Source organism: Cupressus sempervirens, chromosome 11 (genome assembly GCF_028749045.1).
Source record: "Cupressus sempervirens isolate cs-2001-9-10 chromosome 11, ASM2874904v1, whole genome shotgun sequence".
NCBI lineage: Eukaryota > Viridiplantae > Streptophyta > Pinopsida > Cupressales > Cupressaceae > Cupressus > Cupressus sempervirens.
Window position 1 is genome coordinate 587,418,150 of NC_143128.1, and position 72,089 is coordinate 587,490,238.

Sequence of the window (72,089 nt, forward strand, 5' to 3'; positions counted from 1 at the left end):
ATTTAGATTTTTCTATGACAATTTGAGGGAAAGAGATGAAAGATACAATCAACACATTATATGGTCAGACAATTGCACCGCACGATTCAAGAATGCAAGGATGTTCTATTGGTTGACTAGGATGCATGTGTCAAGTGAAGTGCAATATTTTTGGAATTTCATTGAGGTGGAACATGGAAAGAGAGAGCATGATGGTGCTAAAGCATGTTTGAAAAGAGCCCTTAGTAGAAAGGAATTAAAGTATGAAGGTGGCATAGTATTAGAAAATGTTGAAACAATTGTCCAATGGTGAAATTCCATGATGGGACCAGGTAATATAGGTAAGTCTATGGTTTCTAGATATTTTTGGTTGATACATGAACCTAACATTGAAAATTTGCAAGATTATTGTACACTTACAAGATCAAGTTAGAGGCATTCATTTTGAAGATCAAATGCAGTATCACTAGCTATTCATACTAGAAAGATTACATGGTTTTGTTCTTCATGTATGCATCATTTATGGGATGAATGTGAATCAAAAGAGTGGGTTGACCAATGGTCTTCTAGACCTTTGCATCCAATTGATTCGTATCAACTTCCTATAGCACCACAACTCAACTAGGTTGAAGCATCAATAGATTTTGAGCATGTATCCGACCTAGTTGAACTAGGTACTAAGTTATCAATTTAATACTTGGTTAAAATAAATTACTTTTAATTTTTCCATTTACTTATCCTTCTATATAATATAGGTCATGTATATGCAGTTATTTCATATGAGAATAATGATGAAGGAATAGATTACTTTCTATGTCAGTGTATTGAGCCTAAAAAAAGAAACTGATAACTACATTCTTTGATGGTGAGAATATTGAGTACCCAATAGGATCCATCATTGTGATAGGCACATGGTTTAGAAGGTAGTATGTTTTTGTCCCCTACCATGAATATCTATTTAAGTCAATTTTTTAGGTATAATATATTGAAATTCTAACTTTAAATTTTCTTTACAATTAAATGAAGGTATCCTATCAAGAAATCTACCATGTGGATATTTGAGGATTTTGAGACACACAAACATATTCTTCATTACTCTAACCTTATTGTTGTAACAAATATTAAATTGATATCATATTGTGGTAGGCCTCTTAATAAGAAGTTGTGGAAAGTATGCATAAATTTGATTACGAGACAATACTTGAGACAGTAAGGGTTAGAGTTGGTCTAGAAGGTTCCCTTGATTGATTGTGTGTTATATAGTTAAATCATCCTACATATAGTAGAATAATTTTGAAAATTGTGTATACATGTTATGTGAAATGTTGCAACTTAGCAGTAATGTGCATATGTAGATGCCGAATTTTGTATAGAAAAAAGAGAAGACATGTAACATGTGCATATTTGTATGCCATATTTTGTATAAAAATCCGATAAGAGATGTCACATGTGCATATTGAGATGCCAAATTTTGTATATAAAAAAGAGAAGACGTGTAACATGTGCATATTTGTATGCCATATTTTATATAAAAATCCAATAAGAGATGTCACATGTGCATATTTAGATGCCAAATTTTGTAAATAAAAAAGAGAAGACATGTAACATGTGCATATTTGTATGCCATATTTTGTATAAAAATTTGATAAGACATGTCACATGTGTATATTTAGATGCCAAATTTAATATATAAAAAAGATAAAACATGTAATATGTGCATATTTGTATGTCATATATTCTTTTTTATGGGTTTGATGGTATCCTTAAAAATATATATTTAATTATCTTCAACTTAAATGGATTTAGATGGCTATCCTCTAGCATTTTTCTTCCAAATTTTCCAAAACACTAGGAAAAGAAATTACATATTTGGATATCATTTGGCTTCTCTACAACCTATGAAAAACTTGGATAGGGTTGTTTTGGACTGTGTCCTTGCTATCACACTATGTCACCCCTTTTTAGGCTTGAAATAGCCCTCTGATTGGCACAAGGCATGATGATGACATCAGCATGAGGTCAATAGGATCCACAAAGAGTTAGGGTTAGGTTTTTACCATAGGTAGGTTTGTGGTTAAGTTTCAAGTAGGGTCAATTTGCAACTTTTTGCAAAAATTGCAAAATTTGTTCAAGCAACTTTTTGAGCAACTTTGCAACTTTTGAGCAATTTTTGCTCTTGACATTTTTTGGTCAAATGGGTTCATCTAGGACTATTCTAGGACCCTAGTTTAGATTCTTGGGATTTATTAAGTAACCTAATACCTCAGTTGCCCATCCCTAGCAACTTTTAACCCATTCAACAACTTTTCGCTCTTTGAGCAACTTTTGACCAACTTAGGACCTAATCAACAATTTTGGCTTTTCATAGAAATTCATGACTACTCTATTAGCTCAAGTTTTTTAGGTTCAGGCTATGACCAACCTCATTTCAGCCACAATTCCCCTCTAATGGTATCAACCACACTAAATGGAAGCACCCTAAGGGTTTCTAAGCACCATCAAGCTATGATCTTTGATCGGGCATTTCTCTGAGCTCGTACAAGGTATTGACAAATTGCAAAGTTCTATAGGATTTTGTTATCTAGGGCCACAACAACCTATCTAAGTTTTTAGAGATTCAACATTTTTTGTATTTGGTACTCATATATCACCTATTGTCAAAAGTTGCAATGTTGCTCAGTTAAAATGAGCAAGGTTGTTTATATTTCAAATCATTGGTCCTAGGATCAAATCATCTACTCTATTAGCTCCATTTGGTCAAGTTTAGGCTAGGACCAATCTCATTTCAGCCACAACATCCCTCTGATGGTATCGACCACACTAAATGGAAGCGTCCTTAAGGATCTCTAAGCACCATCAGACTATAATTTTTTATCAAGCATTTCTCTGAGCTTGAAGAAGGCATTGATGAACTATTAGGAGCTACAAGATTGCATTATCTAGGTCCACAAAAACCTATCTCAATTTTTAGAAATTCAAGTTTTTTTGGATTTTGCACCTGTATCTTGCCTATTGCCAAAAGTTGCAATGTTGCTCAACTAAAATGAGCAAGGTTGTGTATATTTCAAATCACTGGTCCTAGGATCAAATCGTCACTCCATTAGCTCTGATTGGATAGGTTCAAAATGGGATAAACCTCATTTCAGCCACAATGTCCCTCCGATGGTATCGACCACATTGAACAAAAGCATCCCTAATGGTTGTCTAAGCACCATTGGGCTGCAATCTTTGATCAGTCATTTCTCTAAGCTTGTGCAAGATATTGATGTACTACCAAGTGCTATAGGATTGCATTATCTAGGCTCACAATAACATATCTCAATTTTTAGAGTTTTGACTTTGTTTGAATTTGGCACCTGTATCTCGCCTATTGCCAAAAGCTACAATGTTGCTTTGTTAAAATAAGCAAGGTTGCGTATATTTCAAACTATTGGTCCTAGGATTGAATCATCTACTCTATTAGCTTTGGTTGGTTATTTTTAGGCTAGGACCAACCTCATTTCAATCGCAACATCCCTTCAATGGTATTGACCACACTGAACAGAAGTGTCCCTAATGGGTCTCTAAGCACCATCGTGTCGTGATCTTTGATCGGGCATTTCTCTGAGCTCATGAAAGGTATTGACAAACTATTAGGTTCTACAGGATCATGGTATCTAGGCCCACAAAGAACTATCTCAATTTTTATAGATTTGACATTTTTTGGATTAGGCACCCATACTCACCTATTCCTAGAAGTTGCAATGTTGCTCAATCAAAATGAGCAAGGTTGTGTATATTTCAAACCATTGGTCCTAGGATCAAATCACCTACTCTATTAGCTTTGGTTGGTTAGTTTTAGGCTAGGACCAACCTCATTTTAGCTACAATGTCCCTCTAATAGTATCAACCACACTAAATGGAAGTGTCCCTAAGGATCTCTATGCACTATCAGGCTACGATCTTTGGCACAAATACAAAAATCATGACATATTTTTACTTTTCACGTCTTATTACATCAAAATAAGTGACATATGATTACATGTTATATTGAATTGGATAAAAATGTTACATTTTCTATATAAAATAATGAGCATTCATGTGTTTGATTAATTACAAGAAAGTAAGGTGAAATACAAGCTTGTATGCAAATATTGAACAAGTTGGGTGGAAATCCAAGTCTAATGTATCTCAAAATGAACAATATATTATGTCATATCGATCATATAGTTACAAAAAGATGTTATGTCTCATCGATATAATACAAAATCTCAATACCTGACAAATATCGAATGTGTACAATAGAAATGTTGAATGTGCAAAATAAAAATATTGAACATATACAATACAAAAGTTGAATACCTGACAAATGTTGAATTTGTACAATATAAATGTCGAATGTGCACAATACAAATCTCGAATATATACAATACAAAAGTTGAATATATGTCAATTTCATGTGATGACCACAACTACATATGTATATCACTATCAATATCTATGACTGTGTAGAATCATCAAAATTGAGCCTCTTTGATGCAGTTTGTGGCTTGCCAAGTGTGTGTAGAAGAAAAATTAAAATACACTATCAAATATCTTATCTATAAGTAATATGAAAATAACTATAAATTCAATTCTAAATTTTGGATACTTGAGTTGTTCATTACCTCATCCCTTTATCCCATAGTTGGACTAAATGATAGTGGTAATGAACTCCTTCATCGATGGGTGGGACTCCTCTCAAAATGATGTGGTAGAGTGATGATGGGAGAATCAACTACCAATGAATCAATGCTAACAAGAGGCACAACCTATATGATAAGCGATAAAATATTAGCATTATAGAGTAGCATTAGGGATTACAAATAGAGTTAAAAAAAACAAAATATATAATGCAACCTGAGCTAGATCTCTAGTGCTAGCAGTAGTTACAAGCACCGATGAATCAATGCTACTATGAGGCACAACCTGTATGATAAATGATATAATATTAGCATTATAGAGGGGCATTAGGGATTTAAAATAGACTTAAAAAACAAAGAAATTTATCGCAAGCTAAGCTAGATCTCTAGTGCTAGTAGGAGGTAAAAGCACTAATGAATCAATGCTACTATGAGGGACAACCTATATGGTAAGCATTAAAATGTTAGAATTGTAGAGTAGGCATTAGGGATTTCTATCACACACACAAGAAATCCAAATTGAGATCACAAAAGGGCTTCAACAAAGACTCTACATACATACCTCTAGCCTCTATTGTGTTTGGCCCTATCTTTGACGCTCAAGACTCCTAACAAAAAAAAATGGGAAAGGATTTACACGAAGTCTCAAAGACTATTGTAATAGGTAAAAGATATGTAACACATGTTAATAAGATAAATTGTTTCAATAATTATTATAAAACTTAAAAAAACATGTACTCATTTGTAAATGCAACTGTTTAATATGTATATAGAACAAATGCAAACTATAAACTAAAATTTATGAGAAGAAAAATATGAAATTTTACCTCTTCTATTGCCTCAACATTGACAGTCTCGGGAGCATTCATCAACTCTACAAAACTAAATTGTTTCTACATATATTCAACAAACAAGTCAACATGTATTCATCAATATTGAGTACATGTATATAAATTCATTTTTATTAAATTCCAAAATATAAACTTGACTTGTATTTAATGCCTTTTTTTGTTTTGGTGTTCTTGCTAATTTCTTTCCCTTTCCTCCAGACCTCGAGCTATGTGGAGTACCCTAAAGAAGAAACAAATATAACATAATAGAAATCAATAAGAGACATCATGAGTTCAACTCTAATTGTAAAATTGATAGGTGTGCAAGCTATGATACCGCATAGCTCTCAAGGCCAAAGTTTATGGCAAAATGTGTGGCATCATCAATTTGAGAAATTTCAACCCTCGACAAGCCCTATAAAATAGTAACTAGTATTGTTATAAATATGAGATAATGTTGTAAATGGAAAGAAGGCACAATAACAACAAGAATATCATAGGAGGGAAAGAAGAGAAAAGGACTTGAAGGATGATACTGGAAGGATATTACAAGGTCTAGAAATTGAGAACAAAGAGACTTAGAAGGAAAAGAGAGATGTGAATGAACTTTTGGCACATTGTCAAGAAATAAAAGTGGAGATTCATGATCTCCACACTCCTACAAGACACCCAATGTGATATGGAGGTTCTTTGATTTGGATGGGTATATGAAGGATAAACTCACATGAGGTGCATTAGATGGAGTTAAAGTATGCCAGGAGCAAGATATGTGGATGGGAATTGGATGGATTTTATGAATTTCAGAGGGTTTCAATGATGTTAGGAGATGGAAAGGTATTATTGTACATTTAAGAATACTAATTAAGAAACAATATCAGGTTTTCTTTCTCCTAACCTCGCACCTCTAGCAAAATGAGTACTATGCAGTGTTCTTGTACCGCTCAAGTTGTACCATGCATTGCATATTGTTTGAACATATCAATCTAAATTTCTCTATAAAATTAAAAAAATATTTACTTTTATGATATTTATAGGTGATTAAATAATATCATGTCAAAACTAATGAGGTTCATTAGATGGGGTTTGGGTAATGCTAGGAGCAAGAGATGTGGATGGGAATTGGATGGATTTGATGAATGAGAGGGTGTCAATGATTGTAGGAGATGGAAGAAGATCTATAAGTAGGTTTTTAGTGTCATACTAATTAAGAATAAATATTTTAAAGCCAATGTATTATTTTACTTTTAAGAATATTTTAAAAACTTTACCTTAGGTGTTCTTGTTCCTAGCCTCACACCTCTAGCAAAATGAGTACTATGCAATGTTCTTGTACTGCTTGTTGCACCCCGCATTGTATATTGTTTGAATACATCAATCTAAAGTTCTCTATAAAATTAAAAAATATATATACCTTTATGATATTTATAGGTGATTAAATAATATCATGTCAAAACTAATTAGGTTCATTAGATGGGGTTTGGGTAACACTAGGAGCAAGAGATGTGGATGGGAATTGCATGGATTTGATGAATGGGAGGGTTCCAATGATGGTAGGAGATGGAAGATGATCTATAGGTGGTTTTCTAGTGTCATACCAATTAAGAAACAATATTTTAAAGCCATTGTATTATTTTACTTTTAAGAATATTTAAAAAAATTTACCTTGGGTGTTCTTGCTCCTAGCCTCACACCTCTAGAAAAATGAGTACTCTGTGGTGTTCTCTTATTTCTTACTACACCTTGCATTTCATACTATTTACATATCAATCTAGAGTGATCTATTTATTAAAAAAAAAAAAAAATTAACTTTTATGATATTTGGGTGATTAAATAATATCATATCAAAACTCAAACAAAGAAACAAACATGCGTCCCCTATCCACCGAAGACCATCGCCATCAAATCATTTATGAGTGTGAAATCCCCACCTCCATATGAATAACAAGAATGCACAAAATGTACACATGGATGAGATGACACTCCATCCTGAGACACATTTATATCTATCTCATCACACATGTGCTAAAAACTAAAACAAAAATGTTGATTGGGCCTTGAAGATTGTAATGATGCACATGATGACAATGCAGATGGTACAAGTGAGGATGACACTAGTGGTGTAGGTGACACAAGAAGAGATGGCACTGGTGGTGTAGGTGGCACAACTAGACATGACACTAGTGGTACAGGTGACACAAGTAGAGATGACACTAGTGGTGTAGATGATGCTAATGGAGCTATCATAGGCTGTGATCACTAAGGTGCCATAGATGATGATGATGGAGTTTTCTCATGTTGTGACGATGATGGAGCTATTGCATGCTGTGATGACCCTAAAGGTTCATCTGATGATGGTCAAGGTGCTATAGGTGAAGGAAAACCACCTAACTATGAGCCATGTTGAATGATAACATCTGTCAATGATGTAGCCGCATGGAGAGTCTATAAATCAATAAACTCCTATATAATTTATGGGAGCACAACATGAGGCATGAATTTTTGTATTATACATATCTTCTCATGTTGTGGTACCACCCTATGAGCCCCAGGTCTTTCCTGCACTGAGCCTCTCCCTCTACCTTGGAACTAATGGATGTCAAAGTAATTTAGCTTCTTGACAAGGATGAACTCACAATATAGCTTTCTCAAAAAATATAGAGGTTCCTCATAATTATTAAATGGTGGTAGGTCGAATACCATTTACCACCTATCCCAAAAATATGATCTCATCCTAGCATGGATGCACCAATGAATAGGAAAAGTTTGTGTTTTGTGTAATAGGGAGTTGTCAGATATAGGATCGATAAAAGAAGAACATATGGTACCTTTCTTTATGTCTTTATCTTTCACTTGATAATATGATAACCCATTGGCATAAAATGCATGACTCCTAGACACATCATTTGCATTTTGGGCCATTTGTTCAAGTGTATTTGCAAGGGTTGAGTGGTGATCAAGTGTAGATGATCGCAACCTATTAACCATTTGGCTAATGTTAGCACTATTTTGAGAGAGGTAGTTTATGAGTTCCTCTTGTGTAGTAGTTAAATTATGTAATTATATGCATGGAGTGTTTATAGGAGGTAGTGGTTGTTGAATAGGAACATTGAGTGGAGGATTTTGTGGTTGTGTCACTATGGGTGGAGGGTTTTGTGGTTGTGTCACAATAAGGGGAGGGTTTTGTGGTTGCGTCACAATGAGGGGAGTGTTTTGTGGTTGTGTTGTGATAGGTGGAGGGTTTTATTGTGTAGAAGGCGGTCTTTCTTCTCTCCCTCATTTTCTTGGATTTCTTGATGCATCTATATTTAAAAAATTTAAAAACAATTACAAAATTTATAAATTACACAACCAAATTATAAAATTTGATTAAAAAAATACTTAAACAATGAATAGAATAAAGAGTTACCTTGTTTTCAAGGTGACATGGATGGAGATGCAATCAAAAAAAAAAATTATGGTAAACCTGACCAGGTTTTGCTGGTCTCCTTTGCAATTCACGATGTTGTTGTTCTTTGAGGGTAAAAAAAAACCTCAAACATGGATAGCAATAAAAATATATAGGTTACAGATCAGGTTTTGTAAAACCCAATCGAGTTATTAAATAATATAATTCAAAAAACCTGATCTGATTTTTTCAATTATATTATTTAATAACCCATCAATTTTTACAAAACCCGATCGAGTTTTGTAAACAATAATGGCCAAGCTTGGATACCAACCTTGGCCAACATTTCACTTTTTAAATAACCCAATCAGGTTTTAAAAAACCCAATCGGGTTATTGAAAATTTCATTTTTTTGGTGGGAGTCTACTTTTTTGTACACCATCTTGGTGTACTTACCACAACTAGTCTTAATAGCCTAAGGATAAAATTAAAACTATATCAATCACTCCTTGTAGGGTACATTTCTCATAAGGAAGCATTGTTGTAAGCCTATTCAGAAATTTTTTTTACTGCAATTAAAAAGTTGTGGGTTTGTAGTGTCCACACTAGCAAGGACGATAATACCTACAAACCCAATGTTAGAATTTATACAATAACGAAATATATTTCACTATTCTACCCTTTATCCTAACCCAACCTTAAAGACATCTACATATCAAGAACAATAACCCTCTTGAGGATCCTTAGATCCTCGATTACTTCATCTTCTATGAAGTGCTCCCTAAAGGTCCTTCGTAGAAGAGATATTCTCTATCTAGGGCCCTTGACACATATGCATGTGTTAATATCTACAAATTATTTTGGCCTTATAACCATATTAAGATCACTCTCTTCCCAAAGGTACTCTCTTTATCTTAATCTATTTACCATATTAAGATCACTTTCTTCCCTAAAAAAGGACTCTCTTAATCTTAAACTATTAACTATTAAGTCATGTGTGTTATCCATTTCGAATTCCATCGTTTCATATACATACATATATGCATAAATTATCTACAAGTATGGTTTATTAATATAAATAAATTCATGAACATAAATAAACAAATATAATCCATAAACATACCTTTCTTTTCTTTCTTTTTTCCTGGTCCATGTGGCTCTATCATTAGTTAACCCTGCAGTGAATTATTCCTTCTAGATTATCTTAACCCTTTAAATTTACTTTCTCAAATTCTTCCCTTCTAATTATAAGGAAAGGATAAAATATACTTTTTTGTTTCTTCTTTTCCAAGATTCATAGCCTTTCATAATGCAAATCCTTTGAAATGTCAGAACACTTCATAGTTATAATCCTTTCAAAAAGTCACAACACTTCATAACTAAAATTCTTTGAAAAAGTCCCAATACTTAATAATAACAATTTTTTTGAAGAGTCACAACTATTCATAGTTATGGCCCTTTCGAAGGTTCACATCCTTCCAATATCAGTGATACCCTTTTAGAATGTCACTTCCTTATTTTCTTCTTCCATTTTTACTTCTTAAACTCCAATCTTCTCCTCTTCCTTTTTCCCCTTCTCTAGAATAAATTCTCCTCCCTTTTATATCTTAATTTTAAGGATTCATTTCTATTTGTTAAATATCTCTTGACTTTTCATTAGATTTAGTTAATTTATATTATTTATTTACTTACTTATTGCGTTTATTATTATTTATTATTATATTATATTTACAAAGTTAACATACTCTCTACAAAATTGTCTCTTGTATTCAATTTAATTTTTTTATTCATTGTAACTTTAATAATTTGTAATTATTTAAAATATCATATTAAATATTATTTCTTTGATAGTATAGATTAAATAATAATAATTTCCTATTTTTTATATTTTAGTATTAGTTTTAATATAACTTTATCATCATTACTTATTTAATAACACTGTATTATCTAATTATTATTAAAATTATATCTTAGAACAGGGATATGAAAGTCCACCCTTACTCAAACTGCCTATCCTTGAATAATTTGATAATTTCTTATGTTGGGTTGAAATAGATATTTATATTAGTCCAAATTCTTACATTATCGTCATGGATATGTTTGAGTCCTTTCTAATAGAAATTAACTTTCTATATTAGTCTTTCATATAAATTATTTTTCTAGATCCTCTTTAACCCCATTAGTATATGTGCACTTATTTTTCTACAAAATTTTTTGACCAAAGGTATCATTTATTTTATTTTTTGGTTTTCATCCCCATTTTGATCGAAAATGTCTTTAGTTTTCCTTGACCAACTTGGGTCATAAGAAATAAAAAAATATGTTAATCTTATATGTATATAGGCTTATAGTCATATGATATTATTGTTTAATCTTATGTCATTCTCGCCTGCGTAGAGTATCATTGTAGGTAATATTGGGGCTTTGTGGCTAAATTTTGCAGGATATCCATCACTAGAGGAAGGTGAACGATCCTTGGATTCATTCTATGGTAGCTCTGAGACATTGGCAGAGAAAGAAAGCAAGAAACTTTTACACGATTTTGTCAAGTCCAAAAGGGAAAACTTGTGATCAAAGCAACATTCCAGGCATCCCAAAGTGAATGCCTAGGATAGATTTGTGCAGCAAGAAAAGTCTTCCATGATTCTAAAGCTGAGCTTCACAAGCACAAGGATTCTCCACCTGCAATGCCTTGAATCTACATCTTCTTGCAAAGATATTACTGGAGGAAGGTGAATTTGATACTCAGACAAGTTGAATTGACGCATGATTTTCCATTTCAAGGTTACAACGTCCTAGTGAGATTTTAATTCCATGTGTCATAATCAATGTAGAAAGAATCTAAGTATATCAATTATATGCCCTTCTAGATTTCTGCAATATGTTCTCCTTTTCAACAATGAAAAGTATATGATGTTTGTGCAAATCAATTATATTGACATCCTAGAAAATGATCTCTTAATTTCATGATCATTAGATGCATTCAATCAGTGATCCTCAATATTTGCCAAGTGCTTGTATCTTACTCCATAGGCTCTTTCAATTTGATAGTATGGATTGAAATGAGATGTTCTTTCCTATAACCCAAAGAACAATGCCTAAATTCTCTCTCCTTTACTTACTACTAGAAGCAATGGACCAGCTTTGGTGTTAAAACTATGTAGAAATGCAATTCCTAGCCTATTCATATGCTTCTAACTCCTGTCATTTATAACTAACTACCTTGCAACTTCCTTGAGCAACAATTGTTTAGCAGAAACCTTGCGACTTTGATTGGGCATATTGTGCTTTCTAATACATAGATGTAGATGAATTTTGGAAATTTAGCATGCCATGATCCATACTTCTTCACAAATTTCTCCACTCAACTTGATAATCTCATTAGGAGTGTCTTGTAATACTCTCACTATGTGCATAGAAAAGGCTTTTTTTTCAATCTTAAATTCATCTTTGTCTTGAGATTACATTTGTGGATAATAATCATATATCATGTATTGTCTTGTTCCAAGTCCAATTATACCTAAACATTCCAATCCTTTGTACTTGTGTACTCACATAATCATGTAGATCATACATGAGCTCATGTAAAATGTCATTGATTTCATCATAGTTCTTAATTGTATATTTAAGTTGTCATTGATCATTATTTCCCAATCAAATCTTTCACTTGCATTAATGATACTCTTGATTAAATAGCACATCCATGGTCTGAATAGTGCCACTTGTGAGCTTCCAATTGCTTTATTCAATGTCATTATGAGGTCCTAATATCTTCTTTAAAATCTACCTTGTTCAACTTTGACAACTTGGTATTGTGCTTCTTTGATTATAACCATTCATTGTTGACAAGAGTGATGTAGTCATCCTCTCTTTTCTTCAAACTCTTCCATGACAAACTCTCGTGTTTTGATTAAGACATCTTTGTGTTATGAGATATTGAATGGATCCCTTATGTTATCAACTATGATTGCAACCACAAGACTTTATTTAGGGGTAACTACTTGTTCCAATATCATATCTTCTAGTACATTCAACCATTAGCCTAGGCCATTGCCTAGCTAGTGGAAATGTAGCTACATGAACTATACCACTCTTCAAGATTTTCTTTGCCCATGGTGATGGATTATGTTGAAATTTTCTATCTCTTATCAAATTCATGTTATAGGGAACAAGTTTGGTGTCATTGATTTTCTTCCATTTAGATGTAAAGTTTTTCTTGAGGAGTGTGTCTCATAAATCATGTCTGAGCTGCATAGTACTTCATTGTCTTGAGTTTATCCCATCTTTAGGTGTCGTTCCCTTTTTCTTTGAGCCTTCTCCTCAATTAGCTCTTGCCATTATTTAACCTACCATACAACACCCTACATCATGTTTTTTCTTTTTATATTTCTTTAAATCAATAGGAGTTATAATTTAAGAAATCAAAATTCAAGATCATGAACAATTTTGATTTGTCCATTTGCTTATCTACTTCATGACTCTTTAAGCAATTCGACCATATATACTTTGTGACTACTTTACAAATCTGATACATTGCCTAATTTCAATGAGAGCTCTTAGCTTGAAAATCAAATCAGGAGATGTTTTGAGTTTTCACAAGGCATGATTACTTTTAGATTTTACAAATTCAACACACTATAGCTTGCAGCCTTTAGAGCTGATTTCTCCACACCAAAATTTGGACTATTATAATTGAGAAATCTTAGTTTCAATGTTTACAGACCTGATCATGAACATTTATCAACATTGTGCACAACTTTGGCTTGTTAAAAAATGGTTAGTTGCTAATGTAAATAGATTTACTTTGCTCCTTATTTTATTTTATTGAGTTGACTAAATTTATGATTTGAAATGCAGATTCCTTTTTTATATGGCTATAGAGTCCAAAGTGTATGACTCACAAAATAGATAAATTGAAAAAATTCATATTAATTAAATCATCTCACTTCATTCACCAAATCAAAACCGATTCCTTAAATTTAGATCGTGCTTCTTCATTATTTATTTAAATTGCTCCTCATCATTTAATAGAATAGAATCACAGTTCATCAACATTTATTTAAAATTTAAATCACTTCTACTCACAAATGGTTCCAATATTCTCATGGACAAGTAATGTTCGAAATTTTGTAAGATTGAGGATTATGAAGGGTCATACAGGATTAAATGTATAGGTATGTATTATAATTAAGTGATTATTTCTTAATATAGTGTAAGACATGGTGTTGCATAATTAATCATTATTAATTAGCACTCTCATGTTAAGGAACATTACAAGTTGCTATCCCCAAGTGCATTTACTTTATGAGCTACTAATATATACTTAGTCTAATCCTTGTTCACTCACTAATACAGTTAAGAGGATAGGTTGGCTTGTTAGGGTTGGAGTAATACCATGTTGGAGGAAGTTTTTAAGCTAGTGGTATGGATGTATATCATGAATCTTTAAGGACATAGCCCTAAAATAGGTAATTCTTATATGTGCCACAAATCCTTTGAGGGAGCCTAATTGTAGAGGGTTTCCAAAGCCCTATGAAAATTAATTTTCCATCTTTCTTAAGGTTAGTGGTGAAGAGTGCAATGTGGAATTGAATGCTTGAATATGTATTGTAAATCAATAATTATTTGTTAATGCAATTAAAATTCATAATGATGAATGTTGATCATTAGGAATTGGCATAGTAGTGTAAATGAGTGGAGGTCTCAATAAGGGACCTTACAACGACAGCAAAGCACTATCTTGCCATCCTATAGGGTATTGGATGAAAACAAGGAATCATTCTAAGTCAATAAGAAGAAATCTAACAATGTAATGTATTATGTATATACTTGGTGTATGCTCTGTGACTTCATGCATCAATGTGTATATTTTTCATATCCTTTGTCTTCATATTGTTATCCATCCTCAAGTATGTGCTCCATGTGTGTTTCTACCCTTAGTTGGTCTAGAGAAAGATAATAAATAGGAGCAAACAAAAGGATATGAATTTAAGGCATGTTGTCATGCAAACATTGGTTTTTACAAATTCAATTGACATCATTTTGGAATGGCCTACATTCTTGTCTCTGGATAAGAGAAAAATGTATAATGATAATATCAAAACTGAACCCTGATAGCAATATTGTAGTTTGACTTGCTACAGTAAATGTCTCATATTTATCAATATTAGAGTAGCATGGTGCAATATATAAACAATAGAAATGATTTTATGATTTCTTAATTATTGCTTAACTCCTCCATTCATCATAGTGGAAACAACTCAATACCACACTTCATAAATACTCATGATAATCTTTTCAAAAGATCAAACAACCCCTACAAAACTTAGTAAACAAAACCATGAAAAAAGATTTCCCAAAATTTAGAAAAAATTCAATTAAACTTCAATAGTGCTCTTCTAGTGCCAAACCAACCCACTCATCCTCCAATGATGTAACCATAAAACACTGGTAAGAAACTACATATTCTTGCATATCACAATATTTACCAATTCATCTATTCCCAATATTGATCAACGAATGTTTCAATATTTAAGTGTAGAAGGTGATCGGATATTTGAAAATGTTAATTTATTTCCTTTTAAACATATTTTTATTATTTGAAAGTTATAATAAGGAAGTTATAAGATAGCACTTATCTCAAGGGTATTATAAGCTCAAGTCATATGAATTCTTTCACCTCCACATTGCAGATGACACTTTTGCAAGGTAAAGAAGATATTAGGAAACCTCAGATTTTTTATAGGAACCTAGTTGATTATGGAAATTTCTCATGCCATTTGATTAACCCAAACAAATCAATAATTTTCTATTAACTCTCATCTGAGACAATTCAAAATAGAACAAAAAGCATTTCAGCTTCCCAGTGGACCAATTACCAAAGTATGTATTTGGGGATCTCTCTTTTCTTATAGATTTCCAAAGCTTTCTTATTAGTAGATTGTTTAGTAAGCTGTATAGTAACTTGTTAGTTTTGGGAGAAAAAATGCTTAGATTAGATAGAGGTATCACCTTGATGAAGTCAATTGTTCAAGAAATTATGGTATATATTTTTTTTTTCTTGTGGATCCCAAGATATATTCTTGGTAAAATAGATGTACTTTGTTGAGATTTTCTATGGAAATGACATTTGGAGGAAAGAGCATTACTTCTTCTCAAGTGAGACAAAATTTGCAACTTGTTTCACCAAGGTGGCACTGGTTTTAAGGATCTATCACTGCACAGTAGGGCTTTGGGTACTTAGCCAAGCTAGAGGATGCATTTGGATCAAAACCAGCTTTGGTTGGCTTTCATCACAAGAGGTACATTGCTTCTAGAGATTTTATTTCTCTATCTCCAACTCTTCTTCATAGAAGCAAACCTATTTGGAATATCACTGCCTCTATGTAGTCTTGTTTTGGCTATTCACTCTCTTCAAGTATCCTTAATGAAAACTTGACTTTGTTTTAGGATGAGTACAATTGCAAGCTATCTTTAGGATACACAATTGGTTTAGCTAAGGCACATCATTGTGCAAAATATGGCTGAATAAGATATAGTATACAAAAGGTATATTGTTTCTAGAAATGTTATTTCTCTATCTCAAACTCTTCTTCTAAGAAGCATAACTATTTGGAATATTGCTTCCTCTGTGTAGTTTTGTTTTGGATATTTACTCAGTATGACCTTATCCCTCTCAAACTTATTCTACACCACATTAAATTATCTCCTAGATGAGGTTGTGACATGTATCTTCCATATGTTGGTGTAACTCACTAATAGCGATAGACATGTCTTCAATATTTCTATTTGCAAATACTACAGATAAATTTTTCAAATAATGCCTCATTATGATATTCATCGTAAAATATCTAAATCTTGGATGTTGGCCAATTTGATGATCCCTATATCAAATAAGATGGTTCATAAATTCATGTAGATGCACATGTCTCATTTGTGGTTCTAACCAATCACATACACCATCAGGAAGAAATGTTGGAAATGCCATGTCAAGTAACCCTAGTGTCATATATTCATTTATCAAAGATGCACCAATGCTTGGGCAATCAATCAATGTTGTTGGATTTGCATCGAGGTTATCAACCCATGCATGTATTAGTTCCATTTCTTGTTGTGCATTTGGTGGTTTTGAAGCCATTGATGTAGTGTGCTCAATTATATTACCTTCATCAATCTCCATAAGTGGACCCACAAATGTGATTTCATTTGTATTTAAATCAAATTACATCTGTACTATCTTCAATTTATTGAAAATGTTTTCATCCTTGTTTTGTGGTAGCTCATTGAGACAATTTTCATCAATTCTAACATCTAAGAAAAATTTGTTATGTTGTATTTTGTCCTTGAGAGCTATATAGACAAATTCTATATTAACTGTAAAATTATAATTTGTACCACATTGATCCCTTCTTCTGACAATAATAATAGGCAAGTTATCTATTATATATGTTGATACTTTTGAAACTTTCTCAACATTTTGGGGAAAATTTATGGTATGGCCTTTGTATTTATATTGACCATCCATTGCATGTGTAAATTGTAATATTGGACTAACATGATCAATCAACATTTCCTCAACTTGAGTCAATTTTGAAAGCTACTCTACTTGTGGTTTAGGATCCATATTATTTGATGGTGAGAACCTATGAATTCCCTTTTCTTGTCAACATCTATTTCATATTGGACCTTCATAGCTTCTATCTACTTTGATTTCAATAGAAGATATTGACAAACATAACACATGTTTGGGGTTCTAAATCTATCTAGTTGATTTTTGAACTACATTTGGAATCTTTTAAAATTAGATTGAAGAGAAAAAATTTGGCTCAATATGTTCTTCAAACTATCTTGAACACTTTCATTGATCTATACGTGATTCTCATTTCAAAGATTCAACTCATTGTTTGCAATAAATGGATGATTGTGTCTTTCACTTGATTAGGGATTAATCTCTTGCCCTCCATGTCTTTTTGAATTAGAGGTTTGTTCATATCCCCTTTGGCAACAATTTCTATGCACATTTATTTCCTCATCATTTTCAACTTCCAAATTTTGTACTATTACATATGACCTTCTAGCATATTTTCATCTATGAGCTTCATTGCATCTTTGTCTTTGTTCTTCTATTTGAGCATTTGTAATTTGTTCTTTTCTTTTTCTATGATATTGTCTTTGATATTGTCTTCTTTGCTCCTCTTATTCAAATTTTTTTCTTTGTACCATCATAGTTTATATTCCATTAATTTAATATTAGCCAACTAAATAAATCAAATAAATGTGAGTAAGTGCAAGAAGTTGGGTCTCACTTTTGGAGAAAAAGTGGAAGTGCTTTTCCTATTTTTGAAATTTGAGGCATTTAGTGATTGAATATAAAACAACTTCATAAATAAAAATTGTAGTGTTTACAATGTACTTTTTGAATATTTAATTTATTTGTGTACCCATATGATAGATTTTATTTTTGGTATGGATCATTAAAACCCACTTTTCCAAAATGCATGTTTCAGGACCATACCACATTCATGTACGCACACCATAATTTGACACAAATAAATAATTTTTTGTAAATCCTTTTAAAGGAAGTTACCTAACACACCAAAGATTCATGATAATAATTTTCTTTAATTTTTATTGAATAATGTTATTATTATTAATTTTTAATTGGATATAAAGGTAAATTTTAAAACTTGTCATGTACAGACACCATAATTTGATCAAGATTTCATGTTTTTCAAAAAATAAATAAATTTAACTTCAAAAGAATTGTATGTAGATTGATGACATATAAATTAATTTAAGAAAATTTATAAAATAATTTTTTTATTAAAGTTTTAGTGAACTTCACTATTTTACATTTAGGTACTAGCTTTGATTAAAAAATAATGCAAAAATAATTAATAAAATCATAACACCATCAAATGTATATTTCTAAAATTAGGACAATGAGAAATTTAATAGGGTTTTGTTTCATTAAAAAAAAATTATTGGGAAGATCCTCTAAAAAACTTGAGAGGTCAAGGCATAGGCTTGGACTCACCAAGCCTATCCCAAACCAAAATCTGAGGCAAGAGAAAAAAATCCTACCCCATGCTATAAGAAATGGGCACTTGTTATTTGAAATTCAAAAAATAGGTGCCCATTTTGAAAAAGTAAAATTGGCATTTAAAATGTATTTAAAATCCTCAAAAAAATTTTTAAAAATTGAATTTTTAAAAAACAAGCAACCATTTTTTTAAAAGTAGAAAATGGGCACTTGATTTTTGAAAAAGGGGTACCTATATTTTAAAAATTCAATTTTTTTTTTTTTTTTTAAATAGGTACCTGTTTATTGAAAAAAAAAAAATAGGCTCCCGATTTTTTAAAAAATGGGTACCCATTTTTTGAATTTTGGATCGAGCACCTGAGCCTAATACAGGTGCCCATTTTTTTAAAATGGGTGCCTATTTTTGAAAGATCATGATGTCAATCTATAGACTTAGGTAGAATTGAGACCCAACTTCTTCCTTCTACCCATATATTGTATTATTAAAAATAATTACCTTCATGATTCAGGTTACAAATAAGCTTATGTTTAAATATATAGTATATCTTTCACCATACAAAAATTACTCATTGTCACAATAAAGGAAATTGTTGAAGTTGAGCGATATGATTATGGTAAGCTATAGTTAAAAAGCTTGGAGTTGGGATTAAGAATTCTATATTTCCTATACTAAATTTGAAATAGAGAAAGAAATAAACTTTTTCACTATTTGTAAGATTGAAATTTAAAATTAGGTGTGACATATGAATTCTTTGATGTATTTTATATATTGTTTCATAATAATAATGTGAATTTTATGGGTGCTATAGGAGACACTTTTAAAAATACAAGAGAAATTCTTATAAAGTATAGTAGAAGAAAAACCAACTATTTCTTTGATAAGTTAGAACAGAGGTACTCATGTGTACATAACGCATAAAAGTAAATTATGTGGATGTAATATATCTTAAGTATAATTATATTGGATTAAAGTTTAACCTATAAAGAATAAATACTAATTATCAACTTTTATAATTTTTGTAGTTCAAATAAAATTAATAATCATTAGAATAATGATACTTAATTTTATAAGCATTTAATGCTGGAAACTATTATGGAACACTTGTGCTTCTATGGAGATATAATACTATTAAACCAATAATTAATTGTCTTATATTATAATCTACTATAAAAAAATTAATCATATTAATTTCATTTAACATACATATATATTCAAAATTGTCTATAAAACTAAAAACTAATTGTCTTATATTATTAATTTCATTTAACATAATTATATATCTCTATTTACTTTTACTATTATCTAACTTAATGATAATTTCATAATCTATTTATATTGAAAAAAATTCAAACAATTATAAATTATGAAATATTTAAAGAAACTATCTTATATTGGAAAGTATAAAGTATAAAATAAATTTGATCAATTATTAATTTAATTTAACATATATTTAATTATATTAAATTTTAAAATGATTTAATTTAATAATCTAATTGGTAATTGATTTTACATTTTATCAATGAAATAAATTTAGAAATTGAAAAGTTTTTGAAATCAAATAAATTCAAATCATATTAAAAACTACTATGAAAATTTTTACTTCTATCATATTTCCACATTTGCTTTTAACAAATTGTCATATTTTACATATCATAAACTATTATAGATATCTTAAATAAATCTATTTAAAGAAATGTTGAAAGATATCCACTAAAAAATGCTTAAAATTTAATGTACTAAATCCAAAACTATTTATATTTCATTTATCTCCATTTTTTTTTGCACTAACTAAAGTTTTTTGTTTTTAATTTCTATAATAAAAAATCGATGATTTATAGCTTCAAATATTATAATTTTAACAAATGTTTTATGTGTTGTTTACTAAATTATTTTTAAAATAGATTATATTTAAATTTTAAATTAAATTTTTTGACATGTAGATGGTTGTCAAATTTAACCTACAAAGATCAAAGTTAACATTAACACACTCAGACCATCCCACTCCACCCTTTCTGCCATTATAAAATGTCTATTGACTTTAACTAGAAAGATAAAAGTTAACATTAATACACTCAGACCATCCCATTCCACCCTTTCTACCATTGTAAAATGTCTATCGACATTAATAAAAATAAGTGATAATATGATAAAATTGTATCTTTGGAAAAAATTTAAGTTTTAAAAGTTTTAAAAAGAAAATTAATTTAAACTACCTTAAAAACTTTAATTATATGAATGAAAATTTAATTTAAATCATATTAAAAACTACTATCTATTTACTTTACTATCATTTAACATAATAAAAATTTCATAATCTATTTATATTGAAGAAATATTTAAACTATTATAAACTATAAAATATATAAACAAATTATCCTATATTATAAAGTATAAAATAGATTTTATCAATTGTTAATTTAATTTAGTACACACACATATAATTCCATTAAAATTTTAAATTATTTAATTTAATAATCTATTTTAAAATTCTTTCTTTAATATTATAAATGTTTTTATGGTTACTTTACTATCATTTAAAATAATAAAAATTCCATAATCTATTTATATTGAAAAAATATTTAAACTATTATAAACTATAAAATATATAACCAAATTATCCTATATTATAGAGTATAAAATAGATTTTATCAATTGTTAATTTAATTTAGTGCACACACATATAATTCCATTAAAATTTTAAATTATTTAATTTAATAATCTATTTTAAAATTATTTCTTTAATATTATAAATATTTTTATGGTTACTTTACTATCATTTAAAATAATAAAAATTCCATAATCTATTTATATTGAAAAAATATTTAAACTATTATAAACTATAAAATATATAAACAAATTATCCTATATTATAGAGTATAAAATAGATTTTATCAATTGTTAATTTAATTTAGTGCACACACATATAATTCCATTAAAATTTTAAATTATTTAATTTAATAATCTATTTTAAAATTCTTTCTTTAATATTATAAATGTTTTTATGGCTCCTCCCTTCTTTTCATGAATTCATAAATATTTTTATAGCTTATAAAAGTTTCTCTTTTTATTGTTTCAATTGCTTCGACTTACAAATGGTACATATCCATATGATTGGAAGCACATAAGATTTTCTTAATATTTGACTCTCAATCAATTATATTTTCTGCTTTTCCTCTTTTTCTTTTCCAACTAAATTTGGCAAGCAATCATATTAGTTGTTCATAGTAATTTAGAAAGACTTCATTTTAATCTATTTTATAATCATTAATTCTAATTTAGTTGAGTACCATCTGCTGCAGTGGCAGAGAAGAGAAACGTTATAGGAGGCAACATTTTTGAAAATGTAATAGGGAATTTAATGTTATGTTTTAAATGCTTTTAGTTTTTTGAAGTTTGTAATAACATCCTACATGTGGTGGCATACCTAGAGTAGCAGTTCAATAAGCTCTCCAGATATAGCCACCTAGGACCAGGTGTGTGGATCTTAAATTAGAATAGTTTTTTTTACTTCGTAGGTGGAGTGTTTAATGATTTTTAGAATCCAATAATAGGTAGTAGGCAGTTTTTGGAATATTCCTGACTTAGAAAACAACTGTCTAATATTGGTAGAAAAAACGTTTCAGATTCTTATCCTTTTTTTGGATAGAAGACATTCTTCTTTTCTAAATAAGAAGAAAACATTTCACATCCTTCAATTAGGAAAAGAAAGTCAGTTTTAAAATGAGAGCCAGTCGGCTATGTAGCGGAGGAATCGAATTTGCATCATAATGGAAGAAGAAGAAGCAAAAAGACAAAGCTATAGCCAAAGACATTCTATATTCCGAACAAAGTGCAAGTGCAAGAATAAGGTATGCAAAGTTATAGTTGACAGTGGTTCCTTTGAAAATATAATCTCAGTAGAAATGGTTGAGAAACTTAATCTTCCAAGAGTACCTCATGATTTACCTTACAAAGCTTATGGGTTAGGAGATGAACAGTGGATTGATGTCTTCGAAAAGTCATATGTTTCTTTTAACATTGGACCATATTTTGATACCATTGAATGTGATATTATGCCTTTAAAAGATTGTCACTTGATTTTGGGAAGAGCATGGCAATATGATAGGTCAACCATATATGATTGTAGAGAGAACACATATACCGTCAACAAGAATGGCAAGAAGATGGTTTTGCTTCCATTGAAGGATGATACAACATGGAAGGAATCAAGAAGTATAGGTCTTATTGATAGGATAGCATTTCCAATGCATGATGAAGTGAAAGAGGAAGTGAAAGAAGTTTTGGTAGAGGCAAATGAAACTACAGAGAAGGCAGCCATAAAGAGTGTAGATGTATTTGAAGTTGGTACAAAAATCTCAACAATGATAGATGTAAGTTGTCCTTTGGAAGGGAAAGAACCTGAAGAGCAGAAAGAAGATAAATTGCAGCAAGTAAATGTTGATGAGAAGAATAAAGAGGAAAGTCCTATGGGATTTGAGTGTGATAAAGTTATGGTTGGAACAATAATGTGTCCTTTGAAAATAGAGAAGAGTACAATGTTGGAAGGTACTCCTATGGAAAAGATTTTGGAGGCAACTAATGAAGCCTTAAATATGCATAATGAAGAAAAATTTCAAGAGGAATGGCATGAAGATGAAGCTAAGGAATGTGTAACAGCAAGTTCTAAAGAAGAATCTAATTTATGGGAAAAATTTGCAGCCATTGTGGGAGAATGGAAAAGGCATGGTGGTAGTATGGAAACTCAGCTTGAAGAAGAAAGGAAAGAGTGCAATACTGTTATTGTTCTTGAAAAAAGTTGTAATAAGAAAGAGATATTTGAAAGTGAGATTACTATAGAAGATCAAGATGATGATAAATGTTTAATAAAGGAAGAAGAGATAAATACAATTCTTAAGATTCAAGATGTGAAACTAGTTGATAGTCAAGAAGCAGATAAGTTTATGGTTACTATTGATGAAGATAGATATGATGCACATTACATGGTGTATAAGGAAGCTCATATTCAAAAATAGAACTCAAATAATCTTAATGCTGATGATATGCTTTCTTCTAATAATGTTTATGCAGGGATGCAGATTTCATGTATAGTGAATCATGCTGGAGAATTTTCTGTGACATTTACAGCATTAAAGAATCAAAGCTACAAGGTGGAGAAGTTGGATATTATTTTTGTTTTTCTTTTAGAAATGCTCATCCTAGTTCAAAGAAATTGGAAAGTTTGAAAGAAGAATGAGATTCATTTCTACAACACATCATCTCAAGAGGACTTGAGATTCATTCTACAGGGGAGTATGCTGCAGTGGCAAAGAAGAGAAATGTTTTAGGAGGCAACATTGTTGATGTAATAGGAAATTTAATGTTATGTTTTAAATGCTTTTAGTTTTTGAAGTTTGTAATAACGTCCTACATGTGGTGGCATACCTAGAGTAGCAGTTCGATAAGCTCTCCAGATATAGCCACCTAGGACCAGGTGTGTGGATCTTAAATTAGAATAGTTTTTTTTAGTTCGTAGGTGGAGTGTTTAATGATTTTTAGAATCCAATAATAGGTAGTAGGCAGTTTTTGGAATATTCCTGACTTAGAAAATGACTATCTAATATTGGTAGAAAAAACGTTTCAGATTCTTATCCTTTTTTTGGATAGAAGACGTTCTTCTTTTCTAAATAAGAAGAAAATGTTTCACATCCTTTAATTAGGAAAAGAAAGTCAGTTTTAAAATGAGAGCTAGTCGGCTATGTAGCGGAGGAATCGAATTTGGAGAGATATGGAATGTTTTTTATTTTGTCTTTGTGAAGGTTTCCAGATTGATGAGTTTGAGCCCCTTGAAGCAACTTAGTTGAGTGACTGATTCCTCTTGAGTTTTCAATAAAATGATGCAGAGCCACACCTTGGAAAACTCAAGAGGAATCAGTCACTCAACTGAGTTGCTTCAAGGGGCTCAAACTCATCAATCTGGAAACCTTCACAAAGACAAAATAAAAAAACATTCCATATCTCTCCAAATTCGATTCCTCCGCTACATAGCCGACTGGCTCTCATTTTAAAACTGACTTTCTTTTCCTAATTAAAGGATGTGAAACATTTTCTTCTTATTTAGAAAAGAAGAACATCTTCTATCCAAAAAAAGGATAAGAATCTGAAACATTTTTTCTACCAATATTAGACAGTCATTTTCTAAGTCAAGAATATTCCAAAAACTGCCTACTACCTATTATTGGATTCTAAAAATCATTAAACACTCCACCTATGAACTAAAAAAAACTATTCTAATTTAAGATCCACACACCTGGTCCTAGGTGGCTATATCTGGAGAGCTTATCGAACTGCTACTCTAGGTATGCCACCACATGTAGGACATTATTAAAAACTTCAAAAACTAAAAGCATTTAAAACATAACATTAAATTCCCTATTACATTTTCAACAATGTTGCCTCCTATAACGTTTCTCTTATACTATTGCAGTCACTAATTATCAACCTCATATCTTAAATGATTATTTAATTGCCAAAAATTAATGTAAACTAATATTGAAAAATAACAATGTTAAAAGGAAGGAGAGATTATTTTAAAGAATGGAAAAGGAAGAGGAGAAGATAAGGATTCAAGAAGTAAAAATGGAAGAGGAAAGTAATATGAATAAAATAAGGAAGTAACTTTCTAAAAAGGTATGAGTGATATTGAAAGGATGTGAACCTTTGTAATGGTCATAACTATGAATAGTTGTGACTCTTCAAAGTTATTGTAATTATAAAGTATTGGACTTTTCCAAATAATTTTAAGTATAAAGTGTTGTGACTTTTCGAAAGGATTATAACTATGAAGTGTTGTGACTTTTCAAAGGATTTTCATTATGAAAGGTCATGACTCTTGGAAAACAAGAAATAAAAAAGAATATTTTATGTCTTTTTTATAATTAGAAAGGGAATAATTTTAGAAAGTAAATATAGAGTCGAGGTAATCTAGAAGGAATAATTCGTTGAAGGGTCAACTAATGATAGACAACATAGACCAAGCAAAGAAGAAGGTAAGAAATTTATGTTTATGGATTATCTTTATTTAATTATGTTTATGAATTTATTTATATTAATAAATTATACTTGTGGATAATTTATACATATACATATGTATGTAAAGATGGAATTTGAAATGGATAACACACATGACTTAATGGATAATATTTTAAGATGAAGAGAATCCCTTTTTAGGGAAGAGAGTGATATTAATATGGTTAATAGCTTAAGATCAAGAGAGCCTCTCTTGGAAGAGAGTGATATTAATATCATTATAAGGCTGGAATATTTTGTATATGTTAAAATATGCATATGTGTCAAGGGCCCTAGATAGCAAATGTCTCTTATAGGAAGGACCTTAAAGGGAGCACTTCATAGAAGACAAAGAAGTAACTAGGGATCTAAGGATCCTCAAGAAGTTTATTGATGTTGATATGGAGATGTCTTTAAGGTTCGGTTAGGATAGAGGGTAGAATAGTGAACTATATTTTGTTATTATACAAATTCTAACATTCAGTTTGTAGGATATATTGTCCTTGCTAGTGGGAACATTACAATGGTATCAGAACATGATCTTGTCATCCTATAGGGCACTAGTAAATTTGGAGTCCATTTTCGATGAATTTTGGTTGAAATTTTGACCTAGGTTGGTCAAAATTTTGAACAACTTGTAGGTTGGCTGAAATTTTGACAACTACATTCGTCAAAAATTCTTTGTCTCTGGTCACTCTAATTTTCCATTTTTGGTCAAAATTTTGACCAAATATTGGTCAAAAACTTCCAAGAATTGGTTGAAATTTTGACCAAATAATGGTAGAAAAATTTCAAGAATTGGTCAAAATTTCCACTAATTTTTGGTTGAAAACTTTCAAGAATTGGTGGAAATTTTGACCAAATATTGGTAGAAAAATTTCAAGAATTGGTCAAAATTTTAACCAATTGTTGGTGGAAAACCATGAGGAGATGGTCAAAATTTTGACTAAACTATTAGGTTTAAAAAAAAATAGAGCGGGTGAATCCCCCAACGAATACCTGCCCGTGGACTCTCTCTTAGATCATCTTCTTGGACTAGCATAATTTTGGAAGAGGCTTGGCAGCAGTTGCCATTGTATAGTGCATTTGTTTAGTGATTTTGAAGTTGATCTAATGGTGAGCCCTTGTCTAGCATCAAGGTTTCACATGAAGATCTTGCAAATTAAGAAAAATAAACATACTAAAGATTAACTTAAAGAACATGTAAGAGTCTTGATTTCTTCTCTCAAATCTATGATAAATAGTTCAACTCAACCATTGAACACAATAGATAATTATTTTGACCTCAATTCAAAGAGCAATAAGGATATTTCTAGAAAGACCTAAAAATAATAGTCCTATGGCAAAGTAGAAAAACGGTCAAAGAAATAATAACAGATAGCCTTAAATTTATTAGGGAAGAAAAAAAGATATACAGTGAAATTGATATTATTGATATTAAGAGAACGAAGGTCAAAGAAAAGATAGAACAAATAAAAAGGAGTCTATATGAATTAAAGTTCATAAAGACCTCAAAGAAATGACTGCAATGAGTAATGATACACATGTTGCTAAACAAGTTTTTTTGAGAGCCAATGAGAACATATGCCACTTGTGGTAAAATAAGTGTAGTACGGAAGATGCTTGGACTCAAATAGGATGTTTTAGAGAAAAATAAATTTCCAATAAATTTCCAAGAGTTGATGTGTGACCATCAATAGCCAACAAGTCTGGGTTAAAGTAGTATTTTTCTGAATTCTAAACAATGCATGACCTGTTCATAGTAGAGCTTTACCATAGAATGCAAAGTGTTGGGGAGGATTCGACACCATAATCTCATCAAAATAATAAGTGCATTTTACTTCCCTAGCTTGAAATGTTTGGTTCTTCAATATGCATCTAATGGAAGCTTAGAAAAGAGTTTGTACCCTAAAACAGATCATCAAAACACTTGTCAATTGCAATTGAGTGAATGTTTTAAGCATTGCCACATATGTAGCACATGGCATGGAATATCTTCATTATGATTGTCCTCTCAGCTTATTCACTATGATTTGAAACCGAGTGATGTGCTCCTAGATGCCGACATGATAGCCCTTGTGAATGATTTTGGTATATCTTGTTTAATTGCTACAAACCCCATAGATTCACTAAGTATAGAAACATTTGTACTCAAAGGATCTATAGGCTATATTGCTCTAGGTACTTGTTTTCTTGAGTATGTTTTATATTGGCATTGTCATTTTCCTTAATAGATTCTCATAAATAAATTTGTTTGCAAAGTATGGGTTGATTGGCAATATTTTTGCAATGAAGATGTGTATAGTTTTGGAATCCTGATATCTGAGATTGTTGCAAACCAATATAAAGGATTAATCGATGCAACATTCTATGAAGTGCATAAGACGGAGTCAAATAGTCTTAGAAAATCTAAAGAAAGACTTAAAACAGTGGCACTGATTAACTTGCAACAAAAATGGATCTTCATTCATCAGATGGAACCTGTCGAAGGACTGCATCATAACAAAACAAATGTAGCAGTCAAATTTACCAGATAATTTTTACTCTGAAAACATAAAATGCTTACATGAAAAAATTAAGAATAAAAATCATACACTAGGCACATGAATTTCAAAGTGTATCATTGTATATTTAGAAACCAATACAGCAAATGATGTGGAACATTTAAAATACCAAATTGTCTTGCCATTCTAAATAAACATGCTGATATTTAGTTGAAAATTAAAAACATTGATATTTAATTGAAAATTTAAAATTCTAATATTTGATGTGCATTACATCCTATGTTTTTTTTTTAGAGCAGGCAAATACTTACAGTGCATAGAAAAGAAACAAAGAAACAACTTTACCATTTTAGCACTGGGCTAAATGGGTTAAAAAGGGAAAAATCATGTTTGTGAAATTCTAAATCAAAGCTTATTTTACAAGGGAATGTGGGGACATGTCCCCTGCCCCCAAACTCCTATGGATATCCATGGATCAAGCACAACATTTAATGAGGATTTCAACCATATACAATTCTACAATTGAATAGAATTCTCTTATTGGATAGTATAAAAGTAGCATTACAACTACAATAGTAATCTTGGTACGTTTATCTAACATCTGCGTATCCCCCCAGCCTTTGTTTTCAAATTCAAAGTTTTCATTAACAAAATATAAGGGATGACATGTTAGTAAACCAAAAAATGTATAGAAGTTCCAAATAACATCTTTTGAGAATAGTTAAAACCCTGTCTCAATGCCTAGCCCCTTGATCCCTCTCCTACAAACGATAATTCTTGAAGCACAAATATTTGTACATGTAACATAATTAGACAAAGTCGTTTGGCCACTATTCAAAAGGGCCAAATGGAGATCTGTTACATCGACCATCATAGATCCCAATAAAGATTTTCCCACCTTCTCTACTCATTATACCATTTGATTTTTCCAACTCGACAATCATTTCTCACATGAATGGTTTTTGTCTAGAGGTTAATGAATAAAGAAGTGGAATCTTGTTTTCTCTTCATTTCTTATAATTTCCATTGAGCATGTTCAAAGTGAGAACATCATAGTGTAGACACCTAAATTTGATTACACTATTTTAGTAATCCTATTTAGTTATCTAAAAAGGGCATTATTAATTAAATTTCTATTTAATTAATCCTTTGTCATCCCCTAGTTGATTAATTTAATTAATCATCTATAGTCCTAATTGATAAATCAAATAATCTATTATTTATCAATTAAATCCTATTCTTCTATCTAATTCCAAAAATCCCCATTTATTAAATAAATCTATTTGATAAATGAAATCCTCAAATTCAAAAACCCCTAACCTATCTCTAATCCTCCATTTAGCCTAATCCACCCCATCCACCCATACTAACCAAGCTTAGCCACTAACTCACCCACCCTCATTAATGCCATCCACTTGCACATCTCTAACATCCCTAATCTAATCCTAAACCCAAGCCTAATCCACCCCCTAATGTTGTCACATTCCTTAAACAAGTTTAAGACTTTCCTAATCCAAACCAAAGTCTCCCCTCAAAAAAACCCAACCACTAAGTCATGAGTGCTCTTACAAAACATAAAGACTCTTACAAGCCCACTCATGACTCTTACACCCATCTTCCACACTCTTCCCTCTTCCACACTCATTCCTCTTACATCCCTCTTCCATACTCAACCCCACTCATCATGACTTTAACCAACCCTTTACCCTACCCTCTCACACTCATCCTCCTTGTGACAAGTGTCACCTTCCCATTGGTGCTAAACAAGCACAATCCATGTGCTCTCCTTTGAGTGCATCTTAGCCCTCCTTAAGCCTTCATCCATCCTTGCATCTAAGCCCTCCATCCCTCTACCCCTTAGCCTATAAATTGAATCCCATCCCAAGCCATTTCATCAACAATCTTTGAGCTAAAGTTACCATGCTATTTTGAGAACCAAAGCCATCAATATTACCCTTATAATGCCAAATTGAGAGCTCACAAAGCTACCAATTTTCCATTACCCATCTCCATTGAAGCAACTTTTGAGCATCTTGAGCATACATCCACAGCAAAAGGACACATCTACAGAATCAAGAAAGCATGGATTGTTTTCTCTTGTGAGGTTTGCACTTCTTGTTTGCTTTCTTTGTCTAAGCATATATGTGAATTTAGTTTTTGGTTTGTGAATGTTTACTTTATTTGTTAATGTTCTTTGCACACTGATTCTGGTTCTACATTTTGGCACACCCGGTGGGACCCCACTATGGGTCATTTAATCATCTATTTTCATCTATATGTCATTTTTCTAACCATCTAATGTTTGTTGTTGTTTGAGTGTGTTGTGAGGGTGTTTTGCTTATTTTTGCAGGTTAAAGAACGCACTTAGGAAGAAGAAATACCATCTAAAAAAAAGAAAAATTTTTGCATTTTTCAACTTTTTTGGCGCAGTTTTGGCGTCTGCAACCTGTTCTGTCTGCGAAAATTGACGTCTGCGAAAATCCGCGTCTGCGCAAATCGACATTTGCGAAAATCTGCGTCTGTAGAAATCAACATCTGCAAAAATCGTCGTCTGTGAAAATCCTCGTCTGCAAAAATCCGTAGGATTTAGACCATTTTAAGCATTTTTACGCGTAGAGAAAACAACTAACTAGTTTCCCCAATCATCAAAGTAATATTTAATGTAAGATTTAACAAGTTAACGTATATAAAAGACATTACATATTGCATGAATCTCTTGCAAACAGGTTGAATCTCCTTGCTCAAAGTGTTAGATAACATCATAACTTGCTTATCATGAGGGGTCATCTTGAAAATCCCCTAGACATCTCTTTGCATGTCTACAACAAAAAAAAAAATCAAAAACCATACTAAACAGACTATGTAATCAGAATCTATTTAAAAAGATATCTATTGGCATACCAAGTGATTCCAACATTCTATCACACTCATCAAGGATAAAATGTCTGACATTTTTTACACTCAAATTGTTTTCCCTTGCTAGAGCAAGTATCTTTCGAGGCCATCTTGGGTGCATAAGATTAGGATCCAAAACCTTGTTTCTTTTTAGGAGGCCTGCTTGGGGATTTCATCACCCCTTGGACGACCTCAACTCCAGCGCTTCGCCGGAGTATAAGAATCGGGAGGTGAATCGAAAGACACCTCTCTTGGGATCAAGATTTTGTCATTCGGGCTAAGCCTCAAGGAACTTTATACCCTTGAGAAGTGAAAGAGGAGAAGTGGGTTACCGCTCCTCTCGGCTGTGTGACATCCTTTTGGTCTCATCTACGGATTTGGGCCTCACGTACCTTGCGTATATCGAGGACTCCCTAGCTAAGCCAATTGTCAGCCTTGCAGAAAACCATCTAGGATGTTAATGTGTTTGGAGTGACTGATCGAAACATTTGTAGAACATACACACTCCTTGGCGTAAGTATCACATTCTGAGAACCACAAACTTCTATCTGGGTGTTCCTATCTATTGCTTGTTTTTATTTTACTTGTTGAATGAATGTTTGCCAAACTTGGTCAATCCTAGCTTAGGGCACACTTAGCGTAGTCACTGCCTATTTTGGAAGTTGAACAAGTTGAAGCAAAAAAACTGAGTTTTTTCCCAAAGCCAAGCAAATTTAGGAATTTATGTCGGAACAACCCAAACCCAAACAGAAGTTTCACAAGGTCAAACTCAAGCCATCTCTAGCATACCAAGAACTTTCAGCCAAGAGAAAAGAAATAACACCAAGCCCACAAATTTCCAAACTCCACAAAGCAGAGGACAAAGCTACCGACGAAGCACTTCAAGAGGCCTGGTTAGAGCGCACCATCAAATTTAGCCAACATCCAGGAGTTAATCCTGCTTATGCCTTACCAACTAGTCATGATTTCTATGATTAGACACCCTTGTTTCTCCACATCTTCTTGGATAAGCTTCACTCTAGAGTCATCTTTGTAGAAAAGCCAGCCATCTTAGCTTATCCCCTTAAGCATTATTAGCTCATCCATCTCATTTAGAATCATACCATCTAGCTAGTAATCGAAAATCTGCACATCTAAGCTTTCAAAATTGTTGTCACCTTGCTAAAAGTTTGCCATTCCTAAAATCTTCCAAATCCACCAATCTCACCAAGGTTATCCCTTTGACAGAGCTTTGTCTAAGGTAATCTAGCTTTGTCACTTGTTATCCCTCATCACCTTGAGCTAAAGGTTGGGATTCGCAAGTGGTCAATCTTCTTCTTAAAGGATCATCAGTCTATCCTTAAGTTGACACAATCACCACCAAGCTTGCACATAGGAAAGCAGACCTTTTGTGCTTTAACAACATATCTTTGAAGTTAGAATCCCCAACCTGATCCTCCTTAGGATTTTTCATATAGCTTTGCCTCAACCTAGGAAATCATTTGCATAGAAAAGCCTTCCCCCTTTTGCATCCATCAGCATTATTGCATCTCATCCCTAGGAGCATTTTTCATGCCACCCGTCACTCGCTTAGCCAAGAAGAAAGAAACAATGGAGCCCTATCATTTGGATCGAACAGCCTCACCCCCCTTGAGCACTCAGCCATCCTTCAGCCCAGAGCAAGCTATGCCATCACCTACTGACATTGAAGCTTTCATGAACCAACCAGGAAATGTAGTATTGGTAAACGCCATTATAGACAAAAACAAAGAGACAATCATGGCTAATTTTTGAAGGGACAATGTAGGAACCTTTGACTTTGGAAGACCCCCTCCATTATCAAATCCATCTCACCCATTTTTTGGGTAGCTACCACCACCCATAGGCTCTTATGATCCAAATTATCCTCAATATATTCCAAAAGAAGAGCCTCCAGCCAATCCATATGACCCAACAGACCCAAACATACCATCATCCACCCAAGTTGAAATCTCCATGCCGCAAGCCAACCCAGCCACCACCACTCCATCCTTGGTTCATACCTCTCCACTCCAAACCCCCTTTACCCAAAACATATCACCATTCACCCCCTTCACTATTGCTGCTACTCCCACACCTAGCCTTCCAAATCCACCCATCTCCCAAATTAGTGCTAGCATCTTTGGCCAACCTCAGCAATATACAACAGGGATGTCACCCATGGGGCCAAGTAATCAACCTTTCATCGCCCCCAGCTTGTTCACCACAGCCCAAACCACAATCCCATCATTTCCATTAGGTCTCGGGAGCTCAATACCACTAGCCACAAATCCACAAGCTACTACCTTCACTCCACAAAGCTATCAAAACCCACAAGCTACTGCCAATCTTCTACCAAGCTCCCAAGTGACCCCAGCTCCCACCACCACTCTACCAAGCTTCCAAATCCAGCCACAAAGCTATCAAACCCCATCAGTTCCATTCCCAAGCTTTCAATTCCCACCACCTCCACCACCAACTAATCCATTACCTCCAATTACCAACTACTTTTCAATGCCACTTCTAGGAGGTAATCCACCACCCCAGCCAACCACCAATTATTTGCAGATGCCATCCCAAATGGGGGCACAACCCACATATATTGGTCAAACCCCACAAGCCCTTCGATCCTTTCCCCAAGCCTCACAACCATCTTATACCTTACCTCCACAAAGCAATCCATTTACCCCATAGCCAGCTTATGTTCCTCAATCCCAACCTCAAATCCCATATCAACAGCAAGCCTCGCAGCACATGCAGCAATATGCGCCACCTCCCCCTCAACAACCCGTCATCCACCATGCAGCTGCCCAAACAATGTACAATCCCTATCAGCAAATCCCTCATAACCATCCATATTCAATGGCCCCATCCAGCACATACCTACCTCAAGGCACTCCTACATTGGGGGCACCCCAACCATCACCTATCAATTCAGAGTGGGAGAAAATGAAGATAGCTCTGAAAGCCATCCAAGAAGGGAATGATCCAAAGACATTCAAATTTGAGAATGTGTGTCCTTACCCATTTGACAGAGCCATTACCACGACACCATTCCCCAAACACTTTGAGGTACCTAAATTTGACAAATTTAGAGGAAAAGGAGACCCTGTCACACATATCAAAGAATTTTACATGCATTGCCAGGACATGGCATACAATGATGTCTTCCTCTTGCGCCTTTTTTCCCAAAAGCTTGGCTGGACCAGCTCTTGAATGGTTTTATAGAATCCCCTATGGCACAATTAAAAACTTTGCTGAATTATCTGAGGCATTTGTAGCCCAATATGTCCATCTTGTTGAAACAGAGCTATCAATAGTTGATCTTGTCCACACCAAGAAAAAAGGTGGAGAAAGCCTTGCCGAATACCTTCAAAGATGGCAAACCCTTACCACCCACATATCCTGCACCTTGCCAGAACGCCATGTGGTGAAAATGTTCATTGATAATGCACATCCCAGCTTGGCTCACCACATGACCATGAACTGTTTGCAGACCTATAAGGATATCAAAGAGAAAGGAATGATCCTTGAGCAAGGACTCATCAAAGATGGTGTGGTAAAGATTTACAAAGAGGCCAACCAAAACCAATCACATTCCAATGACAAGTCTAGGTATTGGAACAAAAACAAGCATGTTGCAACAGATGGGGTTACTGACACCAGACATGTGAATATTGTTGGTCCTTCTCAAAACCAATCTAACCCACCATATCAAACAAACAACCAACAAGCTACCAATTACCAACAACGAAATAACCAAAGCTATCAAAACCATAATACAAGACCCAACTTTCAAGGGTCTAACAATCAAGCTAATGCCATCAATGTAGCTGCAAGGCAAAAGCCCAGATTCCAACCTGCACCTAGAAACTATACACCCCTTGGTGAGCCATTGGATGTTATTTTTGAGAAATTGGCTAAGGAAAACCTCATCAAATTTCCTCCTACCCAACAAATTGATCCAAGCCAATCCAAAGCTGCATGGTACAAGGACAATGAGTATTGCAAGTTCCATAGGGTAAACGGTCACACCACCCTCAGATGCATGAAACTGAAAGACTATGTGCAAGACCTCATTGATCGGAAGAAAATCACTGTTGGTGCCCAAACCTCTCCCAATGCAGGCTTACAGATTTATCAAAATGCTTTTCCTCCACACAACAACCAAAATCTTGGAAAAGCACCTATCCAAAACAACACCAACAACCGCCAGCCAAACCAACAGCATGGGAAGAACAATGACCACACTTCATCCTATATAGACTATGGTAGCCTGATAGGTTGTATATCTGAGAAAGAGCCTTCTGTCAATGTTATCAATATCCGAGGACCAGACAATGAGTGTGCGGTCACCACTCGAAGAGCGCGATTTAACATCGCAAGCCCACCAGTTTCATCAACACCATCAGCTCCATCAAAAAGCTGATACAATATCTTGGAACACCTTGGGAACATGCCAGCCCAAATATCCATTTTAGACCTTCTCCGCACTAGTCCTGTGTACAAAGACATCCTTGACAGTGCTCTCATAGAATCCCGTGTCCCTTCTGATATCAATGCTACTGATTTTTGTAATCTTGTTGGACACCTTTCATCCTCATGTGCCCTATCTTTCAAACCCACCGACATACCCGCCGTTGAGCCAGATCACACCCTTCCGCTTCACATAGCCATCATGGTATCCAATTTTCTGTGAAAAGAGTAATGATAGATAATGGATCAGCCTTGAACATTTGCACCCTAAAATTCATAAAATAAGCTGGGTATACTGAGGCAGATATGATCAGTGAGGTTATCACCATCAAAGCTTATGACAACTTGGAAAGGACCACAGAAGGGACTATTTTGCTACCAATCAAGGTTGGGCCAGTCATTCAAGAGACAGTTTGCCATGTTGTTGATCTAAACCTACCATTTAACATCCTCCTCGGTCGCCCATGGATTCATGCTATGAAGGCCGTTCCATCCACCTACCATCAGTGCATCAAATTTTTGCATCAAGGCACTGAGGTAACCATCCATGCCGATCCAGAACCCTTTGCTTACTGCAATGCGGTTGAAGCTTCATATACAAACCATTGCCCTGGAATAGACATCGGCACAGCCATTGCCAGCTCATCCCACACTTGTAATGACGCAGAAACCATCCTTGCCTCCACCCTATCTACTATAAAGATCAAAAACAAAGGATGTGGAGAATATAGTCTATCAGATGCATTTGCTATCGGAGCAATCCCACTTGATCCACATACCCATGGACGGCCAACATATCACAAAGCTAAGGAGATTCCACCTCCTCGATACAAACAGTTTGGCCCAACCACCTTTGTGTCCTCAAAAACCCCTCTTCATGAGGAGCTCACTCCAGATATCAACAATTGGCTACATAAGGATGCACCTCCAAGAAATCAAGCACGCCTTGATCACTTCAGCCAGAAGTATCCCCAACAACATAAGCTCGTCACTGAAAAATGGAACTATCAAGGAGGTGGACTAGGACCAGAAGAAAGGGGCATGCAATGTCCCATCGAAGCACATGATTGGGAAATAAAGTCAGGTCTTGGCTTTGGCATACCCACAACTGGGGGCACCAACGAGAATGGTCACGCTTTTTTGAACATCCTCCGCGACCTTGTCGAAATCGAAGACATTCCTGAGGAAGTTGAAAAGAGAGCCTACGACGATATCCCAGACCAAATCTTCCTAGGAGACTCTGTTCTCTGAGAACTATCCATCCATCTCATTGACCTACCACTTGCTCATCCACAACTCATAGATTGGGACCAACCAAGTGTCATACATATTGATGAGTTCGCATCAGAGGAAATGCTTCTAAGATTCATGGGAGCTGAAACTCCTCATAAGAAGACAAAGCCAGATTCTGCCTACATCTACAAGCTAGATCCCAAGGGGTATTTTGGAGAAAATCCCCAACCTAGTTTCGATACACCCAAAACTGGAACTAAGGTAAATCTGGGACTAGCTAAGGCAGTGAAGAGAACCCCTCAGCAAGAAAATCTAGAGCCACAAGCAAAACATGAGGATTTAGTATTGCCTCCTCAAGATAATCGACCAGAGGTGTCTTCTATTCTAATAGAGGATACTAGAGAAGTCAACATTGGTTCTTCAGAGATCCCTAGAATTGTTCACATTGCTGCATCCCTATCACAAGACCAAGCTGACCTCCTCTTTGAGTTTTTATGAGAGAACATTGGCCGATTTGCATGGTCATATCAGGACATGCCAGGACTCGATCCAAAGCTTGTAGTTCATCATCTTACAGTCGATCCAAAGATCAAGCCCGTCAGACAAAAGCTTAGGAAAATGCACCCCAAGGTGGCATTACTAGTCAAAGCTAAACTAGAAAGAATGTTAGCTGCTAAGGTTATCCGACCTATCGACTACTCAGAATGGATCTCCAACATGGTCCCTGTCACTAAGCCTTCCGGTGACATCAGAATCTGTACTAATTTTAGAGATCTTAACAAAGCTTGTCCAAAGGATGATTTTTCCTTGCCCAACATAGATATGATTGTAGATCTTACAGCTGGACATGAAATCCTGTCCCTTATGGATGGATTTTCTGGGTATAATCAGATCAAGATTGCAGAAGAGGATCAGCATAAGACAGCATTCACTACCCCCTGGGGAACCTTTTGCTACACCATGATGCCTTTTGGCCTAAAGAATGCCGGGGCTACCTATCAAAGAGCTATGACAGCCATTTTCCATGATCTTATCCATAGCATTTTGGAAGATTATGTGGATGATATCCTGGTCAAATCTCACACCTTCATGGATCATCTTGCTGACCTAGAAAAAGTCTTTGATAGGTTGGCCCAATATTATCTCATGCTAAATCCCAAGAAGTGTGTCTTTGGGGTCACATCTGGCAAGCTTCTAGGCTTCATAGTTTCTAAACGGGGTATAGAGATCGACCCCAAAAAGGTCAAGGCTATCTTAGACATGCCTCCTCCCCAGACACTGCGACAGCTTTGCTCTCTTCAGGGAAAACTTCAATCTGTCCGACGCTTCATCTCCCAACTTGCAGATAAGTGTACACCATTTTCACACTTGCTAAAGAAGAATGAGAACTTCAAGTGGGATCTTTTATGTCAGCGCAGCTTCGATCAGCTCAAGCAGTATCTCACCAATCCCCCTATCTTGGTTCCACCAGTTCCTGGTCGTCCCTTGATCTTGTATATATCAGCAACACCTACTGCTCTAGGGGCACTTCTAGCACAACATGATGATTATAGCAGAGAGAGAGCCATCTACTATATCAGTAGAACCCTAGTTGGTTATGAACTCAATTACACTCCTATGGAAAAAGCTTGTTTGGCAGTTGTTTTCTCAACTCAAAAGCTTCGCCACTACATGCTAAGTCATACCATCCAACTAGTCTCCAAGATTGACCCTCTCAAGTATATGCTCTCCAGAACAGCACTTACAGGCCGTTTGGCCAAATGGGTTATGCTACTAAGTGAGTTTGACATCAAGTATTTGGACAGAAAGGCAATCAAAGGGCAAGCTATAGCAGATCACCTAGCTGATGCACCTCTAGTAGATGCATATCCTTTGCTCACAGAATTTCCAGATGAGCATATTTGCCTAATTAAAGAACAGCCCCCATGGAATCTTTATTTTGATGGCTCATACACCTCTCATGGATCAGGGGCAGGAATATTATTAGTTACACCTCAAGGAGATTACATTCCAAAAGCCTTCAAGCTACAATTCCCTAGCACCAACAATATAGCAGAATATGAAGCTCTTGTAGCAAGATTAAAGATAGCTGCAGAATGGAATATCACTGAGTTACAAGTCTTTGGTGATTCCCAACTCATTATCAAACAAGTCTTAAATGAATATCAAACCAAAGATGACAAGCTATTACCCTACAAAGAGCTAGTTGATCAGCTGACCCAGCATTTTACAAAGCTTCAGTTTACACAAGTGCCTCGAATGCAGAACAAGGCAGCAGATGCCATGGCCACTATCGGCTCGCTCTTGGAAATTCCCCTAGAAGCTACGCAGTATGAGTTTTTAGTTGAGCAGCTCCTCACACCTGCCTATGCGAATGAGGATTCAAACCGTGTTTGTATCTTGGTTGGTCCCCAATCCCCTTGGTACCATGAAATTCACGCTTACCTTAACAATGGTATCATATCCCCTCACCTCACATGTACCCAACGCCAGAACCTCATCCGAAAATCATCCCGCTATGTTATCATAGCCAATACCCTATATCGTCGAGGTTATCACGATACTCTCTCTCGATGTTTAGATGAAAATGAGGCTGCGATGGCATTAAAAGAAGTACATTTTGGACTTTGCGGTGCCCACACGAGTGGTATTGTCCTAGCATGACAAATCCTTAGAGCAAGCTACTATTGGCCTACCATTGAAGAAGACTCTTGTGACTTTGTCAGAAAGTGTCTCCTATGTCAGCAGCATGCAAATCTTGTGCACGCTCCAGCACAGGATCTACAGCCTATTGCACCACCTTGGCCTTTCGCTTGTTGGGGCCTTGATCTAGTTGGAACTATCACCCCTCTCTCATCTAATGGACATAAATGGATAATAACAGCTACAGACTATTTCACTAAGTGGGTGGAAGCAGTCCCCCTAGTCTCAGCTATAGGAGTTCAAGTCTCCAAGTTCATCTTGTACCACATTTTTTGCCGCTTCGGCATCCCATCCACCATCTTCACTGACCACGAAGGTAACTTTGAAAATCTCAACATGGAAGAATTATGCACTTCCCTCCGCATCCATCACCGCTTTTCTAGCCCATATTTCCCACAAGGTAACGGCCAGGCAGAGGCAACTAATAAAAACCTTCTCAAAATCCTAAAGAAAGTTGTCAATGATTTCGGCCGTGATTGGCACCTTCAAATAAATCCGGCTCTATGGGCCTATCGAACTTCCTTCCGTACATCCACAGGCACAACTCCATAATCCCTAGTCTATGGTGCCGAAGCGGTATTACCTATAGAAGTTGAACTTCCCTCACTAAGCATATCTTTGCGAGGGCAAATCTCAGATGAAGAATACAGAGTAGCTCGACTCACCCAGCTAGATCTCTTAAACGAGAAGAGACAACAAGCCTATGACCATCTCACAGTCTATCAAACTCGTCTCAAAAGGAATTTCAACAAGAAGGTGCTCCCATGACACTTTCAGCCAGGTGACATGGTCCTCAAAGAAAATATGAAAGTCCAAGCAGATCGAGAAAAGAAAGGCAAGTTTGAACCTACATGGCTTGGTCCCTATGTGGTTACTGCCTCCTTTGGCTCCGGAGCCTATCAATTATCTACACCAGAAGGAGAACTCTTGAATGATCCCACTAACATCATTCATCTCAAGAAGTTCTATGCTTGAAGATCCTTGGTATACCCAGCTTTTGAAAAAATACAAAAAAAGAAAATAGTAAAGAGAAATAAGCGTCCAATGGTGAAAACTTGGCAATTCAAGCACCTTGGATAGGTACCTTGGTGAAAACCTGGTAATTCAGGCACCTTGTGTGCTAAAGACTAATCCATTATCTATCACTATCCTATCCCTCATCCATCCACCCACCATCCCATAAAACACCTGCTTGTTCCCTTGGTGTTCCAATCAAATATCCAAAATCTGATGGAGCTTGTCAATACCTCCTGTACAACTTGTAAATCTTGTACCAAAGCTTGTATTATACTTTGTAAATCTTGTACCATACCTTGTATATATTCGAATCTTGTCCAAAGCTTGTACCATATTCCATCTTGTAAATGATCTTGTATCCTAGCTTGTATCCTATCACATGCACACACAGAATCCCATTTTCCTTAAGCTTTTCACAAACCATCTACCTATCCACCTATCAACTATTATAGACATCTCATCCTTCACAAACATTTCCATCTCACAAAAAAAAAAAAAAAAACATGAACAAACTTGTACATTTGTAACATATCTTGGTCTATCAGCTTGTATATCCTCTTTAGCTTAGTATCATTGTATCTATCTAGCGTTCATGTCAGTTTGTCCTTGGTCAACATCTTGCACACATCACACACCTTGGTTAGATATTCCAATGCATCCTTTAGCTAGATCTCCTGTCACCAAAGTGTTATCCTTCTTAGTTCAGCTTGCCAGACGCATCACTCATCCCGATCCATCAGCTTAGGTGCTCTTCGAAAGGTCCTTGCAGGATATAGCTTTCCTCATGTCTAATCTTGGTCTATTAGTACCTCGTCCTACCCATCTCATTGGCAAACAGTTCTCTTTTGGATTTTCACTTTCTTTTGATTTGGGATATTCCCTGTTGGGTCTTGAAATATCTTTTCCAAGCAATCTCCTTGTTCCCTCCTCAAGGTTGCCATGATCTTCCATATCATGGTATGCTGTGAATGGGGCAATTAGAGCGTAAGGTCTTGATCAGGTCTTTTGCTTGTTTTCTTTTTCTGCTTGTGGGTTACCTAGTGTCGTTTCCATGCTGCTTCCTCTGGGATTCATGTGTGATACTGGGGCAATCCTTGTGTGTTTGTTTTGAGTCAGTTCGTCAGTCCTCTGGACAGTTGGTAAAAAGGCCTTGATGTTCTTGGTAACCCTGGCAATTAACCAACAGTCTTATAGCAAATCTAGTGCTCAACTACATGGTGGTACTTCTCTTTGAAGTATCCCCCCGCTCAAAAAGCTTCAATGGATTCCCTTCATCTCCATTATCCCCCCATCCATATCCTACATCTGTCGCTCCTACCTCAGCTTATGCATCAGTATCTCTTTGAATCACTCCTCACGCTTAGCTTTAGGGATCCACCAATCAAATCAATCCACCAAGCCTCATCTTTTGAGATCCACAATCCTAGTCCTAGGGATCCCCGAAACCCATCTTCCGCCAATCTGACTCTTTGAAATCTTTTTGCATCAGCATTATCATTCTATCATCCATCTCCCTACCATGGATTCCTTTTATAGCGCTCCACTCCTCCATCTCCCCCCCCCCCCCCAATCCTGGAAAGTCTTAAGCTTGCTTTACTATTGTGCCTCTGATTTCCCTTTATCATTCTCCCATAGTGAGAGTTTGAGCTAATTCAGCCCCTTTGCCAACCTGTGTCTCAGCTCGACTCAATTTCTTGTACTTTTCAAGAAGTCATCGACCCTCATTTCTCTCTCCGCCGCCTTCTTGAGGGGGCATCATCTAAGTCTAGTCTCTCCTCTTCTTATCCGAGACTGGGGCAACCTTGTTGCTAAAACATCTTCCTCGTGTCATCTTCATTCAAACTGCTTTGAAATAGTGTTGTCTCAACACTATGTCAAAGAGGGGCAAAATGTAGACACCTAAATTTGATTACACTATTTTAGTAATCCTATTTAGTTATCTAAAAAGGGCATTATTAATTAAATTTCTATTTAATTAATCCTTTGTCATCCCCTAGTTGATTAATTTAATTAATCATCTATAGTCCTGATTGATAAATCAAATAATCTATTATTTATCAATTAAATCCTATTCTTCTATCTAATTCCAAAACTCCCCATTTATTAAATAAATCTATTTGATAAATGAAATCCTCAAATTCAAAAACCCCTAACCTATCTCTAATCCTCCATTTAGCCTAATCCACCCCATCCACCCATACTAACCAAGCTTAGCCACTAACTCACCCACCCTCATTAATGCCATCCACTTGCACATCTCTAACATCCCTAATCTAATCCTAAACCCAAGCCTAATCCACCCCCTAATGTTGTCACATTCCTTAAACAAGTTTAAGACTTTCCTAATCCAAACCAAAGTCTCCCCTCAAAAAAACCCAACCACTAAGTCATGAGTGCTCTTACAAAACATAAAGACTCTTACAAGCCCACTCATGACTCTTACACCCATCTTCCACACTCTTCCCTCTTCCACACTCATTCCTCTTACATCCCTCTTACATACTCAACCCCACTCATCATGACTTTAACCAACCCTTTACCCTACCCTCTCACACTCATCCTCCTTGTGACAAGTGTCACCTTCCCATTGGTGCTAAACAAGCACAATCCATGTGCTCTCCTTTGAGTGCATCTTAGCCCTCCTTAAGCCTTCATCCATCCTTGCATCTAAGCCCTCCATCCCTCTACCCCTTAGCCTATAAATTGAATCCCATCCCAAGCCATTTCATCAACAATCTTTGAGCTAAAGTTACCATGCTATTTTGAGAACCAAAGCCATCAATATTACCCTTATAATGCCAAATTGAGAGCTCACAAAGCTACCAATTTTCCATTACCCATCTCCATTGAAGCAACTTTTGAGCATCTTGAGCATACATCCACAGCAAAAGGACACATCTACAGAATCAAGAAAGCATGGATTGTTTTCTCTTGTGAGGTTTGCACTTCTTGTTTGCTTTCTTTGTCTAAGCATATATGTGAATTTAGTTTTTGGTTTGTGAATGTTTACATTATTTGTTAATGTTCTTTGCACACTGATTCTGGTTCTACATTTTGGCATGCCCGGTGGGACCCCACTATGGGTCATTTAATCATCTATTTTCATCTATATGTCATTTTTCTAACCATCTAATGTTTGTTGTTGTTTGAGTGTGTTGTGAGGGTGTTTTGCTTATTTTTGTAAGTTAAAGAACGCACTTAGGAAGAAGAAATACCATCTAAAAAAAAAAAAAAAAATTTGCATTTTTCAACTTTTTTGGCGCAGTTTTGGCGTCTGCAACCTGTTCTGTCTGCGAAAATTGACGTCTGCGAAAATTCGCGTCTACGCAAATCGACATTTGCGAAAATCCGCATCTGCAAAAATCGACATCTGCGAAAATCGTCGTCTGTGAAAATCGTCGTCTGCGAAAATCCGTAGGATTTAGACCATTTTAAGCATTTTTACGCGTAGAAAAAACAACTAACTAGTTTCCCCAATCATCAAAGTAATATTTAATGTAAGATTTAACAAGTTAACGTATATAAAAGACATTACATATTGCATGAATCTCTTGCAAACAGGTTGAATCTCCTTGCTCAAAGTGTTAGAGAACATCATAACTTGCTTATCATGAGGGGTCATCTTTAAAATCCCCTAGACATCTCTTTGCATGTCTACAACAACAAAAAAAATCAAAAACCATACTAAACAGACTATGTAATCAGAATCTATTTAAAAAGATATCTATTGGCATACCAAGTGATTCCAACATTCTATCACACTCATCAAGGATAAAATGTCTGACATTTTTTAGACTCAAGTTGTTTTCCCTTGCTAGAGCAAGTATCCTTCTAGGAGTACCTACCACTATGTGTGGGCACTCATTTTTTAGCAATGCTTTATGGAATTCAATGTTTACCCCTCCATAGAATACAACCACCTTCAAGTATGTTAAATAAGTGATAAATCTCTCAAATTCATGACATATTTGCAATATAAAACAAAACTGGTAAGAAACCATTATTAATGAAAATAACTAAGTATAAAGTAACCACAAAAGCCTAGTTATCAAAGAAAAAATTCCCCTATATCAATCCATAAATTAAAATACCTGATATGAAAATTCTTGAGTATGGCACAAGACAAGAGCTACAACTTTCCTAGGAATAGGTTCAATCTATTGTAGTGTGGAAAGAGCAAAAACTGTCATCTTTCCCATTATAGACTTAGCTTGGCAAATCACATCCATCCCTAGGATGGCCTGGGGAATGCATTCATGTTGTACTGATAGAATCAAACAAAATAAAGTGATACCTCAGTTAGGACATTCACAATTGGGCTGATTTTGGAATAGTTTAATATAGCCATGATTATGCTCCAACTTTAGAGGCACAGTGCAAGTAAATTACCTATAGAACATTTACATGAAGTTATTAAAGATACTATTTCAACAAAATTTGAAATACTTAGTAGTCAACCAATGAGCACCATAATATGTACATCATCTTCACTCAAACAAATAGCATTTTGATATATCTCACTATCATTTTGGGATTGAATTTAGATGTCAATTCCTTATGTGGGCAAGATACGAATTTGCACATAACTTACATGAAACACAAATTTCAAGTATTGAAGAAAATTGATTCATATGTTACCATTAATTAGCATATATAGTAAAACATGTATGAACCAATTTAAGAGTCTCTGTAATCAACTTTACAAATCTATGATCACATCACAAATATGTGATTGAGACTTCTTTAGATTTATATTTATATTCTATAATACACTTTAGTAGTTTGAAATTGTAAGTTGATCAAATTAAAGCCATTTATATTCATTATTTTAGCTTGAAAAAGTATATTGTAATCTATATATACTTAATGAAATGTTGCAAAATGTGTAATAGTAGGAATACCTCTCATGCTATTCAGCTAAAAATGAACTATTTTCCTTGCTTGCCTTGATAATAATTCTTTTCTGAGCTGACAAACATGAGAGAAAGGGAAAAGCATGAATAATAATTTAAAGGTCATACTTTTATAAATGAAACATTATGATTTTCATTCTCCTTCTCCTTCCTTTAGTCATAGTGAAGGTATACAGAAACTTATTTAGCCATCTTCTACACAATGATGTGCCTTAGCTAAACTGTGTATCTTAAAGGTGGCTTGCAATTCCACTCATCACAGAACAAGGTCAAGTTTTCATTAACAATGTTTAAAGAGATTAAATAGCCAAAAAAAAATACACAGAGGAAACAATATTCCAAATGGTTATGCTTCTTAGAAGAAGAGTTTGAGATAGAGAAATAGCATTTCTAGAAGCAATATACCTTTTGTATACTATATCTTATTTAGCCATATTTTACACAATGATGTGCCTTAGCTAAACTAGCTATGTATCCTAAAGATGGCTTGCAATTCTACTCATCCTAAAATAAATTCAATTTGTCATTAAGGATACTTGAAGAGAGTGAATAGCCAAAACAAGACTACATAGAGGCAATGATATTCCAAATAGGTTTGCTTCTACAAAGAAGAGTTAGAGATAGAGAAAAAGCATCTCTAGAAGCAATGTACCTCCTTTGTTGAAAGCCAACCAAAGCTGGTTTTGATCCAAATGCATCCTCTAGCCTGGCTGAGTACCCAAAGCCCCATTGTGCAGTGATAGATCCTTAAAACTAGTGCCACCTTGGTGAAACAAGTTGCAAATTTTGTCTCACTTGAGAAGTAATGCTCTTCCCTCCAAATGTCATTTCCATAGAAAATCTCAACAAATTAAATCTATTTTACCAAGAATAGATGTTGGGATCCACAAGACAAAAAAACATATATACCATAATTGCTTGAATGATTGACTTCATCAAGGTGATACCTTTGTCTAATCTAAGCAATTTTTCTCCCAAAACCAACAAGTTACTATACAGCTTACTAAACAATCTACTGATAAGAAAGCTTTGGAAATCTATAAGAAAAGAGAGATCCCCAAATACATACTTAGGTAGTTGGTCCACTAGGAAGCTGAAATGTTTTTTTTCCTATTTTGAATTGGCTCAGATGAGAGTTAACAAAAAATTATTGATTTGTTTGGGTTAATCAATTGGCATGAGAACTTTCCATAATCAACTACATTCCTATGAAAAATCTAAGGTTTCCTAATATCTTCTTTGCCTTACAAAAATGCCATCTACAATGTGGAGGTGAAAGAATTCATATGACTTGAGCTTATAATACCCTTGAGATAAATGCTAGCTTATAATACCCTTGAGATAAGTGCTAGCTTATAATACCCTTGAGATAAGTGCTATCTTATAACTTCCTTATTATAACTTTCAAATAATAAAAATATGTTTAAAAGGAAATAAATTACCATTTTCAAATATCTAATCACCTTCTAGACTTAAATATTGAAAAATTCCTTGATCAATATTGGGAATGGAGGAATTGGCAAAATATTGTGATATGCAAGAATATATAGTTTCTTACCAATGCTTTATGGTTACATCATTCGAGGATGAGTGGGTAGGTCTGGCACTAGAAGAGCACTATTGAAGTTTAATTGAATTGTTTCTAAATTTGGAAAATCTTGTTTCATGGTTTTGTTTACTAAGTTTTGTAGGGGTTGTTTGATCTTCTAAAAAGATTATCATGAGTATTCATGAAGTGTGGTATCGAGTTGTTTCCACCGTGATGAATGGAGGAATTAAGAAATAATTAAGCAACCATAAAATCATTTCCATTGTTTATATATTGCACCATGCTACTCTAATATTGATAAATATGAGACATTTATTGTAGTAAGTCAAACTACAATATTGCTATCAGGGTTTAGTTTTGATATTATCATTATACATTTTTCTCTTATCCAGAGACAAGAATGTAGGCTATTTCAAAATGATGTCAATTGAATTTTCAAAAACCAATGTTTGCATAATAACATGCCTTAAATTCATATTTTTTTTTTTTCTCCTAGTTATTATCTTTCTCTAGACCGACCAACAGTAGAAACAAACATGGAGAACATACTTGAGGTTGCATGAATATATGAAGGCAAAGGATATGCAAAATATACACATTGATGCATGAAGACATGAAGAATACACAACACATACCGATGAATGCATGAAGACACAGAGCATACATGAAGTATACACATTAATGCATGAAGACACAGAGCATACACCAAGTATACACATAATACACCACATTGTTAGATTTCTTCTTATTGACTTAGAATGATTCCTTGTTTTCATCCAATACCCTATAGGAGGGCAAGATAGTGCTTTGATGTCATTTTAAGGTCCCTTATTGAGACCTCCACTCATTTACACTACTATTCCCGACTAGGGTTTAGATCCCACACAAAAATGGAAATATAAAACATTCCTTACTAGGAGAATGCTAATTCCTAATGATCAATGTTCATCATTATGCATTTCGATTGCATTAACAAATAATTGTTGATTCACAATACATATTCAAGCATTCAACTCCCCATTGCACTCTTCATCACTAACCTTAAGAAAGATGAGAAATTACTTTTTAGAGGGCCTTGGAAACCCTCTACAAGTAGGCTCCCTCAAAGGATTTGTGGCACATATAAGCATTACCTATTTTAGGGCTACATCCTCAAAGATTCATGATATACATCCATACCACTAGCTTAAAACCTTCCTCCAACATGGTATTATTCCAACCCTAACAAGACAACCTATCTTCTTAACTGTATTAGTGAGTGAACAAGGATTAGACTAAGCATATATTAATAACTCATAAAGTAAATGCACTTGGGGATAGCAACTTATAATGTTCCTTACCAGGAGAGTGCTAATCAAAAATGATTAATTATGCAACACCGTGTATTACACTAGATTAAGAAACAATCACTTATTTATAATACATACCTATGCCTTTAATCCCATATGACCCTTCATAATCCCCAATCTTACAAAATTTGGAACGTTACTTGTCCATGGGAATATTGGAACCATTTGTGAGTAGGAGTGATTTAAATTTTAAATAAATGTTGATGAACTGCAATTCTATTCTATTAAATGATGATGAGCAATTTAAATAAATAATGAAGAAGCACAATCTAAATTTAAGGAATCGGTTTTGATTTGGTGAATGAAGTGAGATGATTTAATTAATATGAATTATTTTAATTTATCTATTTTTTGAGTCATACACTTTGGACTCTATAACCATATAAAAAGGAACCTACCCACTCCATTTCAAATCATAAATTTAGTCAGCTCAAAAAAATAAAATAAGGAGCAAAGTAAATATATTTACATCAACAACTAACCATTTTTTAACAAGCCAAATTTGTTCACAATGTTGATCAATGTTCATGGTCAAGTCTGTAAACATTGAAACTAAGACTACTCAATTATACAAGTCCAGATTTTGGTGTGGAGAAATTAGCTCTAAAGGTTGCAAGCTATAGGTGTGTGTTGAATTTATAAAATTTGAAAGTAAGCATGTCTTGTGAAAGCTCAAAACATCTCCAGATTTGAATTTCAAGCTAAGAGCTCTCATTGAAATTAGGCAATGTATTAGATTTGTAAAACAATCACAAAGTATATATGGTCAAATTGCTTAAAGAGTCATCAAGTAGACAAGCAAATGGACAAATTAGAATTGTTTGTGATCTTGAATTCTAATTTCTTAAATAATAATTCCTATCGATTTAAAGAAATATAAAAAGAAAAAAGCTAATGTAGGGTGTTGTATGGTAGGTTAAAGAATGGCAGGAGCTAATTGAGGAGAAGGGATAAGCTCAAGACAATGAAGTATTGTGTAGCTCAAACATGATTTATGAGACATACTCCCTAAGAAAAACTTTACATCCAAATGGAAGAAAATCAATGACACCAAGATTTCTCCCTATAACATGAATTTGATAAGAGATAGAACATTTTAACATAATCCATCACCACGGGCAAAGAAAATCTTGAAGAGTGGTATAATTCATGCAGCTGCATTTCCACTAGCCAGGCAATGGCCCAAGCTAACGGCTGAATGTACTGGAAGACATGATATTGAAACAAGTACTTACCCCTAAAGGAAGTTTTTTGGTTGCAATCATACTTGATAACATAAGGGATCCATTCAATATCTCATAACACAAAGATGGCTTAATCAGAACATGAGAGTTTGTCATGAAAGAGTTTGAAGAAAAGAGAGGATGACTACATCACTCTTATCAACAATGAATGGTTATAATCCAGGAAACACAATACCAAGTTGTCAAAATTGACCATGGCAGATTTTAAAGAAGATATTAGGACCTCATAATGACATTGACTAAAGCAATTGGAAGCTCACAAGCAGCACTATTCAGACTATGGATGTTGTATTTAATCAAGAGTATCATTAATGCAAGTGAAAGATTTGATTGGGAAATAATGATCAATGACAACTTAAATATACAATTAAGAACTATGATGAAACCAATGATATTTTACATGAGCTTGTGTATGATCTACATGATTATATGAGTACACAAGTACAAAGGATTGGAATGTTTAGGTATAATTGGACTTGGAACAAGACAATACATGATATATGATTATTATCCACAAATGTAACCTCAAGACAAGGATGAGTTTAAGATTACAAACAAAGCCTTTGCTATGCACACAGTGAGAGTATTACAAGGCACTCTTGATGAGATTATCATGTTGAGTGGAGAAATTTGTGAAGAAGTATGGATCATGTTATGCTAAGTTTCCAAAATTCACCTACATCTATGTATTAGAAAGTATAGTATGCCCAATCAAACTCCCAAGGTTTCTGCCAAACAATTTTTGCTCAAGGAAGTTGCAAGACAGTTAGTTATAAATGACAAGAGTCATAAGCATATGAATAGGCTAGGAATTGCATTTCCACATAGTTTTGACACCAAATCTTATACATTGCTTCTAGTAGTAAGTAAAGGAGAGAGAATTTAGGCATTTTTCTTTGGGGTTATAAGAAAGAAGATCTCATTTTTATCCATACTATCAAATTGAAAGAGCCTATGGAGTAAGATACAAGCACAAGAACTAGTGCATATTGAGGATCACTGATTGAATGCATCTGATGATCATGAAATTAAGAGATCATTTTTCAAGATGTCAATATAATTGATTTGCACAAACATCATATACTCTTCATTGTTGAAAGGAGATCATATTTCACAAATCTAGAAGGGCATATAAATTATATATTTAGATTCTTTTGGCATTGATTATGACACATGGAATTAAAATCTCACCAGGACATTGTAACCTTGAAATGGAAAATTACAGGTCAATTCAACTTGTCTGAGTATCAGATTCAGCTTCCTCCAGCAATATCTTTGCAAGAAGATGCAAATTCAAGGCGTTGCAGGCAGAGAATCCTTGCGCTTGGGAAGCTTAGCTTTAGGATCCATGGCAAACTTTGCCTACTAGCCAAATCTAGCCCAAGCATTCAATCTAGGACATCTGGAACATTGCTTTGATTGCGAGTTCGCCCTTTTGGACTCGACAAAATCATGTAAAGGCTTCCTATTTTCTTCCTCTACCAATGTCTCAAAGCTACCATAGAATGAATCCAAAGATCATTCAGCTTCCTCTAGTGATAGGTATCCTGCAAAATTTACCTGTGAAACCCCAATATTACCTGCAATGATACCCTGCGTAGGCAGGAATGAAATAAGATTAACCAATAATATCATATGACTATAATCCTATATATAGATAAGATTAACATAATTTTTATTTCTTATGACCTGATTTGGTCAAAATTTTGACCAACTTGGGAAAACTCAATACATTATCAACCAATACGGGGATGAAAACCAAAAAATCAAATAAATTATACCTTTGGTCAAAAAAATTGGTAGAAAAATAAATGCACATGTACTAATGGGGTTAAAGAGGATCTAGAAAAAAAATTATATGAAAGACTAATTTAGAAAGTTAATTTCTATTAGAAAGGACTCAAACATATCCATGACAACAATGTAAGAATTTGGACTAATATAAATATCTATTTCATCTCAACATAAGAAATTGTCAAATTATTCAAGGATAGGTAGTTTGAGGAAGGGTGGACTTTCATATCTTCATTCTAAGATATAATTTTAATAATAATTAGATAATACAGTGTTACTAAATAAATAATGATGATAAAGTTATATTAAAACTAATACTAAAATATAAAAAATAGGAAATTATTATTATTCAATCTATACTATCAAAGAAATAATATTTAATATGATATTTTCAATAATTAAAAATTATTAAAGTTACAATGAATAAATAAAAAAATTAAATTGAATACTAGAGACAATTTTGTAGAGAGTATGTTAACTTTGTAAATATAATATAATAATAAATGATAATAAACACAAGTAAGTAAGTAAATAATATAACATAGAATAATATAAATTAACTAAATCTAATAAAAAATCAAGAGATATTTAACAAATAGACATGCATCCTTTTGATTCTAGAGAAGGCGGAAAATGAAGAGGAGAATATTGGAGTTTAAGAAGTAAAAATGGAAGAGGAAAATAAGGAAGTGACTTTCTAATAGGGTATCACTGATATTGAAAGGATGTGAACCTTTGAAAAGGCCATAACTATGAATGGTTGTGACTCTTCAAAAAAATTGTTATTATTAAGTATTGGGACATTTTCAAAGAATTTTAGTTATGAAGTGTTGTGACGTTTTGAAAGGATTATAACTATGAAGTATTGTGACTTTTCAAAGGATTTGCATTATGAAAGGCTCTGACTCTTGAAAAAGAAGAAACAAGAAAAGTATATTTTATCCTTTTCTTATAATTAGAAAAGGAAGAATTTTAGAAAGTAAATTTAAAGAGTTAAGATAATCTAGAAGGAATAATTCATTAAAGGGTTGACTAATGATAGAGCCACATGGACCAAGAAAAAAGGAAGGAAAGAAAGGTATCTTTATAGATTATATTTGTTTATTTATGTTTATGAATTTATTTACATTAATAAACCATACTTGTAGATAATTTATGCATATACATATGTATATGTAATGATAGAATTTGAAATGCATAACACACATGACTTAATAGTTAATAGTTTAAGATCAAGAGAGTCCTTTTTTAGGGAAGAGAGTGATCTTAATATGGTAAATAGCTTAAGATAAAGAGATTACCTTTGGGAAGAGAGTGATCTTAATATGGTTATAAGGCCAAAATATTTTGTAGATATTAACATGTGCATATGTGTCAAGGGCCCTAGATAGAGAATATCTCTTCTACGAAGGACCTTATAGGGAGCAATTCATAGAAGATGAAGAAGTAACCGAGGATCTAAGGGTCATGAAGAGGGTTATTGTTCGTGATATGGATATGTCTTTAAGGTTGGGTTAGGATAAAGGGTAGAATAGTGAAATATATTTTGTTATTGTATAAATTCTAACATTGGGTTTGTAGGTATTGTTGCCCTTGCTAGTGTGGACATTACAAACCCACAACTTTTTAATTGTAGTAAAAAAGATTTCTGATTAGGCTTACAACAATGCTTCCTTATGAGAAATGTACCCTACAAGGAGTGATTGATATAGTTTTAATTTTATCCTTAGGCTATTAAGACTACTTGGGGTAAGTGCACCAAGATGGTGTACAAAAAAGTAGACACCTACCCCCCCTAAAGAATGAAATTTTCAATAACTTGATCGGGGTTTTGAAAACCTAATCAGGTTATTTAAAAAGTGAAATGTCAACCAAGCTTGGTATCCAAGACTGGCCATTATAGTTTACAAAACTCAATCATTTTTTGTAAAACTCGATCGGGTTATTAAATAATATAATTGAAAAAATCAAATCGAGCTTTTTGAATTATATTATTTAATAACCTGATCAGGTTTTACAAAACCCTATCTGTAACCTATATACTTTTAATGTTGTCCATGTTTGTGGATTTTTTTAACCCTCAAACAACAACATCATGAATTGCAAAGGAGACTAGAAAAACCTAATCAGGTTTACCATACAATAACAATTTTTGATTGCATCTCCATCCACGGCACCCCAAAAACATTTTAAGTCTTCATTCTATTCATCATTTATTCATTTATTTTAATCAAATTTTAAAAATTGGTTTTGTAATTTATAAGTTTTGTAATTTTTTTAAATTTTTTTTAATATAGATGCATCAAGGAATCTAAGAAAATGAGGGAGGAAAGAAAGACCACCTTCTACACAATAAAACCCTCCACCTATCACAACACAACCACAAAACACTCCCCTTATTGTGATGCAACCACAAACCCTCCCCCTATTGTTACACAACCACAAAACCCTCCACCCATAGTGACACAGCAACAAAACCCTCCACTCAATGTTCCTATTCAACAACCACTACCTCCTATAAACCCTCCATGCATACAATTACACAATTTAACTACTACACAAGAGGACCTCATAAACTGCCTCTCACAAAATAGTGTTAACATTACCCAAATGGTTAATACGTTGCGGTCATCTACACTTCATCACCACTCAACCCTTGCAACTACACTTGAACAAATGGCCCAAAATGCAAATGATGTGTCTAGGTGTCATTCATTTTATGCCAATGGGTTATCATATCAGCAAGTGAAAGATAAAGACATAAAGAAAGATACCATATGTTCTTTTTTTATCGATCCTATATCTAACAACTCGCTATTACACACAACCAAAACTTTTCCTATTCATTGTTGCACCCATTCTAGGATGAGATCATGTTTTTTGGATAGGTGGTATATGATATTTTACCTACCACCATGTACTAATTATGAGGTGCCTCTATATTTTTTAACAAAGCTATATTGTGAGTTCATCCTTGGCGAGAAGCCAAATTACTTTGATATCTATTAGTTCTAGGGTAGAGGGAGAGGCTCTGTGTAGGATAGACCTGGGGCTCATAGGGTGGTACCACAACATGAGAAGAGATGTACAACACAAAAAACCATGCCTCATGTTGTGCTCCCATCAATTATAAAGGAGTCTATTGATTTACAGACTCTTAATGTGGCTACATCATTGATAGATGTTATCATTCAGCATGGTTCATAGTTAGGTGGTTCTCCTTCACCTATAGCACCCTAATCATCATCAAATGAACCTTTAGGGTCATCACAACATGTGATAGATCCATCATCATCACAACATGATAAAACTCCATCATCATCACCTATGGCACCTTATTCATCGCAGCCTATGGCAGCTCTATTAGCATCACCTACACCACTAGTGTCATCTCTGCTTGTGTCACCTATACCGCCAATGTCATCTATGCTTGTCTCACCTGCACCACCAGTGTCATCTTTTCTTGTGTCACTTTCACTACTAGTATCATCCTCACTTGTGCCACCTGCATCATCATCATGTGCATCATTACAATATTCGAGGCCCAATCAACATTTTTGTTTTAGTTGTTAGCACATGTGTGATGTGATAGATATAGATGTGTCTCAGGATGGAGTTTCATCTCATCCATTTGTACATTATAGGCATACTTTTTATTCATATGGAGGTGGGGACTTCACACTCATAGATGATTTGATGGCGATGGTCTTCGGTGGACAAGGGACACATGTTTGTTTGTTTGTTTGAGTTTTGACATGATATTATTTAATCACCTAAATATCATAAAAGTTTAAATTTTTTTTAATAGATCACTCTAGATTGATATGTGAACAATATACAATGCAAGGTGTAGCAAGAAATAGGAGAACACTGCAGAGTACTCATTTTTCTAGAGGTGTGAGGCTAGGAGCAAGAACATCTAAGGTAAAAAAAATTAAATATTCTTAAAAGTACAATAATACATTGGCTTTAAAATATTGTTTCTTAATTGGTATGACACTAAAAAACCACCTATAGATCCTCTTACATCTCCTACCATCATTGAAACCCTCCCATTCATCAAATCCATCCAATTCCCATCCACATCTCCTGCTCCTAGCATTACCCAAACCCCATCTAATGAACCTCATTAGTTTTGACATGATATTATTTAATCACCTAGAAATATCATAAAAGTTTTTTTTTTTTAAATTTATAGAGAACTTTAGATGTATATGTTCAAACAATATACAATGTAGGGTGCAACAAGCAGTATGAGAACACTGCATAGTACTCATTTTTCTAGAGGTGCGAGACTTGGAACAAGAACACCTAAGGTAAAGTTTTTTAAATATTCTTAAAAGTACAATAATACATTGGCTCTAAAATATTGATTCTTAATTAGTATGACACTAAAAAGTCGCTTATAGATCATCTTCCATCTCCTACAATCATTGAAACCCTCTCATTCATTAAATCCATCCAATTCCTATCCACATCTCTTGCTCCTAGCATTACCCAAACCCCATTTAATGAACCTCATTAGTTTTGACATGATATTATTTAATCACCTAGAATATCATAAAAGTAAAAATTTTTGAATTTTATAGAGAAATTTAGATTGATATGTTCAAACAATATGTAATGCAGGGTACAACAAGTGGTACGAGAACACTGCATAGTACTAATTTTGCTAGAGGTGTGAGGCTAGGAGAAAGAACACCTAAGGTAAAAAAATTTAACTATTCTTAAAAGAAAAATAATACATTAGATTTGAAATATTGTTTCCTAATTGGTATTCTTAAAAGTACAATAATACCTTTCCATCTCCAACCATCATTGAAATCCCCCCAAATTCATAAAATCCATCCAATTCCCATCCACATATCTTGCTCTAGCATACTTTAACTCCATCTAATGAACCTCGTGTGAGTTCATCCTCCATATACCCCTCCAAATCAAAGAACCTCCAGATCACATAGGGTGTCTTGCATAAATGTGGTGATCATGAATCTCCACTTTTATTTCTTGACAAAGGTGCCAAAATTTCATTCGCATCTCTCTTTTCCTTCTCAATCTCTTGGTTCTCAATTTCTAGGCCTTGTACTATCCTTCCACTGCCATCCTTCAAGTCCTTTTGTCTTCTTGCCCTCCTATGATCTTCTTGTTATTATTGTGCCTTCTTTCCATTTACAACATTATCTCATATTGATAACAATACTCTTTACTATTTTATACGGCTTGTCGAGGGCTGAAATTTCCCAAATTGATGATGCCACACATTTGCCATTAACTTCGGCCTTGAGAGCTATGCGGTATCATAGCTTGCACACCTATCAACTTTATGATTTGAGTTGAACTCATGATGTCTCTTATTGATTTCTCTTATGTTATATTTGTTTCTTCTTTAGGGTACTCCACATAGCTCGAGTTTTGGAGGAAAGGGAAAGAAATTAGCAAGAACACAAAACAAAAAAAAGGCATTAAATACAAGTCAAGTTTATATTTTGAAATTTAATAAGAATGAATGTATATACAAGTACTCAATATTGATGAATAAGTGTTGACTTGTTTGTTGAATATATGTAGAAATAATTTTGTTTTGTAGAGTTGATGAATGCTCCTGAGACTGTCGATGTTGAGGCAATGGAAGAGGTAAAATTTTATATTTTTCTTCTCATAAATTTTAGTTTATAGTATGCATTTGTTCTATATACATATTAAACAGTTGCATTTACAAATGAGTGCATTTTTTTCTAGTTTTATAATAATTATTGAAACAATTTGTCTTATTAACATATGTTATATATATTTTACCTATTACAATAGTCTTTGGGACTTCGTGCAAATCCTTTCCCATTTCATTTTGTTAGGAGTTTTGAGCATCAAAGATAGGGTCAAACACAACAGAGGCTAGAGGTATGATGTAGATTCTTAGTTAAAGCCCTTTTGTGATCTCAATTTGGATTTCTTGTGTGTGTGATAGAAATCCCTAATGCCTACTCTACAACTCTAACATTTTAACGCTTACCATATAGGTTGTGCCTCATAGTAGCATTAATTCATCAGTGCTTGTACCTCCTGCTAGCACTAGAGATCTAGCTTAGCTTGCAATAAATTTCTTTGTTTTTAAAGTCTATTTTTAATCCCTAATGCCCCTCTATAATGCTAACATTATATCGCTTATCATGCAGGTTGTGCCTCATAGTAGCATTGATTCATTAGTGCTTGTTCCTACTGCTAGCACTAGAAATCTAGCTCAGGTTGCATTATTTATTTTGTTTTTTAACTCTATTTGTAATCCCTAATGCTACTCTATAATGCTAACATTTTATTGCTTATCATATAGGTTGTGCCTTCCGTGAGCATTGATTCATTGGTAGTTGTGTCTCCCATCGTCACTCTACCGCATCATTTTGTGAGGAGTCCCACCCATCGATGAAGGAGCCCATTACTGCTATCCTTTAGTCCAATTGTGGGACAAAGGGATGATGTAATGAACAACTCAAATATCCATAATTTAGAACCCAATTTATAGTTATTTTCATATTACTTATAGATAAGATATTTGATAGTGTATTTTAATTTTTCTTTTGCAAACACTTGGCAAGCCACAAACTACATCAAAGAGGCTCAATTTTGATGATTATGAACAATCATAGATATTGATAGTGATATACATATGTAGTTGTGGTCATCGCATGACATTGACATATATTCAACTTTTGTATTGTATATATTTGAGATTTGTATCGTACACATTTGACATTTATATTGTACACATTCAACATATGTCAGGCATTCAACTTTTGCATTGTATATATTTGATATTTGTATTGTGCACATTCAACATTTCTATTGTACACTTTTGGTATTTGTCGAGTATTCGAATTTTGTAATGTATCGATGAGACATAACATCTTGTTGTAACTATATGATTGATATATTACATAATATATTGTTCGTTTTGATATACATTAGACTTGGATTTCCATCCAACTTGTTCAAGGTTTGCATACAAGCTTGTATTTCACCTTACTTTCTTGTAATTAATCAAACACATGAATGTTAATTATTTTATACAAAAAATGTAACATGTTTATCCAATTAATTATAACATGTAATCATATGTCACTTATTTTGATGTAATAAGACATGAAAAGTAAAAATATGTCATGATTTTTATATTTGTGTCAAAGATCATAGCCCGATAGTGCATAGAGATCCTTAGGGACACTTCCATTCAGTGTGGTTGATACTGTTAGAGGGACATTGTGGCTAAAATGAGGTTGGTCCTTACCTAAACCTAACCAACCAAAGCTAATAGAGTAGACAATTTGATCCTAGGACCAATAGTTTTGAATATACACAACCTTTCTCATTTTAATTAAGCGACATTGCAACTTCTAGGAATAGGTGAGATACGAGTGCCAAATCTAAAAAAAGTCAAATCTATAAAAATTGAGATAGGTTTTTGTGAGCCTAGATAACATGATCCTATAGCACCTAATAGTTTGTCAATACCTTGCACGAGCTTAGAGAAATGCCCGATCAAAGATCACAACCCGATGGTGCTTAAAGACCCATTAGGGACACTTCTGTTCAGTGTGGTTGGTACCATCGGAGGGACATTATGGATTAAATGAGATTGGTCCTAGCCTAAAACCAACCAACAAAAGCTAATAGAGTAGATGATTCAATACTAGGACCAACAATTTGAAATATACACAACCTTGCTCATTTTAATTGAGCAACATTGCAGCTTTTGGCAATAGGCAAGATATAGGTGGCAAATCCAAACAAAGTCAAAACTCTAAAAATTGAGATAGCTTATTGTGAGTCTAGATAATGAAATCTTGTAGCACTTGACAGTACATCAATATCTTCCACGAGCTCAAAGAAATGACTTATCAAATATGGCAGCCCAATGGTGCTTACAGACCCATTAGGGATGCTTCCATTCAATGTGGTCAATACTATTGAATGGACATTGTGGCTGAAATGAGGTTTGTCCTAGCCTAAACCTGACCAATTAGAGCTAATGGAGTAGACAATTTGATCCTAGGACCAACGATTTGAAATATAAACAACCTTGCTCATTTTAGCTGAGCTATTAGAATTCTTTAGAATAACTAAGAGGGGGGGTGAATTAGTTATCCAAGTTTCAATGATGTCCAATACAACTTTTTCTATAAATCCTTGATGGCACTTAACTAAAATTATCATGCATGCAATTTAACATTAAACAACCATGAAAAGTAAACATGCATCACACCATAACACTAAGGATTTGATGACCCAGAAACCCTCCAGGAATAAGAAGGTAAAACTAGGGTGGGGATGATACCCACAAAATAACTACGCAATTGATTTCAACCACTTCTGATGGTCTATCCTATTAAAGGCCTGCCTTGTTAAATGCTACAACACATTGTTATATGTGACCTTTTTAAAGGATTTAAGAACATTCAACTTGGAATTTCACCCTGTTAAAGGATTTACATAGAGCTATTAGGCTCACCCAAGTCCATGGGATTTATAGTAACCTTCTCCTCCTAAGGATCTCTTTATCCTTCTCCTGAGGATCTCTTTGTCCTTCTCCTAGGGATCTCTTTATCCTTTTCCTGAGGCTTATCCACCTAGCTATTAAGCTAACCTAGCAATGTAGGGTTTCAATATCTAATACAATGGTAAGAAAGTATTAGAATGGTTTTGACCTAATATAGATTGCAACTTCAACCTTACAGATTTTAGATCACTCTTCAGTCCTTTTATTTGCTTGGCTTTCCTCCCTTTTAGTGTTGACAGCTTGTTCACCCTTCAAGATTTGTCTCCTTGAGTTCTTCCACTCATTATGCCAAAGCACTCTATGGTCGCTTGATCAACTTAGAGTCTTGATGCTCTGTTCTTACTCCTCTTGGCTTCTTTGCATGACCACACTTATGACCAACTCCCTCTCATGCATGTGCATTTGATCTCTGACCTATAACTCCTTATAAAGAAGTTTTGTTCTCGATTTCTCGCTCAAATATCAATTTTCTCTTGAGAAAATGGTATTGTTTTCCCTCCAAATTGTTTCTTCTAGAAACTTCATGATAAATCCATTAGCATTCACCTTGAAAATGGTTTGCATGGATTACATAGAATTCTGTGACATCTACTCATCATCCTTATCACAAAATTCAATGTAACAAACTTATCGTTGTTGATCTGGTGTATCTTTTACTTTAACAAATAATGCAACAACTCGGCATATTGGTTTACTGATGCTTGGCTACTTCTATGTTACTCGACTTCTATTATTATTTACTGGCACTCAGCACCTATAGCATTTTTGCTCGGCACCTATATCTTACTCGACACCTAAATCTTGCTCAACACTTGATCTTCACTTGGCACCTAAAGGCTGCTCGGTACCTGAAGATCACTCGGCACACACTAAAGTTTAACTTGCTCAGCTCTAACTAGCTTGCTCGACTCTCTCCAATGAACTTAGTTAGGCTTTACAAATGACATAGTTAAACCTTACATCTTTGATGTGTCTCAGTGTGTCCATCCTCTGTGTCTTAGAGTATGTCATCAATACACTATTTCATCAATGGCTTAGTTGATCCTTATACTTCATTACAACATCATAACTTCAACCTTTCTCTAGGTACTCTAGTTATATCTTATTGATTGCCACCTCCTTGTCAATCAACCAATTGATAGTATTTGGATCACTAAAGCAATTGTCATTCCTGTAAGTGGCAAGTTTGACATCAATGAAAAAACAATGATTGAAAACATTCTTTACCAGTTCCATTATTCTTTTCAATCATTTCCAACAATCTCCCTCTTTGGCATTGATGGCAAACCAAACTAATCAAATGATTAAGCTGATCAACTTAGTTACCACCAAAATTTGAATCCTTTTTTTTGCTTCTCCCTCTGGCTATTGCATCCTTACTCTGTATTCCTGATCCTTCATATATATCTTCATATATATCTCCCTCTTACTTTGTATTGATCAGTTTCTCATAAATCTCCCTCTTTGACATAAATGCCAAAGATGTAGCATCTTCAACATGCTAAAGAGAGACTTTGCATCTTCATATTTTTCTCCCTCTGTCACCATGCTTGTGACTGATCTAGAGTTTCTACTTTTTTTTTCATTCTTTGCATCATTCTTCTGATATTTCAATGATCTACTCCTATTGATGCAAGGCAACTTCTATGTTGCTTTAGACTACTTGAGTTAGGGGCATTACCCCCAACTTGCCTCTAAGATATTCATAAGCATCCTTGGGCAATGGTTTGGTGAAAATATTTGCAATTTGTTCTTTTGTGTGAATGTACTCCATCTTCACTTGTTTGTCTTCCACCAATTCTCTGACATAGTGATACTTGATTGCAATATGTTTGGTTTTTGCATGCATCACTGGATTCTTGGATATGTTTATAGCACGTGTATTATCACAAGTTTGGTTACCTCTTCTTTCATTCCTTTCAATAAATGTTTGAGCCACACAATGTTTGTGCAATTGATTGCTGCTGCCACATATTTTGCTTCTGCAGTGGACTGAGATGTGCATGCTTTTTTCTTGCTAGTCCAAGTAACTAGCCTTTTACCTAAGAATAATGCTCCTCCACTTGTGCTTTTCCTGTCATCAATGCTTCCTCCCCAATCTGCATCTGTGTATGCATTGAGCTCAAACTTTTCATTCTTTTTGTAATATAGGCCAAAATTATTAGTTCCTTTGAGATACCTCATTATCATTTTTACTACCATGAGATGATTTTCTCTAGGATTGACAGAGAATCTAGCCACTATTCCAACTACTAGTGCTATGTCTAGTCTGCTATGTACAACATATTATAGTTTTCCAATCATGGATATGTACATTGTTTGATTGACTTCAGCTAATTCATCATTTTTAGATAGCTTATGTCCTGTTTCCATTGGTGTGCTAACAAGTTTGGAGTCTTCCAATCCAAACTTATTGAGTATCTCCTTGATGTATTTTGATTGTGTCACAAATATACCATGTTTTAGTTGATGCACTTGCAATCCTACAAAGAACTTGATTTCTCCAAACATAGACATTTAAAACTCATGTTTCATTTTGTTGAAAAACTTTTGCATAGTACTTCCTTTCCTCTAAAAACTATATCATCCACAAATATTTTAGATACAAGAATATCCTTACCTTCTTCTAATTTGATGTACATGTTGTTATCATCAGTTCTTTCAAATCCTATTTGCACCAAATACTTGTGAAGTCTCTCATACCAAGCTCTAGGGGCTTGCTTTAATCCATATAGAGCCTTATGCAGTTTACATACCTTATTTTCGTTCTCTTCATCAACAAAAGCTTCTGGTTGCTCTATGTAGACTTCCTCTTCAAGTATACCATTTAGAAATGTGGACTTAACATCCATTTGATAGACTTTAAATTCTTTTAAGGCTGCATATGCCAGTAAGGTGCTTACTCCTTCAATTTTGGTAACTGGAGCAAAAGTTTCTCCATAATCTAGTCCTTCTTATGCATATCCTTTGCAAACTAATCTTGCCTTGTTTCTTGTGATGCCACCATTCTCATCTAACTTGTTTCTAAACACCCACTTGGTTCCAATCACATTCTTATCAATTGGTCTTAAGACTAAGATCCATGTCTTGTTCTTCTCAATTTGTTCTATTTCTTCTTTCATAGCATTATACCAGTCATCATCTATTATGGCTTCACTTACTATTTTTGGTTCCATTTTTCTGAGTAGACATGTTTCATTTCTAAGTCTATTCCTTGTCATTGGTCCTACCTCCTTGTTTCCAATAATTTGATCTGTAGGATGATGTCTTTTCACATACTTTGCCAATACAGGTTCTCTCCTTGTTTGCATGTTGTCTCTTTCAGAATCTGTATCCTCATGCATATTTTCATCAGGTATTTCTTCATTTTCTTCTTTTTGGTTGTTCTTAAAATCTGAATGAACATTTTTTGTATTCTATAGCTCAGCTTTTGAATGTGTCTGTTGTTCGGCATTCATTGTCTGTGACTCGACAAATACTGGATTCTATTGTTGATTGTCATTTTGAGTTGCAACTTCACCATTATTAGGTATACCTTCATAAAAGTATACAAAGGTCTTGTATTCTTCTGCTTTCTTGGTGTTCTCAACACTTTGAACTTCTGCAAGCTCATCAAATTTCACATTTATGCTTTCTACTACTTTGTTAGTGTTACCATTCAAGCACTTATAATCTTTGCTTCTATTAGAATAACCAAGAAATGTTCCTCCCTCACTCTTTGCATCAAAATTTCCATTTCTAGACTCTTTATATATATAGCATTTGCATCCAAATATTTTGAAATTTTTTACATTAGGAGAATGCCCATACCACAATTCAAAAGGTGTTGCATTTGTACCTTTCTTGACTTGAACTCTATTGAGTGTGTAGACTGCAGTACTTACAGCTTCTCTCCAATACTTGAGTGCAACATTTTTCTCCATCATTAAGGTCCTGGCACAGTCAATAACTAATCTATTCCTTCTCTCTGCTATACCATTTTGAGGTGGATTCCTAGGTGCTAATGTTTGCCTTTTGATTCCTCTTTCATTGCAGAACTCTTCAAACTCTCTTGATGTGAATTCACCTCCTCTATCAGATCTGAGACATTTTAGACTCTTTCCAGTTTCTTTCTCAACTTTTGCTAAGTACCGTTTGAACATTTGGAATGCATCATATTTTTGTTTCAGGAACATGACTATCATCATTCTTGAATAGTCATTTACAAATAGCATTATGTATCTATCACCTTTGTAGCTTTGTACTTCAATAGGACCACACAAGTCAGTATGAACTAACTCTAATACTTCATTAGAAGTATAAGTCTTGCTTTTGATATTTGACTTGGTCATCTTCCTTATTTGGCATTGTTTGCACATGGTGTTATCAGGTTTCTTTAACTTTGGTAGACCTCTGACTTTCTTCATTTTGCTGATGCTTATCAAATTGTCAAAATTTACATGACATGGCCTCTTGTGCCATAACCATACATCATTAGTTTGAACAATAAAACAAGAAGCATCTTCCATGTCTAGGTAAAAAAAATTACTCTTAATCTGATCCAGACTTCCTTGCAAATCATAAATCTTAGCAACTCCTTTTTCAAATTCAACATTACACCCTATGTTGCCTAACTGTGAGACACTTAACAAGTTATAATTCAGTCCTTCAACATAGTATGCATTATCACATGATATCTTTTTAGTAAGCTTGATACTACCTTTCCCTTTGATCTGACATGGTGCATTGTTACCAAATCTAACACTATTTCCTTCATATTGAATAAAGGTAATGAACTTACTTGTGTCTCCAGTCATGTGATGAGAGAATCCACTATCTATGATCCATTTGTCATTTATGTTCATGCAGGTTACTAGTGTAGTTGTTTCATCTTCATCTGATTCATCTTTCATAACCACATAGACTACTTCATCATCATTCTCGTCAGAGTCTTCTTCAACAATATATCATCTTTTGCCTTTACCTTTGTAGTCCTTATTTTCCTCTTTCTTGTTCTTGAAGTTTCCTCCATCCTTGTAATTTTTCTTTTGTGTGCATCTGGCTACAATGTGACCAACTTCATTACAATTGAAACAAATGATTGGTAGCTTACCTTTGAATTTGCCTCTTCGTCTTTGAAATATTCTTGCTAGTAATGCCTCCAATTGGTCCACATCATCTTCATCAATGTTTTTGTCACTGGATACATACTTTCCTTTTCCATTCTTTTTCTTTATTTGAACCTCCTCATTGTCTTTCATTGTCATCTTAGCTTTGAATGTAGATTCAAAATTTTTTGGCTTGTAGTTGTCAAAGTTGGAAAGCTCAAAGGTAGTGAATCTTCCAATTATTCCTTCAAATGTCACTATTTTTCCTGGTACACACCTTAGCTCTTGGATGGCTGATACTCTTATAGCATAGATGGGAAGAAAAGTTCTCAAGTATTTGCTACATACTGTTTCTTCTACTAATTGTCTTCCTAGGCTTCTTATGGCACTGACTACTTCCTTCATTCTTGCACCATATTGAGCAGCATTCTCTCCTTCTTCCATTTTCATATCATTAAACTTTCCTCTTAGGTTTTCTCTTTTAGCTCTCTTGACATTATCATCTCCTCCATAGATTCTTAATAATGTTTCCCACATCTGATGTGAAGTATCACATCCTTTGATGTCATCATACTTAGCATAGCTTAGTGTTGAAGCAATATCTAACATTGCTTGATTGTGTTCCTTCTTCTTGCTCATGTCATCTATAGTGAGGGGTCCTGCAGGGTCTATATGATCAACTATGATTGAGGTCTGTGCATAGTCACCTATTGATCCGAGGTGTAGCTTCATCAGACTTTGTCATGCAACAAAGTTGTCTTTGTTTAGCTTGGGAACTTCTCTCTTGGGCATCTTGATCTTCCTGCTGCTAGTACCTTGAAACAAATCAGTAGTCTGCTCTAATACCAATTGTTAGAATTCTTTAGAATAACTGAGAGGGGGAGTGAATCAGTTATCCAAGGTCCAATGATGTCCAATACAACTTTTTCTACAAATCCTTGATGGAGCTTAACTGAAATTATCATGCATGCAATTGAACATTAAACAACCATGAAAAGTAAACATGCATCACACCCTAACACTAAGGATTTGATGACCCAGAAACCCTCCAAGAATAAGAAGGTAAAACTAGGGTGGGGATGATACTGACAAGATAACTACACAATTGATTTCAACCACTTTTGATGGTCTGCCCTATTAAAGGCTACAACATATTGTTAAATGTGACCTTGTTAAGGATTTAAGAACATTCAACTTGGAATGTCACCGTGTTAAAGGATTTACATAGAACTATTAGGCTCACTCAAGTCCATGGGATTTACAGTCACCTTCTCAAAAGAATCTTTCATGCCTCTCTAAGGATCTCCTATCCTCCTCCTAAGGATCTCTTTATCCTTCTCTTAAGGATCTCTTTATCCTTCTCCTGAGGATCTCTTTGTCCTTCTCCTAGGGATCTCTTTATCCTTTTCCTGAGGCTTATCCACCTAGCTGTTTAGCTAACCTAGCAATGTAGGGTTTCAATATCTAATACAATGGTAAGAAAGTATTAGAAGGGTTTTGACCTGATACAGATTACAACTTCAACCTTGTAGATTTTAGATCGCTCTTCAATCCTTTTTTTTTCTTGGCTTTCCTCCCTTGTAGTGCTGACAGCTTGTTCAACCTGCAAGATCTATCTCCTTGAGTTCTTCCACTCATTATGCCAAAGCACTCTATGGTTGTTTGATCAACTCAGAGTCTTGATGCTCTATTCTTACTCCTCTTGGCTTCTTCGCATGACCACACTTATGATCAACTCCCTCTCATGCATGCACATTTGATCTCTAACCTATAACTCCTTATAAAGAAGTTTTGTTCTTGATTTCCCGCTCAAATCTTTTTTTGCTCTTGAGAAAATGGTATTGTTTTCCCTCCAAATTTTTTCTTCTATAAACTTCATGATAAATCCATTAGCATTCACCTTGAAAATGGTTTGCATGGATTACATAGAATTCTATGACATCTACTCATCATCCTTATCACAAAATTTGATGTAACAAACTTATCGCTGCTGATCTGGTGAATCTTTGACTTTAACAATTAATGCAGCAACTCGGCATCATTGGTTGACTAATGCTTAGTTCCTTATGTTTTACTTAGCTTCTATTATTATTTACTGGTTCTTAGCACCTATAGCATTTTTTCTTGGCACCTGTATCTTTCTCAACACCTGAATCTTGCTCGGCACTTGATTTTCACTCGGAACTTGATCTTCACTCAGCACTTGATCTTTACTCGACACCTAAAGGCTGCTTGGTACCTAAAGATCACTTAGAACACACTAAAGTTTAACTTGCTCGACTTCAGCTGAGAATCTGCTCGGCTCTAACTAGCTTCCTCGGCTCTCTCCAATGAACTTAGTTAGGCTTTACAAATGACTTAGTTAAATCTTACATCTTTGATGTGTCTTAGTGTGTCCATCCTCTGTGTCTTAGAGTATGTCATCAATACACTATTTCATCAATGGCTTAGTTGATCCTTATACTTCATTACAACATCATAACTTCAACCTTTCTCTAGGTACTCTAGTTACATCTTATTGATTGCCACCTCCTTGTCAATCAACCAATTGATAGTATTTGGATCACTAAAGCAATTGTCATTCCTACAAGTAGCAAGTTTGACATCAATGACAAAATAATGATTGAAAAAATTCTTTACCAGTTCCGTTATTCTTTTCAATCATTTCCAACATGAGCAACATTGCAACTTTTGGCAATAGGTGAGATATGCGTGCCAAATCCAAAAAAAACTTAAACCTATAAAAAATAAGATAGGTTTGTGTGGGCCTAGATAATGCAATCTTGTAGCACCTAACAGTTCATCAATACCTTGTTCAAGCTCAGAGAAATGCTTGATCAAAAATTATAGCCCGATGGTGCTAGAGATCCTCAGGGACACTTCCATTCAGTTTGGTTGGGACCATCAAAGGGATATTGTGGCTAAAATGAGGTTGGTCCTAGCCAAGACCTAACCAAATAGAGCTAATGGAGCAGATGATTCAATTCTAGGACCAATGATTTGAAATATACACAATCTTGCTCATTTTAACTAAGCAACATTGCAAATTTTGGCAATTGGTGAGGTATGAGTGCCAAATCCAAAATATTTAAATATCTAAAAACTAAGATAGACTATTTTGGGCCTAGATAACACAATCCTATAGCAATTGATATTTTGTAAATATGTTGTATGAGATGAGAGAAATGCCTGATCAAATATCACAACCTAATGGTGCTTAGAGACCTTTCGGGTGCTTCCATTTAGTGTGGTCAATACCATTAGAGGGGTATTTTGGCTAAAATGATATTGGTCCTAGCCTAAACGTGACAAGCTTGAGCTAATAGAGTAGTCATTGATTGCTACAAAAAGCCAAAATTGTTGATTAGCTCCTAAGTTGGTGAAAAGTTGATCAATGAGTGAAAAGTTTTTGAATAGGTTAAAAGTTGTTAGGGATGGGAAACTAAGGTATGAGGTTACTTAATACATCCTAGGAATCTGAACTAGGGTCCTAGAATAGTCCTAGATGAACCCATTTGACCAAAAGATGTCAAGAGCAAAAATTGCTCAAAAGTTGCATAGTTGCTCAAAAAGTTGCTTCAACAACTTTTGTATGACCCTACTTTAAACTTAACCACAAACCTACCTATGGTAAAAACCTAACCCTAACTCTATGTGGACCCTATTGACCTTATGCTGGTGTCATCATCATGCCTTGTGCCAATCAAAAGGCCATTTCAAGCCTCAAAAGGGGTGACATAGTGTGATAGCAAGGACACACTCCAAAACAACCCTATCCAAGTTTTGCATATTTTTTAGAGAAGCCAAATGGTATCCAAATCTATAATTTATTTTCCTAGTGTTTTGAGAAATTTGGAAGAAAAATGCAAGAGGATAGCCATCTAAATCCATATAAGTTGAAGATAATTAAATATTTTTTTTAAGGATATCATCAAACCCATAAAAAAAAATATATGACATACAAATATGCACATGTTACATGTTTTCTCTTTTATATATATATAAAATTTGGCATCTAAATATACACATGTGACATGTCTTATTAGATTTTTATATAAAATATTGCATACAAATATGCACATGTTACATGTCTTCTCTTTTTTATTTACAAAATTTGGCATCTAAATTTTCACATGTGACATCTCTTATTGGATTTTTATATAAAATATGGCATACAAATATGCACATGTTACATGTCTTCTCTTTTTTGTATACAAAATTTGGCATCTCAATATGCACATGTGACATCTCTTATCAATTTTTTATACAAAATATGGTATACAAATATGCACATGTTACATGTCTTCTCTTTTTTGTATACAAAATTTGGCATCTACATATGCACATTACCATGAATTTGCAACATTTCGCATAACATATATATAAAATTTTCAAAATTATTCTACCACATGTAGAATGATTCAGCTATATAACACACAATCAATCAAAGGAACCTTCTAGACCAACTCTAACCTTTATTGTCTCAAGTATTTCCTTGTAATCAAATTCACGCATACTTTCCACAACTTCTTATTAAGAGGCTTACCACAATATGGTATCAATTGAATATTTGTTACAACAATAAGGTTAGAGTAATGAAGAATATGTCTGTGTGTCTCAAAATCCTCAAATATCCACATGGTAGATTTCTTGATAGGGTACCTTAATTTAATTGTAAAGAAAATTTAAATTGTCTTAAATATATATTCATGGTAGGGGACAAAAATATACTACCTTCTAAACCATGTGCTCATCACAATGACGGATCCTATTGGGTACTCAATATCCTCACCATCAATGAATGTAGTTATCAGTTTCTTTTTCTAGGGTCAATACATCGACATAGAAAGTAATTTTTTCCTTCATCATTATTCTCATATGCATGCAATAACTGCATATACATGACCTATATTATATAGAAGGATAAGCAAATGGAAAAATTTAAAGTAATATAGGAAGTTGATGCTTCAACTTGGTTGAGTTTTAGTGCTATAGGAAGTTGATATGAATCAATTGGATGAAAAGGTCTACAAGACCATTGGTCAACCCACTCTTTTAATTCACATTCATCCCATAAATGATGCAAACATGAAGAACAAAATCATGCAAGCTTTCTAGTATGAATAGCTAGTGACACTGTATTTGATCTTTGAAATGAATGCATCTCACTTGATCCTGTAAGTGTACAACAATCTTGCAAATTTTTAATGTTAGGTTCATGTATCAACCAAAAATATCTAGAAACCATAGCATTACCTATATTACCTGGTCTCATCATGGAATTGCACCATTGTACAATTGTTTCAACATTTTCTAATATTGTACCACCTTTATACTTTAATTCCTCTCTACTAAGGGCTCTTTTCACACATGCTCTAGCACCATCATGCTCTCCCTTTCCATGTCCCATCTGAATGAAATTCAAAAAATGTTGCACTCCACTTGTCACATGCATCCTACTCAACCAATAGAACATCCTTGCATTCTTGAATTGTGTGGTGCAATTGTCTGACCATATAATGTATTGATTGTATCTTTCATCTATTTTCCTCAAATTGTCATAGAAAATTGTAAAGCATCCTTGCACAAACTTTGATGAATGAGTTTGATCATCGCTGATATAGAAGTGATACTCTCTTAATAATTTTCTATCATACTTTGTGCTATCATGTGCATGATATGTGTACAAAAATTGACACTTGTATAGAGTTGTAATACATTGGGTGAACTTAATTTTGAGGTTTTAGTTTATATTTTTCAATGAAGTCAACAACTGACACAATAGTACCCAAGAGAAAAGTGTCCTTACACAACTTGAATTTCTCCTCTAACCATCTATCTCTATGTGTATGAACTATGTAGTCATAAACTATTTAATCTTCAAATAATTTCATAAAATCAGCTACACATACATCACTTTTCACTAATTCACACATCTTTAATTCTTTTCCATCTTTAACACCATATATAACTTATTTGTATTTTCCAAGAGAAATTAGTGTCTTAAAAAGTTCATGCATGCTATCTAGATGTAGGCATCTATACAACTTTTACAAACTATCACATTGAAGGCAAAAACCTTTCAAACACATGGTCTTATAATAAATGCACCCATCATCTCATTTTCATAGTACACTTGCAATAAATTCTCTTAGTAACTTAGGAGGTAATTGTAGACCACATTCTTATAATATTTCATTAGTTTGCAAAGTACAACATATATAAAGATAAACATCATAATGCATAGAAAACTCAACATGAACCATGCAACAACATGTAGTGCGTGTATGATTTATCTTAATGTAGAATAGTTTTGTCATCTCAAATAACCTTTGGCTGATATTAATTTGAGGAAATCTTAGAAGAAACATGATATAAAATTGTGTTTGTGTTGTATCCAAAAAAAATTTTGCATGTGGCTGACAATTTGTTTTTCTAATTCATCTTTTGACAACATCTTTTTGGTTTGGTGAAGCCTTTGTGTTGTCACACCAAAAGTTTTCTATTAATGTTATTAGTACATCAAAAATAACTTTATCCTTATGTGGGAGTCTACCTTGGAATGACCAAAAATAAGTCTCATTAGAATTCTCAATTTTCTCTTGCCTCATTAAGGCTTTGACTAACGTTATTCTACTTATCCTTAATGATTTACTTATTTTTCTTACCATACAATTTTTTTCCATTTCCTTTCCCATTATGGTTGATTTGAGGATATATTGAGTTGTATTAGCATCTTTAGTACATGCTTTTGAACCAATTGATTTGTATGCATCAAAGATATTTCTAACAATGGTTCTTTCGCTACTATTTTTAGATGTTCTTAACCCTAAAATTC